This window comes from Coptis chinensis, chromosome 3 (genome assembly GCF_015680905.1).
Source record: "Coptis chinensis isolate HL-2020 chromosome 3, ASM1568090v1, whole genome shotgun sequence".
Classification (NCBI taxonomy): domain Eukaryota; kingdom Viridiplantae; phylum Streptophyta; class Magnoliopsida; order Ranunculales; family Ranunculaceae; genus Coptis; species Coptis chinensis.
The window spans coordinates 49949906-50015927 of NC_141458.1; the positions used below are offsets into that span (position 1 = coordinate 49949906).

General features: G+C 36.7%; 2 protein-coding genes across 18 annotated transcripts; both read left to right on the forward strand.

Moving 5' to 3' along the window:
* Positions 1 to 1146: 1146 nt before the first annotated feature.
* Positions 1147 to 13564, forward strand: LOC147509906 (uncharacterized). Of its 11 annotated transcripts, XM_086602063.1 has the most exons (6): positions 1713 to 1824; positions 1925 to 1968; positions 2545 to 3866; positions 10097 to 10230; positions 10879 to 10969; positions 11415 to 11971. In XM_086602063.1, the coding sequence occupies exons 2-3, from the start codon at positions 1965 to 1967 to the stop codon at positions 3720 to 3722; spliced, it is 1182 nt and encodes a 393-aa protein (XP_086458189.1). In that variant the 5' UTR covers positions 1713 to 1824; positions 1925 to 1964; the 3' UTR covers positions 3723 to 3866; positions 10097 to 10230; positions 10879 to 10969; positions 11415 to 11971. The 11 variants fall into 11 exon arrangements, with proteins under 11 accessions (XP_086458186.1, XP_086458188.1, XP_086458180.1 ...); XM_086602060.1 differs by having other exon boundaries at positions 1147 to 1968; XM_086602059.1 differs by lacking the exon at positions 10097 to 10230 and adding exons at positions 12201 to 12277; positions 13387 to 13564 and having other exon boundaries at positions 1195 to 3866; positions 11415 to 11628.
* Positions 13565 to 15872: 2308 nt separating this feature from the next.
* On the forward strand, positions 15873 to 26895 carry LOC147509907 (uncharacterized). Of its 7 annotated transcripts, none has more exons than XR_015218638.1 (11): positions 15873 to 18338; positions 22454 to 22501; positions 23032 to 23113; positions 23546 to 23652; positions 24107 to 24658; positions 24769 to 24824; positions 24953 to 24989; positions 25185 to 25307; positions 25457 to 25545; positions 25725 to 25939; positions 26548 to 26895. XR_015218638.1 is itself a non-coding variant. In XM_086602065.1 (5 exons), the coding sequence occupies exons 1-5, from the start codon at positions 17459 to 17461 to the stop codon at positions 24110 to 24112; spliced, it is 1104 nt and encodes a 367-aa protein (XP_086458191.1). In that variant the 5' UTR covers positions 15982 to 17458; the 3' UTR covers positions 24113 to 24239. The 7 variants fall into 7 exon arrangements, 2 of the variants coding, with proteins under 2 accessions (XP_086458191.1, XP_086458192.1); XR_015218639.1 differs by having other exon boundaries at positions 15982 to 18338; positions 24464 to 24658; XR_015218635.1 differs by having other exon boundaries at positions 15982 to 18338; positions 23051 to 23113; positions 24464 to 24658.
* Positions 26896 to 66022: the final 39127 nt, after the last annotated feature.

A 66022-nucleotide genomic window follows, 5' to 3' on the forward strand; every position in this document is an offset into this window, starting at 1 on the left:
CTGTATTTAATTTAAGAGATTTAGACGTGAAATCAAGTAGTATGTTGAAATAACCAACCTCAAACATGAAAAATAAAATAAAATCCTCAAGTCTATACGTGAAAAATATAATGGGCTTAAGCCCAAGTTAAATACACCAAACCATATTTGCAACATTAATCGAATAGTACAATTATAGATATACATGAAGTTAGAATAATAAACAAACTAAACTTTTAATCAAATAGGTAACCCTAATCAATTTAAATCTATAAATACTGCGTAGTGAGATAAACTTTGAAGTAGTAGACTATAACTACGAAGAAATAGAACAAATTTGGAACAAACTTAAGATTGCAAAAAGAACGACATGCTTAGAAATCAGTGCATACAAATTCAGGAAGAAAAAATTCACAGTCTGAAAAAAAATATTAATTATCTAAAAGCAATTATAAATAGGGAATGATAGAGTTATGATTCTCTCTACATAACCAAAATTCTTTACATAACCAAAATTCTTTGTTAGTTATCCGAGTTTTGCTTTTATTTTTGTCTACATAAGCTTTTAGACTATCAAATGGTTAACTATCAAGGTAGTAGATTGAATATTTCTAGAAATTTGTGTTTTTATCAAAATTTAAATTATTATAATATTAAGACATTTCAATATCTCCATAAGAGGTAGCAACTCAAATTTGAATTGAATTTGAGATACAATACCCGCTTATACTTAGAGGTTTCTAAACTACCTATCCTCTCTTACTATTATTACAAACGAATTTAGCAAAATAAGATAACAATTAACAAATATCGATACAAAAATAAGTAAAGAATAATAGGTAATCACTATTTCCATCTATGCAATAAGTCGATGCCCCTAACATTCTACAATCTAAATATTTGGGACTTGTCTTCCAAATATTAATGAGATAGTGAGTTTACGCTTCAAGATTCTAACGCCAAATACAAGATGATCTTTTAATTTATTGTCTAAGTGAATATAGTTTGGAAGTAAGATTTTTGATAAATAATAATAAAGTGAAAAAAAAAATTATATAAAAACGGTCCCCGTTCGTTGAACGGGTCCAAAAATCTAGTTATATATATATATATATATATATATATATATATATATATATATATCGTTTTTGGATACCTGGCAGTGACATGGAAATATTGGATATATATATCTCTACCGAATATTGCAGCGTTTTTCTGCCGAGGTTTAAGAAGTGGAATTATTTCTTAAACCTCAAACTAGTTTTATGGGCGCCACCAATCCGAGAACCACCTATTCAATTCTCACCCAATTCTCACCATTCCAAAACCCAACTGTCAACTCCTACGAACGCCGTCTAATTCTCGTCAATCTATCCAAACTTATAAAACAAGGCCAAACTTCATTCCTAAATTATCTTTCTTCCCATTTCTGCCCTTACACACTTTCCAAACTCATCCTAAAACATTTTGGTCCAAATCGTAAATTATCATTTGCATTTTTCAAATTCTCGTTTCAAGAAAACTACTCATACTCCTCACTTAAATCATGTAGCTTACTCATTCACATTCTTGCATCCCACGACCTTAGATTCCTATCACAAGATGTGTTAACTCATGTCGTTCACAATGTCGGACCGGCTCGTGGTCAAGAGATTATAGACTTAATGTGGTCTGATCATCTTGACTACGAGACGGGTTTTTCGGTACTTGATTCACTAATGAGAGCTTTCTTGAAAGCTGATATGATTAAACAAGTTTTACTAGTCGTAGGAAAAATGAGAGAGGAGGGGTTGAAGCCGAGTTTGTCTGCAATGAGTGTTTTTTTAAAGTTGTTACTTAGGAGAGGTGAGTTTGGGTTGGTTTGGAGTTTGTTTAGAGATATGATTGGGAAAGGGCCTCGTCCCTCGAATTATACGTTTAATATTATGATTCTTGGGTTTTGTAGAAGAGGGAATGTTCGTGTTGCGGAGAGTGTACTTCATGTGATGAGTAAGTTTCAACGCGAGCCTGATGCTTTTAGTTATAATATTATGATAAATGCTTATTGTATTTGTGGGAGGTTTTCCGAAGCTTTGTCGTGGGTTGAGTTAATGATTAAAAGTGGTTGTAGTCCAAATAGTGTTACTTTTAGTACGATTATTAATGCGTTGTGTAAGGAAGGTAATGTGGTTACAGCTAAGAAGTTGTTTTGTGATATACGGGATGTGGGGATTGGTCCAAATACTGTTATGTATAATACTCTGATTGATGGATTTGTTAAGGCTAAGGAAATTAGTCAGGCTAACTGTCTTTATGAGGAAATGAGGGAGAAAGGTGTAACTCCTGATGTGATAACTTTTAACACTCTATTCTATGGGCATTGCAAGTACGGTAGAGAAGAGGATGGGGAGAGACTGTTGAGGGATATATCTGTTTTGGGGTTTCTTTCACACTTGTCTGTGTCAGATCTTTCGATTGCAGGGTTATGTTGGGTGGGTCGGTTGGATGATGCTTTGGCATTATTATCTGATATGCTCGAGAAAGGGTTAATTCCAAGCGTGATTGCTTTTAATTCAATTATTGCAGGTTACAGCAAAGCATGTCTAGAAGACAAAGCTTTTGATGTCTACAGAGTTATGTTGGAGTTTGGTCTGATTCCTTCTTCATCCACGTGTAGTTTTCTGCTAATGGGCTTGTGCAGGATAGGCATGCTTACAGAGGCTGAAGAACTTATGGATAAGATGCTACAGAAAGGGTTTCCCATAAATAGAGTTGCTTTCACGGTTCTCTTAGATGGGTATTTTAGGACGGGAGACGTGACAGGGGCTAGGGTGTTGTGGTATGAGATGGAGAAGAGAGCAGTATCTCCTGATGCCATTGCTTATTCAGCATTAATAAACGGGCTTTCTAAAGTTGGTCTTATGGACGAGGCATGTAACATCTTTGAGGAGATGTTAAGAAGGGGATATGTTCCTAACAACTTCACATACAACTCACTGATAGGTGGGTATTGTCATTGTGGTAGGTTGAGTGATGCATTGAAGTTAGAGAAGATGATGAGGCAAAGAGGTCTTCTCCCTGATATTTTCACTCTCAATATGATTATTGATGGGTTTTGTAAAGAGGGTAAGATGAAACGCGCTAATGATGTGCTCATGGACATGCTCAGAAGTGGATTGAACCCTGATATCGTCACTTACAATACCTTGATCAGTGGCTACTGTAAGGTCTCTGACTTAATTAGTGCTGAAGATTTTGTGACTAGGATGTGCGCAAATGGGTGGGACCCAGATATCACAACATACAATATCCGGATTCAAGGTTTTTGCAGTACTCGTAAAATTAAGATAGCTGTTAAGATGTTGGATGAGCTTGTTATGTTGGGTATTGTTCCGAATACTGTTACATACAACACCATGATGAATGGTGTGTGCCGTGATATCACTTATATGCTAGATCGTGCTATGATACTGACTGCGAAATTGCTTAAGATGGCATTTGTTCCTAATGTTGTTACAGTTAATTCATTACTTTCTCACTATTGTAAGCAAGGAATGCCTGGGAAGGCCTTGGCATGGGAGCAAAAGTTGCGTGAAGTGTCCTTCCCATTTGATGATATTACTTGTAAGATATTGGACAGAGCCAACTCTGACACATGCAGGGTTGCAGAAGATTCAACAGAAACATCAGGGAAAGGCCTATTTTTGGACTTTCTGATGTACATCACATATGACTACCTATGCCGAAATAGTTTTCCAAAGTGAAATAGATTACTGATACTCGTTAGAGAAATTTGACCCTTGTGGGTCTAGTAAGGTGAAACTAGCAAGATATCTCGAGTTACTCTGAAGTGAGGTGCTTAAAGTTCGAAGGAAGGAAGAGACACATGTCTTCAATGGTCGAGAAAGGTACTTTTGCTCCTCAGCTTATCCTTTGATATATATTGTGTTTTTTGCTCATTTATATTTGTATGCACCTTATGTAACTGCTGAACCATTTACATGTATTGTCTCAATGATAAAAGTAAAAAAAGATAATAATCCTAACAAGACAACATATTGGTATTCTTATTTCCAATAATTAAGGAGGATGCTTATCTTATGGAAAAACAGAAGGAGCATTTAGGTGGTGTTGTGGTGACACTGGCAATTTCAGCAACGTAATGGCTCCATCATAGTAACAAATTCGGGATTCGGCACAAATTCGGGGAGGGGTGAAATCGCTAATTCGGGAAAAATTCGCGAGCCATAATTTTTAATGATCAAATAATAATAAAACCTCTTCCACAATTTTTATTTCATCATTTGATAATCCTTACTGCCTCCACAATAAAATCATATAGGAAATTTATTTTTAATAATCTATTTTTTACTTAAGACATTAATCAAATAGAAAATGCGGAGCTGCATAATCATGTTGGATGTCATCATAGTCCAAATCAACTTCATCTCCATCATTTTCTGCATAGTCGATGTCATCATCCTCAATATTGACAACTCCTTGGCCAAGAGGTATTGGACTTTGAGCTGTAGTTGTAGTTGTATCGGAACATTTTGGATCCAGGAGCATTTGGTGTCGAAAAGTAACTTCGAAAAATGCAACAAATTTCTCTAAGTATAGTGGTTCTGACTTTCCTCCTAGCTTTTCTTTCATCTTCTTCAGGTGCAAATTGACTCTTGCAAACACTAAATCATTTAGTGTCTTTGGATCCAACTTATTGCGTTTTTTGGTATGTGCAGCCTTAAAAGCACTCCAATTTCTTTCGCAAGCGGACGAACTACAAGGCTGACTCAATAGTTTCACTTCTACCTTTTTAAGTTGAGCAAACGCTGGGTTCACCACCTTCCACCAATCACCTAAACAAAGAGTATTCATATATATTTAATAATACATGAACAAAGTAAATTAAAGTACATATATTAGACTGCCACCAAAGGGATAAAAATAATAAAATCAACATAATTCAGCCACTTACAGGGATGTTTTTTGTGAAGTAGACTACGTGCAAATGGCGTAAATATGTTGGCTTGCAAGGCTATGTAATTTGCAAGTTGGTCACTGAATGCTTCATGATCTTCAGGAGGGACCATCTACTTAAGAGCTTCCATCACACCTTTATCTGTTTTGTCATCATGCTTGACCAATTTATCGAAATACAGGTGAGGATTCAACAAACCTCCTGCTGCCATGAGAGGGTTGTGAAATTGTTTTTTTAGCCTAGCATCAATTATATCCCAATATACTTTGTACCTACTCTCCTCATTTTTATAAAACGTAGCAATCGAAGTCTTTTGACCTTTGCATAGCTTCATATAAATATCCCAATCGTTGCTTCTTCTCCATCCGCCATCCTCAAAACTTTTATAAGTGGTTCCACAATGGTAACCATTTATTTTGTGTCACTCGAATATATCACTATTAATAAGTTTTACAACAGTATCCCCTTCTATAGGTTTAACTGAGTTTCTCCATTCTTGTGATGTGACCATAAATCGTAAAGCTTGCTCCTCATTTATCAAAGATTGGATCATTAAAAAATTTGTTGCGAATCGTGTCGCAGCATGCCTTTTCAATTCTCTATTACTCGTATGCCTCCTCATGAGTGCTAACACATGTTGTTTCCCATACAAAAACCTAACAAGAGACCTTGCATCACTAATGATAATCTTCCAACTTGGTAATTTATCCATGTCTTCTAAAATAAGATCTATGCAATGAGCGATTCAGTTTGTCTTAAATACATGGGGCATCTCTATCTCTAAAAGAACTCCAGTAGCAGAATAGTTTGAACCATTATCAGCAACAATTTGAACAACATTTTCTCTACCTACATGCTCATCAATACCTTTTTTTTATAAAATCATAAATAAATGCAGCATCCTTCACTTTACCTTCAGACTTCGAACATAAAAACACAAAGCCCATTGAGGAAGCAACTAGCGATTGATGTGGTTTCTATGCCTGTTATCTATCCAACAATCAGACATTATTGTACATCCTGATTCTGCCCATGACTCTCTCACTTCAAGAACAAAATCTCCCCGCTTCTTGTTTCAATTTAGATAACAACTTGGTTCGAATAGTTTCACTGCTTGGGGGTACATAGCTAGGACCATGCCTTGCAACTGCTTCCATTGCATTTATGAACTCTGGAGATCTTAAAAGATTAAATGATAGGTTGTTAGCAATAACCATTCTAGCTATTTCAAGATCAGCCTCCTCTTTCTCCTTTTTCCTTAACATTGCATTCAAAGTCAGTTGTTTAGTACTAGTCTTCTCCACTTGGCTATTGTCAACAGATGCACTCATATACTCATTAATGCCTTTTGTTTTCCCCTTTTTCCTACCAAGCTCTTGTGCCGCTGATCGAGCAAGTTGCATCACAGATTCAGGTGAAACATTACATAGCTCTATATCCATGTGTGGAATTCTCCCCAAGTGAGATTTCATTCTTGTAATTGTGCAACTGTATACCTTTTTGCAATAATTGCACTTTAGCTTTGATCCATCCTTAGTAACATGACTCCACATGGGATCTTTGCTCTTTGTCATTTATGTGTTAGCTTACCAGTGATGGGGTTTCAAGTTTTCAACTTTCAATTTTTCAAGTAATAATTGCAAACTTGCAATTGAAAGTGATGGAGGGATTGGAGGCGATATGATAGTATGATGTAGTTTCTTAACTTCATTTTGACGGTTTTGGTTGATTGCAAATCAGAAATCAATCTAAAAATCTCAAAGAATCCTCTTATTCCATGATTTCCCATTTCTAGTTGGAAATTTTTGAAGAGAGATTGACAAGAAATCCCTAAAAATCGGGAAAAAATGAGAAAACCCAACGACTCGACTGTTTTATAAGATTATTCGTATCCAAATTCGGTGACTGCCCTATTCGGCAATATATTACGATTTTTTGAAAAAATCGACAAATTTTGTGACTATGGGCTCCATGATCTCAACCAACCTAAGTTTCATAATCAATTGTGTAGTTCTTTTATATGGAAGTTGCTGGGTTCTCATTGTTAGAGAACTCTTTTCAGCTGTTGATAGGGAATTATTGCTCGGAATGTTTGTTCTAGTTATGCTTTCATGTTGCTTTATTATTTCCTTTGCTTTCTTTTCCATTCAAACCATACCCATTTTCTACTGCTGATTAATATTGCTATTTGGTCATAATCGTAGAATGTAAATTATCATCAAATAGGATGAAGTATCGTGAAATCAACAAATAATTTATATAGTTAAAGAATAACTGATCTCTTGGGGAAAGAATAATTGATTTCTTCAGGAGAATAGCTGAAATTCTTCAGGAGAATAACTCATTTTCTTTTTTTGTTAAAATATCTTTTGTTTGAGATTGAAGATAATCAAACGGTTATATCACCAAATTTTAGTTACATCTTCTAATTCTGAAATCATACTTCCAATTGGGGAAGTATGGTTTGAAAAAAATAGGTCCGGTGGAATGGGAGACATTTGAGTTTGAGAATGGAGGAAATGAGAAAATCAGATCAAAGAATGTGGACGAGGCTTCGTGTTGAATGTTGAATTTGCGGAGTCGATCGGAAGATGGATTATTGAGAAACTAGATGTATTAGTTTCTGGAGAAAAACAATATGGCTTCATTGGGAAGAAAAGGGTTGGGGATATGGATCTGTTTATGGAGATTAGGGAGAATTGATTTGGTACTTTTCTTTCCCTGATGTTCCTGTCCAAGCAGATTCAACAAGGGTCTACTATTTGTGTGCCTCTTGCAGAAAATGGTGTGGGGTGGGTACTTTTCAAAGACACTTTGATGGCAGTTATTGGTGGTACTGATTCAAGGAAGAATATGGTGGGGAGGGCAGAAGTGATTCCACAAGTGGTTGCTGGGATTCCAAGTGTTATTGTTAGAGAAGGATATGGTGATCGCAATTCTAGACTTCAAATGAATTCTCTGATAATTGAATCTTAGAAACAACTTTGATGGTTGGAGGGAGTTTGCAGCTGTTTTGCGTGAAGCTTTTATATTACGGTGTCGACCCCCATTAACAATAATCAATGGTTGCAAAGCTTTGGTGGAACTTGAGGATAATGGTGAAGTAGAACGTCTCCTTAGGGTCCCTTTTGTGGACTTTAATGATGCGACTACAACTGAAAAGGTGGAGGCCGACTGCTGCCACAATTCAACCTGTATGGCTTAAGCAAAGGCGATGGGTAGAACTATTGGGTATTCTTCTGCATCTCTGGTTAATGGACGTTTTCAGAAAGTTGGTTTTAAGATTTGGAACACTTGGGAAGGTCGTTCAAGAAGGCAGGCCTTACAAGGGGATTTCTAGGATGAAGGTGTTGGTTGATCACTGTGATTTACAACATATACCTCATATTATCCCTTTGATAGATGAAGGTATTACTTTTTCGGTTAGGGCGGTGCCGGAGTTTGATGATGCTAACTTCCAGATTGTTAGGGCGGACAATTAGGTTGACTCGTCAAGATCGTATGCTGAGGCAACTCGGATCAGATCTGAAGATCACATGGTAGGGGAGAATAATAATGGTCCGATAGGGAGGGCAGGAACTAACAATAGGAACAGGGAGACTACTGGATCATTGCCAAGGTTTGATAGGGTGGGATCAAAACATTGGGGGTCATACTTTGAACCGAAGTTTGAATGAGGTGGGAATTACAATTTTGCCACATGATGAGATTGTTAATAGGATGGATCAATTGGGCCATGAAGAGCCTGTTAATGGTTCGCATAGTCATTCCTATTGTTAAGCAGCGGTTCCAAAATCTTTAGATGGACTGCCTGATACGCCAAATCTGGAAAATGTAGTGGAAAAGTTAGTAATTGATAAGGGGTTGGGCAAGAACCTGCTAAATCCCAAGTACATCCAGTGTAGGAGGTAATCAGATTAATAATGTTGTAACTTCTCAACGCATGAATGGTAGTGGATGGAGACGATGATGATAGTGGTGAGTGGTATTCATTGCATGATGATATTGAACTTGAAAATGACGATACGAACTCTCTTTTTGGTGATGATAATGAATGGTTCGTCAAACGGTGGGCATGGTAGCTGATTTAAAAAGGTTAGAAGATGTAGATCAGCAAATTGGGGTCTCTCTTGAGGCAGACTGCCTGCATACAACTGATATAGTACACTCCATTAATCAGTAGTCGCAGGAGGAGTGTATGATGTATATGAGGAGAGATGCCAATGTGGGAGAGGTGCAAGGGGATGAATCCATTTATGATGAATTTTAAATTGGCAACGTGGAACATGAGGGGGTCCAGATCTAAAGATAAGGCTGGGCGTTTGAGAAAAATGATTAGAAAGTTTAGGCCATTAGTTCTTGGTCTTTAAGAGACTAAAAGGGAGCATAGTGATTTGCGACTAATTAGCTACCTTTGGGGAGATCAGCACATGAATGAGAGTATTCTCCTTCAATTGGAAAGTCGGGTGGTCAGATAATCATTTGGGACACTGATAGAGTGAAAGTGATTGATAATATAAAGGACGTCTTCACCTTAACTACACATGGATGTGTACAACAGTATATGGCTCAGTTGATGAAGCCGAAAAGGATCAGTTTTGGACTGAATTTAATGATGTGCCTTCATATGGAAATTTTCCATGGGTATTAGGTGGTGATTTTAATGCTATTCGTTTTGCTGTAGAGAGGGGAGGAGGTGGCAGATGGAATAGGGGGATGAATTGTTTTTTTTTTTTTTTTATCGGTAAAATGTGGTGTGTCTATATATATATATATATATATATATATATATAATCATAAAGTCAACGTTGTAGGATGAGATATCCCACTCAGATACAATAAAACGAAAGACAGATACAATATCGATACTAGAAAAAAAGAAAACTACTGACTACTAGAGAAAACTAAAACAAAGGGATGCAGTCATGCATGGCCGAGCAAGGAACCCCATCTAAACATAATATCCCCGAAAGATGTATATATCCACTCCTCCCAAAACTTGGACCAGAGAAAGACGAATCCCTTGATTGCTCATTTAATGAGTTTAGAAATAATTATGGTTTGATGGATTTTAACTTAACAGGAGCCCAATCTACATTTTTGAATAATCAAAGCGAACCAGCAAGTCAAATTGACCGCTCCCTTTGCGTTCTTTTGCAGAGCTTGCTTTGGGATTTAATTTGTCGGATCATCTGATTTTGATTGGAGGGCCACAACCTTTTAAATTTGAGACCATGTGGTTTGAGAGCCATGATCTTGTTGCATTAATGGAACAATGGTGGTCACAATTTCAGGTAACTGGTAGGCCATGATTTGTTAGAAGCAAAAATTACGGTTAATGAAATTTAAATTGATTGAATGGAACAAAAGCAATTTTGTGCATTTCGATTGTAGAATAAAAGATCTACAAGAAAAGTTGGGACTTTTGGTAAAGAAAGAGGAGTGTACGAACCTTAATGCTCAAGAATTAATACAAAAAGCTGATGAGTAGCAAAATATACCAAAATAAGAGTCTGCCACTTATAAGTAGCTGAAAAACAACCACCCAAAACAAATTGGTCCACCACTTACAAGTTACAATAACTGGCAAAGTACTTGTAAGTACTAAAAACAAACACTCCCTTAGACTAGAACAAGTAAAATTGACACGTTTACTGTGTCGATGTTGAACAAGGCTTTGTTAGATGTAAAATATTGTTCATTTGTATGCTATAAACATAACAAATGCAAAATAACAAAATTACAACAATGGGCATCTTTTCTATGTTTATACTCCCACAAATATAACAACTTTTTGCAGGTAGTATCTCATCACCTAATGTCTTTCACAAAGAAGTATTTGGTCAAATGGACTAAAAAAAGATTGGTGTAAGATAATTGTTGTAGTGTCACTAGTGTGTACCATGTAAGGTTCTCACTTTTGTTTTGCTTCTATTTGAAAGGTGTAGCTTGCCTTGGCTAAATTGAAGGATTTGTTTAGCAATGGAGGGAAGCAAAATTTGAGTCTGCCAGAAAACTTACCCCGATGTTGTGGTACAACACGTCCCCTTTATTCTTCTTCTTTCAAATTACTAGCTTAGCAGGCTTGTGCCCATGCAACATGCAAGTTTTGTCATACCTGTGCAATGCACATGCGACATGCAAGTTCCTCTGTTTGTTACATGCACACACCCACAGACACACGCACTCATGCACAGACAAAGACACAAATGTTGGTGCTCGGGCCTCTGGCCCTGTTAGAGCAGTGCACATCATTTATGGGGATTAGTAAGTGTAGGCCCATTCTCTTAGTCAGTTATAACATTTGTTTTTTCTAAACTTCCTATTTCAATAGAACTCTAACCGTTGGGTTGCAAGTTTACTCCAAAGACAAATTAAGAGGTGGGGATTGGGTATGAGGACAACTACGTATAATTTAACTAGCTTCCATATTCCAGAGATTTAATGTTATATTTTCATACTTTTACTGATGCTGCAGTTGGCAGAGTGCCAAGGGTTGAACAAATCGTGTAAAACATCCAAGTGGATGAGAGCTGATTGAGCCAAACCATCGTGATGTAGAAGCAAAGATGAGAGAAGGTTGATTACACCACCCTTGTCTCTGACAGTTCGCTTGAACCACCACAAAGAAATATAAACTGTGTGGTTACGTGATCTTTTGCTTTGCAGCTGAAAATGTGATCCGCATATTGGTAATTTGGTAAATTGGTAAGAGATAGTCTGAAGCTTTATGGCCTATCTTACAAATCTCTCATCAGTAAATCTGATACTTCACGACCTTTATTACTGAAGGAAGGAAATACGAAGTGTAGGAGTTCTGCTTGGAACACTACACCATAACACTGATTTTGCAACATCTAGTAAATTGATTGCTAACACTTATTCATCCGTTACAATGTTTGTCACACATGTTTTCAGTTAGAAATGTTACCAACCGTTACATATTTTGTAGGCAAATATTTGGTTTATTTACTAACATTTACCCAATATTATGTGACGGATAAGAAGTGTGACCTATTGCCCAAAAAAATAAAAGGAAAATTGAAAACAAATGAAAATGGGTGAAAAGAACTGAAAACTTTGGGGGGGGGGCATGTTTTTCATTCTTGCGCTCATCTGTCACACCCTTTCAATAACAAAAGAGAAAACCGCTACTGCTACTGCTACTGCTTCCACTAGTGTTGCCCACTGAGGTAAGTCGTTATCTTCTCTTTTCTCTTCCCTTTCCTTTTCTTAATATTCTCTTCTTCCTTCTTTGTAACAGTTAGGGTTTTGGTTAAGGAGTTGGATTTGCACAATCAATTGCTCAATCTGTTCAAGGAAGCTTCTTCATTGTCCAAGGTAATGTTTTGTATAGTAAATTCTCTTTTATTTACGATTTCTATTGTTTCCATTTTTCGAAAATTTAGGAATTAGCTTTTGGGTTTGTCTTGACATAAGATTTTCAGGGTGTATGTTAACATTTGATTGGTATAATTTGTCAACCATGGCCAAAGGTTGCATCTTTATATGATAGATTTTAGTTTATTTAAATGTTCTCATGTTGTATTGTGTATCTGCTCACGTTGGCTTCATTACCTTTGATTTATGGGCACCTAATTACTATAGCAAATCTGTTAAATTTTCACTTAGATCATGTTAATAGTTTATTTAGTTAACAAAATTGTAGGTTTTGACTGCTTTACAAAAATCTGCCCATTGGGATAATAAAGAAGAAAAAAACACCACAAATTACAAAGTGTAGATGATGTATACTAATTTGAATGTGATAGGTGAATATATAATCTGATGAAATACCGCTTTAGTCAAATGTGGTGAGATGTCAAGACCCTTTTCTTTGTATGTCAAGTAGACAATGTTGAAAAGAGTCAAGAAACATATCATCATGGAGTATGGCATTAGGTCCATTGCCTTAAGATCATGCTGAAGGAAAGTTTTCAGTCATATACCAGTTACGACATTCGAACTTATCAATATAACGTAGCTACCAACCTTTCACCTGTGTTTGTAAAACGTTTGAGTTCATTACCATTACATCACAGAAACCATCAATTATCAGTATGAGAAAAATAGCTCGAGTTATTTATTCCCTACAACAGTAGTACTGAGTTTTATAGGCTACTCCAACTGACGCTAAGAAACTTTCCACCAACCTGTCTCTGGCGCGCAAGGCCCAACTTATCTGATAAACCAAGATCTTTCCACCATCTGATAGACACACAAAAGCTAATTAAGTATTGTAAGATCTTTCATATTTATAATACAACATGACCACATATATATGCTCTTACCTTGACATATTAACAAGTCCTGTCTGGTACGTGGCTTGCAACATATTGAAGTTTAGTATAGCAAGTTCTAGCAAAAATGGATTCCTTTTCTCTTTTCTCTTCTCTCTGATATGCATCAATGTACTATCTAGCCTCTCACCTAGGCATTCTCCAATGCAGGGGAAGCTCCAAGGCATGTGTCACTTCTTCAGCTAGGCTAGGGTGTATATTTTCATTCAGAAGCTTCCGTGTTAAGGTTATTGTGTATACTGGGAATTGGCACTTCACATGTCAAAACCTGAAACATCAAGGGTTAAAATACAAGAACAGGCAATACATGTTTTTCAACTGTGCAATGGTGAGAACGACATACTTCAAATTATCTTTCCGTGCTGTACAAATTATATTTATGTGATGTACAAATGAATGGTGAATGAAACTTATATTTGGATAACTTGTGATGGAAAGCAGGCATCCCTTCTCAACTACTAGCCCTCAGAGACGTGTACAAGGTTTGGCACCCCAATTCAAATTTACATATTTCAAATACTACGAGGATTCTTGTAATAATACTTGATAGGATGTAAACTAATGCTATTTGGGATTTGTCAGAACCTTTGTTGTTATCATTTAGTTTAGGTGTGTCAAGAACCTAATGTCGGGAAAGCAGACTTCTTAGAGCAGATTACATGCAAAACAGAACATCCTAAGGTATGAGACATACACTTATTCTAGAATAGTGTAATCCCAAATTTGTGAATCTGAAAAAATATTTTAATTTCTTTGTCAGGTAATATTAGATGCCCCCTATGGTGCACCAACCCAAGATCACAAGAAATTCAAAGTGGTTTTGCTGATAGGTCTGGGTATTGGAGCTACCCCAGTGATCACGATTGTGATCATAACAAATTAATGACCTCAAATCTCATCGACAGACGTTCTCTCTTTGGTCTTCCCTGTCCATGGAGGAACACAGTGTTTTTTTTTTTTTTTTTTTTTTTTTGATCGGTAAAATGTGATGTGTATATATAATCATAAAGTCAAAATTCGTAGGATGAGATATCCCACTCAAATACAACAAAGGAAAAGACAAATACAAAATCACTATTAGAAAAAAGAAACTACGACTATTAGAGAAAATTCAAACAAAGGGATGCAATCATGGATGGCCGAGCAAGGACTCCCAACTGAACATAAGGTCCCCGAACGATATATCTGTCCACTCTTCCCAGAACTTTGACCAGAGAAAGACGAATCCCTTGATTGCTACAATCACCTGTTCCCTAGTCATCGCACATCCATCAAAGTGTCTCCTGTTCCTTTCCAGCCACAAAGCCCACATGATAGCAAAAGGTAAGACGTTCCACACTCTATATCCCTTTGGGGAATAGACATTAAGCACCCAAGAGCTCAACAGATCTTTCACTGATCGAGGAACAACCCAATACACCCCAGAGTGGCCCACAAAGTAACTCCATATTTCCCAAGAGAAAGGACAATGAATGAGAGTGACTCACTGACTCCCCATCAGCCATACACAATGGACAAAAGTTAATGATTATTTTCTTTCTCCTAATAAGATTGTCTATGGTCAAAATCTTATTATGGGTCGCACACCAAATGAAAAAAGAAACAAAACAAGGAATCTTTGTTGACCAAATAAAAGAACTAGGAAAGTCTGGAATCATGACCCCTCGGTTGTTAACCGGTAGATGAGAACACAAAGAAAAGTAGAAAGACTTGGTTGAGAATTTCCCATTCTTTTCTATAGTCCAGTGCCGACGATCCCTATCCGGTCTCACAGCAGGAATTGCCTCTACTATAAGCGTGAGGGTGGCAATGCTCGCAATATCCCGATCAGTCAAGTGAACATGAATCCCCAAATCCCACCCAAGATTACCATTATTTAGACGCATGAAATCACAAATGGTGTGATTTTTAAAAATTGAGATGGCATAAAGTCTTGGGAAAGACAAGAATAACGGTCTCTCTGTTACCCATCTATCCTCCCAAAATCTAATTCTACCCCCGTCACCTAAAACATATGTAATCTCTCTTTGAAACTCCACGAGACCTCTCTGAATACTCTTCCAAACCCCACACCCGTAGGGACTAGAATTCCCCCTGCTATACCACCCATGATTGGACTCACCAAATCTGGATTTGACCACACGCCTCCAAAGCCTCTCACTTTCTTTCCCAAATCTCCAAAGCCATCTGCCCATAAGGGCAAAATTAAACTCACAAATCCTTCGCAATCCCAGACTCTCGTTTTTCTTCGACATACAGACAATCTTCCAGTTAACAAGATGATACCTATGATTCTCCTCCTTGTCATCCCATAAAAAATTCCTAATGATCCTTTCAACCTTTTTGACTACGCTTTGTGGCATCCTAAAAAGAGATATAACATAAACCGGAAGGCTCGAAAGAGAGCTCTTAATCAAAATCACTCTCGCCCCTCTCGATAGGTACCGCCCATGCCACCTTTCAAGTTTCTGACGGAAGTTCTGCTCTACAGGTTCCCACATAGTAGCAGACCCATATCAAGCACCAAGAGGAAGCCTAAGATACCTTGAGGGCAAAGATCCAGCAGAGCACCCAATGGCTCCAGCCATCCTATCAATATCGCTCATGTCAACCACCCCATACACTTTACTCTTAGCCATATTCACCCTAAGCCTTGAGATCACCTCAAAGGAACAAAGAATCCCACGAAGAAATCTAAGATGTGAGAGGTCCCTACGCAAGAACACCACGATATCATCTGCATATTGCAAATGAGAGACGAGAACTCGGTCTTGTCCCACCCTAAAGCCCTTGATAAACCCGAGCTTCTAATGCCTCTAGAACTCCTAAAGAAACCTGCTGGCGACCCATTAATAAGGATCGAGAAAGAGCACGATGAGATACATTGCCTAATCTATTTCCGTCACTTCCAACCAAACCCCATACGTCTCATCACATAGTCCAAAAACTCCCAACTCACATGGTCACAAGCTTTGGTAAGATCAATCTTACAAACCAGACCTGGTATCCCACTAACGTTCCTATCCTCAATTGCCTCATTAGCGACCAACACCGCATCAAGGATTTGACGACCACTCACAAAAGACCCTTGCTCCTCCGCAATGAGGTTAGAAATCACCCCTTTCAATCTCATCGAAAGCATCTTGGATATGATCTTATATGCATTACCAACCAAGCTGATAGGACGCCAATCACTAATGTCCTCAGCTCCTCTCTTTTTAGGGATGAGCTTGATGAAGGTGTTATTCATGCTATTCGAAGGAATAGATGTCTCCCAAAACTCCCGAACGGTCTCCATGACATCATCTCTCACTGTATCTCAAAACTTCCGAAAAAACTCAGTATTGAACCCATCCGGCCCCGGAGACTTATCGTTCCCCAGATCGACAATTCCCCTCCAAACCTCCTCCTCCTCAAACTCTCTTTCTATGTCCACACTCTCCTCTCTCGAAATGCTAGGAAGGAAGAGATCATCTACAAAGGTTTCTTCTTACTATTCCTTTTTTTTCTTGTTAAATAAATACTATCTTGATGTTTCCATGTCCAAACAAAGGTTTTGGTTTGTTTTCCTGCTGTGGGATGCTGACTTTTCCAGTAGCATATCAATATGTTGTTAGATAATTTTTTTCCCTTCTTTTCTCACAATTTGGGGCTTTATTATTTCCCTTATCTGTTTTGAAGACCAATAGATGTAGGGTTTGCTTCATACATCAATATTTGAGATTTTAAGTATGAAGAGTCCTAATTTAACAATTGGTTACCAATTAGGAAAGTTAACTTTGTGTGGAATTATGGCACTGAAAGCTACTTGCTGTTATTGGGTTGGGTTGGTTGTTAAAAGTTATAATTGTGTATGTATTAATTAGATCGGTGAGAAGTTTGGGCCGGGGTTTTGTGAATAGTACATGAAGTTGAGTATCCTAGTATGTATGGTGCAGGGTATCTAGTGTTCGTGTTTAGCCAGGGTCTGTAGTTAACGTAAATTTTTGGTGCAATCAAAAGGGCTGCTTTCACTTCCACCTTTTAACAAATATTTGGGCTGGTTAACACTAAAGAGTTTACTTCAACCAATTGACGTGCATCGCGTGGGAGGGGGTTTAAAAAGCTGGCTTATCGGGGTCTATATAAGAGGGGAGCTAAAAAAGGTTTTAGGAAGTGGCAAGAAGTTTTTGTGGGTTCCAAAAGGAAGTTGGCGGCTAGTTCTCTTTCAGTAGTAGCTATTATGGAGAAAGATGGTAGTAACAGTAGTATTAGGACGGCAGAAAAAAATTCGAAGAAAGCAAAAAGAGAGGCTCATGATATACGCGCAAAAGGTTTGGGGCATCTGCTGATCCCAACAGATGTCCCTATTATTTCAGTATCAAGTGATTCTTTGGAGTCCTCAGAGCCTTCTTTCTCCAACCATTCTATGGATTCAAGTGTTTCGTCTGAGGTTTCAGGGGGTGATATTCCAGAAGAAGATATACCCTCAGATGCGTTCACTGAAGAAGAAGAGCCTTATGAGGATTCTGATCAGGAAGCTGTGATGTTTAACTGTCATGATGAGGTGTCGGTGGGGACTATGCCAGTAGATTTGTTTCAAGGAAATCAACTAGAGTCTAGCTATGAATCAGAAGATAGTATTTCCCAACCAGTGCCACTGGCTATGGAGGGCTCGTCTGGGAAAGGCAGTGGACAGCTCAAGTCAAAAATAAATAACAGAGGGAACAGCTCAAAAGAATCAAAGGGGTTGAACAGTGGGTATAGTGGTGATAAGAGTACTAGTGTCAGTGTTGGGTCTGTGTGGTCCTCCTCCAGGGTTCGCGGTGGCTGTCCCCAAACAGCCGCCTCGACAGATATGATATACGCCTGGAACTGCCGGGGAATGGGTTCCTCCACGGCAGTTCATAATATAAAAGATCTAGTCCGTCAACACCAACCGGATATTTTATGCTTGTCAGAAACAAAAGTTAAGGAGGAAAAGATAAGTAAGTTAGGGAAGGCTCTTAAGTATGATAATACGTTTTGTGTTCCTGTTGTGGGTCTTCGAGGAGGGCTAGCTATTCTATGGAGGGCTGGAGTTAACCTGGAGGTGCTGGGAGCCACGACCAACCAAATCTCAGGTAAGCTTATTAATTATCACAGTATAAATCCATGGTACTTTACTTTTGTTTATGGTGAACCGAATGCTAGTATGAGACATCATTTTTGGAATGAATTGAGAGAGTGTGCCCCCCATATACCGGGACCTTGGTTAGTGTTTAGTGACTTTAATGCAATCAGAACCTTGGATGAGAAAATAGGGGGTAGGTCGACCTTTTCAAAATGCATGATGGATTTCAATTCTGTGATTGATGACCTTGGGTTAGTGGGTTTAGGCTACAAAGGACCCAAGTTCACCTGGAATAATAATAGGAAAATTAAAGACAATATTTTAGAAAGACTTGATCGTGCTATGGCTTCACATGACTGGATGGATTTATTCCCTAATATGCTTGTTAAACATGTGGTTAATGCTACGTCCGATCATTTATCTCTGTTGATTAGTCTTAAAGTATCTGAGGAATATGCTGAAAGACCTTTTCGTTTCTATAATATGTGGTTAAAAGATGAGTCTTGTAAACCTGAGATAGATAAAGCGTGGAACTCTATAACACATGATTTGCCTGATTGGAATGTGATTCTTAAGGTAAATAAGACCGCCCAAAGTCTAAAGACCTGGAATAAGAAGGTTTTTGGGAACATCTTCTCTAATATCAAACATACTCAAAAGGAGCTAGATAGGGTGCTCCAAAAGCCTTTTAATTCGGTTAATCATGAAAGAGCTAAGAAGTTAAAAAAGGTGCTCTTTGATTGGTATGAGAAAGAAAAGGTGTTTTGGAAACAGAAATCCAGTCAACACTGGATTAAAGAAGATGGTAGGAATACTAAGTTCTTTCATCTGTCTACGGTGTATCGCAGAAGGAAAAATAACATTGATAAGATTAAGGATGATAATGGTGTTTGGCAAGAAGGTAGGAATAATATAGGAGTAGCGGTGAATGCTTATTTTGATAATATTTTTGATTCTGTACATCCTCAGAAAAATGAGCTTATTCTTGATTTATTTAAGCCTTGTATTACGGATAGGGAGAATCAGATTCTTACTGCTTGTCCTTCTGATGACGATATTTGGCATGTTGTTAAAAAGCTCGGGTCTCTAAAGTCACCTGAACCTTATGGGTTCCAAGGTATCTTTTATCAACAATGTTGGGATGTGGTAGGTAAGAGTATTATAGATTGTGTTAAGGATTTCTTCATTAATGGTAAGATGAACCCTAGGTTAAATGATACCTTTCTCACCCTCATCCCTAAGATTTCTAATCCGGACCATGTATCTAAGTTTAGACCTATTAGTTTATGCAACTTTAGTTATAAGATTATTGCTAAGATTCTGGCTATTAGGTTTAAGGCCCACATTAATAAGATTGTCTCCCCGTTTCAAGGGGCCTTTATAAAAGGGAGAAGCATAGGGGATAATATTGGCTTGGCTTGGCTTGTGAGATTTTTAACACTATGAAAAAGATGAAAAAGAAAAAAGGGTTTGTTGCTCTAAAGATGGATATGTCTAAAGCTTATGATAGGGTGGAATGGTCCTTTATAGATAATATTTTTCAAAAACTAAGTTTTAATAAGAAATGGAGATTGCTTATCTCCGAATGCTTATCGACGGTCTCTTTTAAAGTTCTTCTTAATGGTGCCCCTCTTGAGTCTATTACTCCTAGTCGAGGCCTCAGACAGGGAGACCCTCTCTCCCCTTATTTGTTTATTCTTGTTTCTGAGGCCTTATCAAAGATGATAGCTTATCTTGAACGATCCTAAGGAAATTCATGGCATAAAGATTAGAAGGAATGCACCGCTATTACTCATTTACTTTATCTGAGATGATTTGATTTTGTTTACTAAAAGCGGATTTAGTTGAGAGTGGTAAGCTCAAAAATATCTTAGATGAGTACTGCAATATCTCTGGTCAGATGATAAATTATGATAAATCTAGTATTTTTTGCAGTAAGAATATGCATAAAAAACATAAAAACATTTGAAAAAGGTTTTGGAAAATGAGATTTTTTGACTATCGGGATAAATACCTAGGAGTTCCTATAATTGTTTCTAGAAAGAAGAGTGAGGATTTTGATTATTTGGTGGATAAAGTTCACGGTAAAATTAAAGGGTGGAAGGCAAAAGTTCTGTCACTCGCTGGCAAAACAACTCTGATATAGGCTGTGGTCCAAGCTACCCCCCTCTTTGCTATGTCTACTTATTTTCTCTCAAGTTCCACTTGTGAGAAGATAGATAAGGCATACAGGACCTTCTGGTGGCACGGTACGGAAGATAGTAAAAGCATCCACACTATTGGGTGGGATAGCATATACAAACCTAAAGCTAGTGGTGGCTTAGGCTTGAGAAAAGCAAAAGATATGAATCAAGCCATGCTAGCTAAGCTTTCTTGGAAAGCTCTCACTGACAAAAAATCGATATGGGCTAGAACCTTCAGGGCCATATATGGTAAGAGCTGGTTTGATGTTAAACAGAATCCCCCTCCAGACGCCTCTTGGTTTTGGAAAGGGGTACACAGAGTGGGGAAAATAGTCCTGGAGGGATGTATCTGGAGCATTGGTAAGGGTAAGGATGTGTTGGTTATGAGCCATTCTTGGCTCAGTATTAACAAACATCCTGTCCTTATTAATGACATGATGCCTTTGCGACAAGACCTTCAAAACCTCAAGGTAAAGGATCTTATGTTGACTGATGGTAGTGGATGGGATGAAAATAGGATTGATCACCTATTCCCATCTACTATTGGGAAGATGATTAAGCAGGTCATGATTAGACCCCTCGTGGCAGGGGAAGATACTATTCGATGGATGGATACCAGAAATGGCAGTCTGTTTGTTAAAACAGCCTATCATAGAATGGCAGGGAATGGGGACATGGAGCAATCATCGTCTTTTAATACAAACACTGTTAAAGCTATTTGGAAAGCTCCGGTATCAACCAATATTATTCTTTTCTTGTGGAAGCTGTACATGGGTATCCTATCTACGGGAGACTTGCTTAGGAACAAAGGGATCAAAGGAGAGTTCTCCTGTCCCTTGTGTTGGCTGGAGCTAGAGGACCCTCTACATATTTTCTTTAAGTGCGAGTGGTCTAAGTCTGTCTGGTTCGCCTCAAACTTGGGGGGCAACCTAGACGAGATGGGACACTACACGATAAGAGATTGGGTTGATCTTTTCCTTCAGTGGATTAATGGAACGGATTCGGGTTTTGCGGAAAAAGGTATTCTGGCCATCATAATGCTTCAAGGCATATGGGAGGCTAGGAACAAGGCAAAGTTTGAAAGCTTAGCAGCAAATAGAGAAGGCTTGCTCAGAAGAACAGCAACCCACTGGTGGAGATGTCTTGAAGTCTTTGAAGAATCACAGGGAGTAGGGAATAACAGTTCCCATATAAGCCAAAATAGAATGAATAATAGTTGTCCTTATAAAGAGTCTTTTCCAATAGTTGAACTAGATACTATACTAATAAGGTGTGATGCTGCTTTTGATAGGGGGACAGGAGATGGGGCAGCTGGAGTTCTGGCTTGGGATAATGAAGGTACTCTCATAGGAGCAGCTACAAGAAGGTTCACAGCAGCAGATGCGGAGGAGGCAGAGATGGTGGCCTTGGAGGTGGCAGCGAAGCTAGCTCGCAGCACAGGAGAGAACTCCATTTTGTTTGAGGGAGATAGTCTATTAGCTATTCAAAATGTAGTATCTCCCTTGGAGAATAACTCTCATAACTGGAAATTAGAACCTGTTAAGTTGTTAATTGAGGATCTGTGTAGACCTCTTAAGTTTTGTAAATATGGCTGGATCAACAGGAGGTATAATGGCGAGGCGCACGATCTGGCACATTGGGCTTTCCATGGTCAGGATATAAGTCTACTGCCAAAATACCTACTGGACAGGAGCATTGTACCTTTGATGTTTTAAATATAATCTGTTGTTAGCGAAAAAAAAAAAAAAAAAAACCAATTGACGTGCATTCAAAACAGGGCTGAAACTGACATGCTCTCCAAACTAACCATCTAAATGGTCCATCATGTGCTACTGATCTGGCACTGTGTCTTTGAGCTGTCTATTATGAATAAACTTCATTAAGTTTCTATGCCTCTTCATTAAGAAAGTAAACTTCTGAATCGCACTTTACTTTTTGGCAGGAGTTCTTGTTATGTTGCTTGCCAAATACTTTGGTGCCTGGTGTAGAGGTACTACATTTACTTATGAAAAATGCTTTGTTTATTGTTACTAGAGTGGGATTGTTAAATGTTACTGCAATGAGATTTCTATCTCATTATTCGTGGTGAACTTAATTAATTAATTTATTTTTTTCTATCTGAGACTCATTTTCCTAGAGGCAGCTAGGGGGAGGAATGCCTCAATAAGTATGCTTTTGCCAAATACTTGCCTATGTTCATTGCCTTGGCTAGATATAGTCCTCAACTCCTCGCATCTAAGGCCTCCTAGGCTCACGTGTAGAGGGCCTAGTGTCGCCGCCTCCTACCGGCGGCCAACCCTCAGGATCACCTGTGCCTTGAACTGTTGAACTGCAGGCCACCTTACCCATGCACAAAATGACATTGCTATATATCAAATCAATAGGTAGAGACATCATGATGTATACCACAGGTTTATGGTATTCTGAATTTGTTCCAATGTTTATGTATCTCCTTGTACGACCAGGTTACCTTAATACACTTCTTGTGTTTATTCTTGTTATCTACTTTTACTGAACCAGGAAAAAAAATGTCATTTAGGGCGTGAAGTTGCTGATAGACATCATGACATCATCAACTTGCTGCAGTTACCATGCACAAAAGGTATAATCTGACTCTCCACCGTAATGATAATTTGCTGGTCACTCATGGCAACTAGTTGCACTTGAATGCATAAGCTCCATTATACCCAGATGTTTCCCAGCCTCTCTGGCTCATCATTATTCAGTTCTTACTGAAAAAGTGAAGTTCCGGTTTATTAACAAACACGCTTATAGGTTCGACTTATAAGCCAAGGACCCGTAAGTGCAAAACTGGTTTTCCTTAATTAGCTAATTGATGCACCTCCATTTTTAAAGTAAGTGTAGATTCTAGTCAATGTAAGAATTGCATTGTTAGGATGAAGAGATGAAATGAATGATGTTCTGACTCCTGCTTTGAAGGCATTATTTTTATATCAGGTTCTTAATGTTTGACAAGTCATTTGGTAGATGTGATCTTACATTGTTCTTATCTGCTTTGTTTTTTTTGCAACAGTAATGCATGGTCGTACATTAAGGGGATGTGATTGTGTGAATGCCATACGAGTAATGGAGCAAAATCTTCACAGATGTGCATCATGGACTGCTAATGGCCATGTGCAGGTTTTCTTTTAAACTAGCACTAGTTATTTAGCCAATTTATTAAAGTTGGAAATGTCTGAAGTGATGCCTTAGAATTATATCCATTTAGCTTGCTTGCTGCCAATGAATTAATTAAGTTGTGATTCTTTTGTAAGTCACTATGCCAATTAACATGAACTTCTCAGTTAATCTTTTTGGCTAGAGTTAGATTAGTTTGAGCCATGTTTGTATTAATAACACCATAATTTACCAAGCTTGTTGCCTGCCACTAGCATATAGGACAAGGAATTGATGATAAATAATTTCTTGGACGTTAGCAAATTTATTGGTGCTGGTACGTATACACTTAGTGGGCCTAGCTTTGTTGGCAAATACTTGTTTGGTGTGACTGAATTATTGTTCAAGTCAAGCACTTTAATGGTTCACCGAGTTCTCTGCGTAAGACGCGTTGGTGTTTCTATTACTATATGTGCAGGTGTAACTTGGTTTTAACTTGGGAGGGAGTTTTCCACATGTGTCCATGTTGGCGGCACCTCCACTAGTAGAAAGTGGCAGAGAGTTTGTTGCACGTGTGTACTGCATCCTTGAAGAAAAGCGTGACCTGTAATTGAGTTATGCTTACTGTTTCTATTGCTAAGGAAAATACTGAAAGGGATAGAATTGTGATTTTAGAGTAAACTGGTTGTGAACATGGTTTAAAAATTTAAACTCTCATTATAACTACAAGCTGTTTTGTTAACTTGGTATGGTTTTTAATGATGACTCATACCTAAAAGTTGTTTCGAGAACAATGTAATATTATGCAACTAATAACTTTGTGGATCATTTGAAGCACAAGAACTTCAATATCTGTGCTGTAAACCATGAATTTTTTGGAAGCTTTTGGAGTTCAAGAACTAATTGAGTACGAGAGAAACTTCAAAGGCTCATTTAATACCTTGGCTATCATTACATTGTATGGTGGTATGCATCATGAACTTGCTGTATAGTCTTTGGTGGACTCGTTAATCACTTATCGAGGTCGATGGTAAGATTTTAATTTATTTATCTTTCTTTCTATATCTTTAACACCTTTTCAGTTTTTGATCATTTTCTCCATTCTAAAACGGTTGGATGCTTGGGAGTTTTGGTCAATAGGGTTGATGGGGGTGCTGAACAGAAAGTGCAGCAGAAGCTGCCTACTACTAAGGCCGGTCAGGCATTTATTTTGCTAAGTTGTTTCTGCTTTCTACTACTAAGATAGGAGAAACTTAAGATTATAATTTAAATTGTATATTTTTGTATTGAGATATTTTCTTTTTTCTTCTTTTTTTCTGGAAAGAAAAAGAAAAAGAGGAAGACTCCTTTTCCCAAAAATGGTTAGCCTTCTTCTTCTATTTGTTGTTTGAGTGAAATATTTTTGTATCCCATCTATTTTGATGTGATATGATGATGAAAAATGTAGAATATCTTAGAAAGAAATACTCTAATAGTACATAGTTTCACATGTCTTTCAAGGGCAAATGTGAATCCCGTTGTTTTAATTTTCTTCCAATTCGATCTGTATTTTGCAGTGGAGAGTGTCTCAAAATTTTGCAGCAGAAAACTATATGATGCCTCCTGCTCATGCAGCATATGATCCGTACCTTGTTGGGGGCCAAAGATAGTTATCCGATGCCTACTCTCCCACTTCAGAGGTATACTTTGATGTTACCTGTTTCTTAGTTGAAATCCTAGGGTGGTACTGGGTATTTATTTGGTGGGTGGTGCTGACTACTGAGAACTAAGTTTTTATCATTTATAGATTATTCATTGTTGTCCTAACCTGTCCATAAACATATTTCAGAGATCCAGCAGCAGGGCTTGGCCGTATCCAGATGCTAACATGGAGTTTCTTAAGTCGAATGGATTTCAGCTTTTTCATTTTGGGATAAGGTGTGTTCTCATTTTTCATTTTATTATTCTTTTGTTAATCCGATTGTGAACTAGTATGTTGAAACGGTAAGTTAAAATTGAGAATCTATTACATTCATTTTGTTTCCTCAGTTTACCTTCACATTTTTATTGGAATGAATTGTAACTTGTGAATGGATTTGGCATTGTTCAAAATGTAGGAAGTTAGGGAGCTTTTTCTTGACAAGCACCAACTCTTTATACATGTAGCTTCTGGCTACCTCCTTAAAGTGAGAGCTCCTTAATGTAGAAAAACGATATCACAAATGAATCTCGATTCTACTGGGCAACTGTGGAAGGAGCAGAAAGCTGCTGGGAAGCCTGGTATATTTTTTGTTAGTACTGGGACCGAAGGTGGTGGGCAGGAAACTACCGTGTAAGTCCAAATTTTAATTTCATTGTTATTTTTATTATGTGATATCTTTGTTTGTTGGTTTTGTGGTTTTTGAGATCTATGCTTAATTTTCATGTTGGTGAATTATTTTATTAATCAACATGAATGTGTGTTAACTTGTTTACTAATATGAGTTGTGTGTTAATTACTTCGAAAGGTAGCTTAGATGTTCTAAATGTGGTATAGGTTGCGAGGGTTAGGAAAGGAAATGGTGAGGATTAATGTAGAAGGATGCGGATATGAAAAAGAGGCGCATAGAGGGGTGCTGAATTACCCCGAGTAGTATTTGAAGCAGGGAAGGTTAAAAGGAAATATTGGCGACCCCTCCCATTGATTGTAACCGCCGGTATCACAAGTTTTGGTTATCTGAAGTTTATTGGTTAGGGTAGACATGTCACTGTTAAAACCACTTTGGACTATGATTACCATCACAAACCACTTTAGAATTAGATTGCTAGCATGTTGGATTTAGATTTGACACACAGTTGAGCATTATACCCTTTATAAAAAATTCTGCTTGCCTTATTTGCCTTATTCAACTTATTTGTTTTAGCTGTGTTTTTTGAAGTGGATGTGTGTGTGACTTGCAGACTTGGTGTTATGGTGTGTGATGGAGCTTGGTGTTTTGCACTTGTGTTGTGAGATATAAAGGAGCTTGGTGTTGCAGACTTGCAAAAACAAATTGGTATTCATTGGTAAGAAGGCGTTGGTGGGGACATATATATCAAAGCCGAAGGTTTATTTGCTTGGCTAAGCTGTTGGTTGTCCTTGATCGATGTTAACAACTTACTTTGTTATTGTATTATAATAGCTACAATACAATATTTTGTTTTGGTGTTTTGCTTTTGTATATGTTTGGACGTGGTGAAAAAACTCTTTATGTATTACTGAAATTTTTATTCTCTCAATGATAAAGGTTGGTACTACTTATCAAAGAACTAGGATCTTTGCATATATGTTGTATTTGTGATTGGGTTTTGTAAATTGAAAATCCTATGTGGTAGAGATTGTTAGTTTTCCGAAAAGCTAGGGTGTGCAGGCCCCAACCACACATTTTTAAATTTGTGACCGAGTGTTTAAGTTTTGAGGAAAAGGAACAGTGAACAGCAAGTGAGGGTAAAAACATAAATGCTCTCTCTTCTCTAAACAAAAAAGAGTTGTGATTTAATGTCCGAAACCAAAAAGTCGGAAAAGAGACAAAAAAGAGTTGTGCTTGAATTGTGATTTTGCAGGTTTTTTCTAATCCAAAGTGGAAACTGGAAGTAATCTGACAATTTTTCTTAAAGTACTTAAAAAAGGTGAGCCAATTGTAATAGCTTTTCGATTAATAAATTCTTCCACTGGGACACCTGACTGCCTGAGAAATGACTGTTAAAATTGTCATGGATTGGTTAATGGTAGACAGTAACACACCCTTTCAGGATTGAATGTGGCCCAAGGTCATCAGTCATCACCATGAGAAAGCCCCTTATATTTTGTTTTCACAACTTTGGTTACAATGTATTAGTTTGTAGTTTTGGAAGTACAAAATATTGTAAGAATTGCAAACTAATCTAATTAATCAGAAATTGATAGTAAGTCCTCATGGATGCAAAACAATGATCAAGTTGAGGGTCCCGAGTTTATCCCTAACCAGTAGGGTAATGTGGAGGATCCATAGCAGGCGTTGCGTCGGAAGTCGGAACTTGTGGCTTGAAAGAACCCTAGGCATCTTTGAGGATGCATTTTAGGATTCTCATGTCATTGCTTGTAGATTTCAATTATTGATGTGGGTATGAGTGTTGAGAGAATTAATAATCGAAAAGCTGATTGCTATCGCTATAATTATGGGGAAATAAAAGTTCATTCAATGCACAAGTGTTTAAGAATACCGGCCAGTTTTCGGTTTATTCTTTGTGTTATGTCATAAGTATTGCATCTTACTTTGAGCAATCGTGATATTTTAAAGTGGTAGTTGATGGGAAAATTTTTAATTCCTGGATCAAGATATCGAGTTTGAGTATCTTGAAATTTTCCTTGTAACCATCCATTCGCACTCAAAGATCAAGTGAGTCCACAAAGGATGCAACACCGACTGATGTCTTGAGGTCCTTTTCAAGTGAAACAAGCACCAAAGCCATTATCAAAAAGATCAGCGCAGACGTAGCCCAACTACTTCTAGCACATGCTTTCCAGGTAATAAGTTGTTGCTTCGTTAGTCCTTTAGCTAAGTTGACTCTACGTGTTCTTCAATATATTAAATGTACAAAGCTAATACCTAATATCTTTAACTTGGATTGCATTGTGATAAAACTGTTGGCGGGTGGTATGATAGGGTACTGGTGCTGTTAACTTGGATGGTCTTTGGGGGTCTATGTATTTTGATGGGGTCGCGTGGGGTGGTATGATCTTCCCTGGTGGGATGACTGTATTAGGGGTTTAGGTGGGGGTCTTGGTCTTGTTTAATTAGCTGCTGGCTAACTACTTAAATATTAATGTATTTTTTTTTTTAGATTAACTTTCATGGATTACAAAAAGGAAAAAGTGTCGATCTTTTACTTGATTTGTCTTCTTCACGTACCTAGAGGCCATATTTTGAGGGTTTTAGTCCCAAAGATTTTAGTGGTCAACACAATTTGGGAGGAGATTATATAAGAAGAGGACGAGTGTGCTGGCATAAGAGACATTGATTGCAGTACTTTTTGGTGCAATAAACCCTCACTCTTGCCTGATAAGTGTCTCTTATGCCAGCGCACCCATACACCCTGCGCACACTAGACGTCCTCTTTTGATATAAGAAAAGAAGGTTATGATAGAGTTGGCTATCCCGGTGGTAGTCAGGTTATAATTGTTTTCTCAAAATAATGTGGGAAAAGGACGAGAAAGCCGGGGTCACACCACAAATTTCCAGACAATATTTAAAACAATTATATTCAATTATCTGGAAACCCGGGGTGAAACAAAACACAAAACCCTGTTATCAAACACGATATATACAAAACTGAAATCAAAAGAAAACTAAAAGAAACAATCCTTAAATCACATTATTAAACTACAAAGAAACTAACCAACTCTATTACATCTGTCTCAAAACAAAACCGTACCCTTCAGAAAATCTTAAACCAGAAGACTCCAAGAGCAACTCCAAATCACGTGTCCTTATCCACTGCACTCTACCATCTATGTTTCCAAGAACACACCCACGTTGCAAAACAAAGCAAACATGGGTCAGCAAATTGAATTTGCTGGTATGAGTAGACTAACAACAAAATATATATAATAATATTTCAAATTAATAAATATAACATTACCAACCATTTAAACTTGGAAGACAATATAGTTCTATTTTCCAAAACGGCGTGTAGTTTCTTCCCAAGTAAGATTTCACCCCCAATATACAAATTCCAAGAATCTCATATAACATTACTCATCATTCTCACTTTTCAAAATAACTCACAACATAAATACCACTTACATTCCATTTATTAAATGCACATATGATAACCTAATTAAATATGAGTTTGGTATACCTTACCTTTAAGCCAACACGTCGTCTTAGGGTAGGATATTTACGTCCCTGTAGAAAATATTAATAGATCCTACCCTCCTGCAAAACAGAGTTAGACATCACAATAAAATGATTTATCTCAGCCAGTCAAATTTCTATTCATAACCAAACCTCATTTAAGTCATTTAAGTCTAATTGATATAACTTGGTTCGTCCCGCATATTCAGGGAATACCACTTATCATAATACCTATATCAAGGGTAGTCATTCATGTGACATCATTACGTCATAAAGTTTCTACGTACATAACCATAGATCTCAGACTATCACAAGTCATTAATATTTTCGTAATAACATATCAAGTTATAGTCATTTCGCAGTCATATAGAAATCACAATCATTTACTAATATTATTCACAGTCACACTTCACATCCATAACATCACACAATTCATATACTTTTACTTAAACACCCCTCGTCTACTTATGAGAATGAGGAAATATCACAACCAAGGAGTACATTCATCTCTTGTGAGTATCAACTCATACAAACCACATATATATTTCTCATAATAAATCATATACATCATATGCAATAACTCCATCACTCGTAAAATCAATATTTTACTTTACTTATTAATTATCTCGTTGGCTTATTTATTAAAAAGACACATTGAACCTTTTAGTTCCTACTCCACGATTTGCACTACACACATTTGCCAAATCACACATATCCGTGTGCCTCACTCACACCAAGTACCACTACAAGACATATGTCCCAAGCGGGATATCGCCTCCAGGAAACATACTTTCATCTTGTAAACTCGTAACTTGTAAGTCACATCCATCTCTGGGCTTTCCATACACATAATCACAAAGTCTCCTTTGGGCATAACAAAATATCAGGTTATTCATGGCACATTCAATAAATACCTTGGGTCATTCCCGCCACATTCAAGGAATACCCATCATAATACTAACATGTCATTCATGGCACATTCAATGAATACCTTAGGTCATTCCCGCCACATTCAAGGAATACCTATCATAACACTAACGGGCCATTCATGGCATATTCAATGAATGCCCTGAGTCATTCCCGCCACATTTAGGGAATATCCAAACCTACATTCCCGTACATTCAAGAAATACGACCAACCCGCAAGGCGAATACCTTAGTTCCTCTCTAGGGCAGTCCAAACTATTGGGTCATTCATGACATATTCAATGAATACCCAGGTCATTCATGACACATTCAATGAATACCCATCTATCACATGACATCACATGACATCACAAGTCATAAACATTTCTTTTCATTTCTTTTCATCAAAGAGGCATGGAGAGATTTAAAGATGTGGACGATACATTAAATTTTCACCAGACACTTTTACACTGGATTTTAACACTCGAGAGTTTTCATTTATTATAATATTTTTATTACAAAACAAACATCGTCTCAAACAATAATTCATTACTAAAGATTCCAACCACAATAACTAATCAACTCACCTCATTATCAATTATATAAATCATAGATATCAAAAGGTTCAATAAGAAATAACGCATTAGTTAATTGTCTCGTGAATACATTTTAAACAACCACAATCCCGTACATAATTAAGTACTAACATTGTACATATATAGTTATCACAATAACTAATATATAATATAGTATAGTATAGTGTAGTGGCTGCACTTTTGGTCAAAGCTGCCTACGTATCCAAATCTTTTAAGATTAGAATCAAGCCTTCGTAGTTCTTATCCATAATATAGTCAATGCTATAGTTTTTCCTATATTCATCCAAATGACATGTAACTTAATTATTTAGAAACTAGGGTAGGTAGACATACTTTTTCATGTAGAACTCGAAGTCCCAACCTCAGCCCATCTAGAAGAAAACTTAAGTTGAAAACGGTAAAAATCCTAATTTTTCAGCAAACTAAATTTCTGAAGGACTATCTTCTGAATGACACAATGCTTTCCACAGGTGTCCAAATGCATCGAGGCTTTTTGTGTTGAAAAGCTAACACACAGAACTTACTTTCTTATGTTTTACAAAAAGACTCAATCTCATTTTAAATATTCTAAAACTAGGCTCGAACACAGTGCGCAGAAACTGATTCCTGACGCACTGTTTTCTGCCAGTCAAACTTCCAAACACCATAATTAATTTCACGGGTCTCTGAATGCAATGAGACCAATTGGAATAGAAAGAAGACTTCCAAATATTACTTTTTTATGTTTTATAAAAATTCTAACTCTCACCCTAACTATTTTAAAACTGGACTTGAACACAGTACGCAGAAACTGATTTCTGACGCACTGTTTTCTGTCAACCAAACTTCAAGACCTTATATCTATCACCACAGACCTCGGAATGCAATGAGGCCAATTGGGTTGGAAAGCAGACACATAAAACTTATTTTTTCATGTTTTAGTGAGAGTTTGAATCTGACCCTAACTATGTGAAAAATCAATTCCAAACCAGGCACAGACCGGATTTCTGAAATCAGAAAATTCTGACATGCTAACTTCCGAACACCGTAACCATATCCACAAACCTCGGAATGCAACGAGGTTGGTGGGGTTGGAAAGCAGACTTCCAGACCTTATTTTTTCATGTTTTCATAAAAATCTAGTTCAAACTCTAACTAAATTAAAACTGAGCTCGAAATCAGACCAGCGCTAAGCTCAAAACTTCTGACATCTAAAGCACGCCAAATCATTCAAAGACAAACAGAACCAAATCTTAAGAATAGAACCGGCCCACTAAACAAGATTAGAACCAGCCCACTTTAAAATATTAAAGACCCAGCCCACAAAAAACTTAAAACCAGCCCAAAAAAACAAAAGACTTTTGCTCCGGCCCAAGCCCAAAAAAAAAACAGAGAATCGATGGAGGTATTCTCCTTCTTCTTCCTCGTCTCAACAACTCATCTCCCCCGAATCAACAACCACAATGCGACCACCAAACACCATGAAACGATTCGTTTTTGTTCCCCCTAAAAAACCCAACCTATTAGTATAATTAAAACTAAAATCCCTCACTACTCCAAAATCGTTTTTGACGCCCATTAACAAACCTTGGGACTTCAACAGCACCTCTACACACCACCAAACACCACCAAAACAGTTCGGTTTTGGGTTACCAATAAATCCCCATACTATAATATAATCAAAACTTGATTCCCATCACTTATCCAAAATCTAGTTCGACTCCATTAAACACTTTTACAGAGCTTCAACGGTTCAATCACACCAAAATTCAAAACACCCAACTCAATCAACAACCAATAACCAACTGACATAAATCAACAACCCATATATTCACTCGACAGTTCAAACAACACAATCCAATACAATCAATTTGTAGGGTTTTTTTTTACCGATATCTCATGCATGATTCTTACAATATGTATAATTACACTATATCACATTCATAAAATAGCGCAGCGGAAACAGAAGATCGTACCTTGGTCACAGCTTTCAATTTGAAGTTCCAAGTTTTGATCTACAGGAGAAGATGATGTTCTTGGCACACTCAAGATCTTCTTCTTCTCAACTTAGCTGGAGTCAAGTTCCAACCACGAACGGGAAGTAACCTTTGTTCACGAACCAAGAACCGACAATGGCTTGGGAGGTTACCACTTATGAAATCTCCACAAATTACTAACTTCTTCTTTAGAAAATGTTGGAGGCCACCATTAAAGGAGAGAGAGTTTTTCTTTGTTGTTTTTGGGATGATCAATATGTGAGGGGTGGGGGGTCTATTTATAGAGCTCTCCCACCTCCTCAATATTGGATAGGATAGAGTCCTATACTCATCTAATATCAGATAGGATAAAGTCCTACACTCATCCTAATACCTGGTGGTTATCCTTATCTTGGTGGTTTATCCTTATCCTGGTGGGCGTTTATCGAGCCTTATTTCCAACATCTCCCACTCGCCCACAACGGCGAAGAAGGTTTCTAAGAGAAGCATTTAAGTAGAATGCTCATCCATTTGTGTGTCTCACACGTCAAATGGTTCATGTGACCCTAGCACACGTATCATCATATCTGTGAAGTAGCAAGTCGTAATGAAAAGCACGACACAGTGATCTACCATGAAAGTGATCTTAAAGAAGACGAATTCGGAAACCTAATATCCGGAGAGTGTGTGTATACCCCAAGATCTATTTGTTTCATCACTTTGACAAATAACACTCATCCCTATGAGTCCACACCATAAAATAAAAAACGTATCACATGATTCACAATTATCATCAATTGTCCTGGCCAGGTAGAATCCCAGTGATTGTGTGATAAACCTTCAGTTCTTTTACCCTTTGCACACAAGTCATTGTCGTTAGAGTTCTACCAACTTCCCAGTATGCATCCAGTCAGCCTTTTAGTAAGAGCTTGTGGGGAGCAAACCAAAGTTACGAGTAGTCCTCTTATTTTCTTGACAAGATCAAAAGTTCAAGGAGGGTACCATTAGATATGTCTTAAATAAAAAACATATCAATAGAGCTCACATAGCAAGAATTTTTTAGGGATATTTATTTTCTTGCTCTCAGGTGGTCAACTATACACATGTTGTGTGAAAACATGTCATGGCAAGAGTATCTAATTTGCTTACTCAACAATAGATATTTGTATGTCCACTCATACCATGCAAGTGTTGTCATCCCTAATGACAATTCCAAGGATACTTTGCTCCCACTTGGCAACAACCGTTTGTAGGTTTAGACAGAATCTTCCCTATGAAGCCTGTTTTTTCTTATCCAATTATAAGAAGGGGCATGACTCGGCACTAAGTCCACCCTTCCCATAAGGTTTAGTGACTTGTCAAGCTAAACTCCCACTGTTTAAAATGGAAGTGATTTGTTTATGTGAGTGAACCACCAACCCTACCGACATACATATGAGATGAAAAGCGATATAATGAGAATGCAATCGATCCGAAAGAATGCACGTTTATTCATTAAACCATCAAAGTGTTCTTAGCATAATCACATCCTCTTTAACCCAAGCATTTTTACATGTGCAAGGAAGAGTTCCTTTGGAATAGGTTTGGTTAGTGGATCCGCAACCATCTGATCAGTGGATATATGTTGTAGAACCACTTTCTTCTTTAGTATCATTTATCGTACGTAGTGGTACTTTAACTATATATGCTTGGTTCTTCTATGGTACTTTGGATCTTTAGCATATGCAAGAGCAGCCATGCTGTCAGTCCAGATGTGAACTGGTTCAGCAACTCTTGAGAACACTGATAAGTGTTTGATGAATCGTCCGAGAGCCACACGACCTCACAGGTGGCGGCAGCAAAGATGCAATATACTCAGCTTCCATAGTTGAAAGTGCTATGGAAGTTTGCTTCTTGCTGCTCTAAGATATAGCACCTCCATTCATTATGTAGGTATATCCTGAAGTTGACTTCCTCTCATCAAGGTCTCCAGCCCAGTCGGCATCGGAGTACCCAATCTTTCCCTTTAGATCTTTCCCTTTAAGATACCTGGAGAAGTTTGTTTGGAACCTTGATAGTCCAAACTGCATAGCGGATGCCTTTAAGATACCATTTTTCATTATTTCTTCTTGGGAGACATTTTAGAACTCAAAGACTTCCTAGACTTCTTGGGAGATCCACTTGCTTTGCAATCACCATGTTTGAATTTTTCAAAATCTTCTTGGAACCTTTTGATACTTAACTCCTAAACATAACTAGCTTCACCCATGTCCTTCATTTTGAATTTAATGACAACCACTCCGGCCTTTATCAATGCCTTATTGTTACAACAAAATGTCATCCACATATAGAGATAGAATCATTTTTTAGATGTCATATAGGCTTTACCATTTCAAATTTGTCTTGAAGCTTGTTCATGGAATCTCAGATTCCACTATCTAGAGGCCTGTTTTAAACCATATATGGATCTGTTCATTTTACACACCAGTGGGTTGATCCATATAGATTTCCTCTTGAAATTCTCCATTGAGAAAAGCTGTTTTGACATCCATCTGGTAAAGCTCTAAATCTAAGTGGGCAACCATTGACAAGAGGAGACGTATGAAGGCAAATCTCACTACTGGTGAGAAGGTGTCCTCATAGTCTATTCCTTCTTTTTGGGTGTAACCTTTTGCAACAAGCCTGACTTTGAATTTGTCTATGTTCCTTCCTCAGTATTTTTCTTGATCTTGAGAACCCACTGTTTTCCCAATAGATCTCCTGTTTGGAGGTAGATCAACTAAGTCCCATACTTTGTTTTTCTTCATCGACTCCAATTCTTCCTTCATAGCTTCCATCCACTTACTTGTATTGGACCCAGAAATAGCCTCCTTGAACGTTTTAGGTTCATCAGATATTTCTGTAAGTGCATTGGTCATATTTATTTCCCCTTCAATCTCAAACCGACGTTTGGGGATATGGCCTCTAACACTCTTACGAGGTTGGGATTGATCAATCAGTTGACCAATGCCATTATCACTGGAATCAGGGTTGATGAAAGTTTCATCTTCGCCTTGTTCATCAGCAGTTATAAGGTTGTCAACTTCGTAAAGTTGTATATCCTTATCAACCTCACCCCTCATTGGGTATTGATCCTCTAAGAATCTGACGTTACGTGCTTCTATTTCTATGACATGCCCTTGAGTATCCTCCCCTAGGAAGACATACCCCTTAGAAGTCTCACTATATCTTATAAAGACACACTTCTTTCCAGGAGCACTCAACTTCCCAAATTCTCGATTTTGAGAAGTGACAAAGGCTGCACACCCCCATGGTCTAAGGTAGTTCAAAACGGGTTGTCTACCAATCCATAGTTCATAGGGTGTTTTGTCAACAGATTTTGAAGGAACTAGGTTAAGTATGTGCGCAGCCGTTAACAATGCATCACCCCAAAATGAGATGGGCAAGTTAGCCTGAGCCATCATAGATCTAACCATTTCCAGCAGGGTTCTATTCCTTCTTTCAGAGACACCATTCTACTGAGGGGTATAAGGAATAGTTAGCTATCTAGCTATACCCTTATTTTCACAGAGTTCTTTAAACTCATCAGAAAGATACTCACGTCCGCGGTCAGTTCTTAAGGCCTTTATTGTCCTATCAAGTTGATTCTCAACAAGGTTATTGTGTCCAAGGTGTCTGATTTGTGAGACATCAAGTACACGGTCCCATAACGGTGTGTGAAGGTAATAAAATACAAAGCCCCATGCCTTGCTGTTACATTCATTGGTCCACAGATGTCAGAGTGAATAAGTTGTAAAGGATAAGTTGCCCTTTGGGCTTTCCCAAAAGGTTTCTTGGTGGCTTTTCCACCAAGACAACTTTCACAGGTTTCCATTTTAACAGAGGTTAAGTTACCTAACAACCCTCCCTTGCTAAGCTGTCTATCCCATCGTGGTCCAATATGTCCTAGTCTATGCCATGGCAACCAACCATTTTAGACATAAAAACTTCAGTTTGTGCTAAGTGTAATGTCATAAAAGAATTCATTAAATAAGCATGACCTATCAAACTGTTATTTAAAGATATCTCAAGCGAGTTCTGGGAAAAGTTAAACACATAGGATTCTTGAAGTAATTTCAAAACTGATAAAAGATTTCTCCTAATTGAGGGTACAAAGAGTACTTATTCAATAAGGATGGATCTCCCACTCATAAAATCCAACCTACAAGTGCCTGTGCCCAAAACATCAGCTACACTTTGGTTTCTCATGTGGACTCTCCGAGTTCCTTGTGGAAGTTTTCGGAAATCTTCAAACAGGGACCTATCCCGGCTTATGTGGTCTGTCGCTGCTGAATCTATAATCCAATATTGTGATGAATCAGACAACATGACAGTACTTATCACATTGACAGTACTTAAAGTAAAACTTACCTCAGGAAAAGGACATGCCCTAGCATAGTGTCCCATCTGATGACAACGGGAGCATTTAACACTAGTCATGTCTATCGACTTCCTAGGTTTCTTTTGATGTGGGTCAGGCTTGGCCTTTTCCTTGCCTTTCCCTTTTCCACTTTTCTTGTTCCAAGGAGCCTTCCTCTTTTTGGAGTTGACAACATTTGCTTCAGTTTGAACAACAGGCTTTTCATTGAGAAACCTTTGTTCCTCAAGCTCACATTTCCTGCACTTTTTGTGCAAAAGTTTGTGATCTTGTCGTCATGTGTTAAGATAAAGACGAAATTATTCCCAAGTTTTAGGTAAAGACCTAATGACGGCTTGAATTTGTTTGTTCATTTGACAGACTGTCTGCTTGGGCTAACTTCAAAGAACCATGTTCCTCATCACCGTGCAATGTTGTGTCATAGAGGTATGGGGCAACTTGATAAATTTGTCAAAGTTCATTTGTAGCCTCCTCTCACCGTGCGATGAGTCGCATTCAAGGTCCGCCTTTTATTGCTTCCCATAGCTCTTTTAGCCGATCCAAGGCCATCATACCGCATCATCATGAAGTCATTCCTCATGGTGCCAAGTATGGCAATTCGGGCAACATTGTCTCTGCTTGTATACTCATTGTACTTCCTAAGTGCGCGAAATAAGCGGCTTGTGTTATTCCTTCTTCATGGGAGTTACGCTCTTCGTCTCCGGTTATTACGTCAATGACCTTCCTATTTGCGAATTAGCCTAACTTTCCTAGACCAAAGTTAAGTAATTCTTATCGTTTAACAAGTCCTTTTCAGGTAGCATCGTAAACGGGGATTTTCCATCGGGTGCCATTCTATCAAGTTTGAATTCCAAAAATAAGATACTACGAATAAGAATCATCTCTTAAAATAAATCTAAGTAATCCACATTTTTATATATGAGATGATCATGATAATCTACTAGCATGATTCTAGCCATTAAATAAAATCAATGCATTTGACTATCAATAGCATAGAATATGCAAAAAATCTACTACTTAAATTTCCATTTAATAAAATTGTTTCTACACAGAGGAGTTTTCTATCTTTCAAAAACAATGTGGAACTAAAAAGAGCCAGTCAACCATGAACATAGAAACGTCTTGGGTGCCCAAGGGAGTCATCCTCATCCTCACAGTCACTATCAGCTATTTGAAAATTACTAGCCACTTCCTCTGTTTCCCTGTGAGGTGGGAAAATAAACCCTGATGACACATTATATGGATTTGGTTCCTTAGCATCGTCCCATAATCGATGTAGGAGAGATTTAAGTGGTCGAGCCTCATTCCTATCCTGAATAGGACTGGGGCTCTTTGGTGTATATTCTGGTGATGGTGGCTCTGTCTTTATCTTATCAGATTTCAAGACAGTACGCTGCAAAACTCTCCTATATTGCTTTGCAGTCATGCGTTTCTTGGAAGCCCGTCTCCCAAGATCTGGTTCAATTTTCCTACAAGTCTCGGGTCTATGCAACTTAGGCATTGTGCCTTAGTTTTCATATGACCGTTGATAGAAAACATACAATTTTATTTACATGCAATAGTAAAAATCCAGATTTAAATAATTACTGCATGGTAAAAATAAACATCCTAATGTCAATTTTTCAATGTGGAAAAATAAAAAATTTTAAGGAAAAATTTTTCCTAAAAAAAATTTCTACTAAAATAGCCCAATTATTTCCCATAAATAATTTATTTTGCAAAAAAAAAAAGCAATTTCTAATTAATTTTAAACAACCTAATTATTTAAAAATTAATTAAAAGATTTTGAAAAAAAACAGTTTTCCAAAAAAAATATAGATCACAAGATCAAAACTACAAACAAAAGCATGCAAACCATGGAAAACCTGGCTCGATGCCAATGTAGGGTTTTTTTATTACCGATATCTCATGCATGATTCCTACGATATGTATAATTACACTATATCACATATATAAAATAGCGCAGCGAAAACAGAAGATCGTACCTTGGTCACAACTTTCAATTTGAAGTTCCAAGTTTTGATCTACAGGAGAAGATGATGTTCTTGGAACACTCAAGATCTTCTTCTTCTCAACTTAGCTGGAGTCAAGTTCCAACCACGAATGGGAAGCAACCTTTGTTCACGAACCAAGAACTGACAATGGCTAGGGAGGTTACCATCTATGGAATCTCCACAAATTACTAGCTTCTTCTTTAGAAAATGTTGGAGGCCACCATTAAAGGAGAGAGAGCTTTTCTTTGTTGTTTTTGGGATGATCAATATGTGAGGGGTGGGGGGTCTATTTATAGAGCTCTCCCACCTTCTTAATATTGGATAGGATAGAGTCATATACTCATCTAATATCAGATAGGATAGAGTCCTACACTCATTCTAATACTTGGTGGTTATCCTTATCTTGGTGGTTTATCCTTATCCTGGTGGGCATTTATCCAGCCTTATTTCCAACACAATCAAATAAAAATCAACCCATTCAAACATTTAAACTCCCAAATTAACAACTCTAATAATAACAGTTTATATCAACAGTGTATAGCTAATTAAAAACAACGATTAGTAGTCAAATTTGTTTATCAATATAGCTTGGTTTCAACAGTACGCATAATAGTTCGAGGATAAGTAGAACAAAATGGAAAAACCTATATTTTTTACAGAAGTTTAAATAGGTTATAAGCCACGTAAAAATCCAATAGTTCAGTGAATGATAATAAAATATCTACTCACCCGTGATACGCTCCTGCTAGCAGCTATCTATTAGTAGATTTCCAGCAAGAATCTGCTCTTCTCCTTTATGTGAAAAACTCTATTTTTATTTTCTCCTCTGTGTGTCAAATCAACTCTACGTGTGAACTCCTTTTTGTTTTAAAACCACCCCGAAAAATAGGGAATGGGGTTTATCCACTTTACCCTATCTCTTTATAATCTTTATCATTTTTTTATTTTTGTCTATTATTATTATTTTTTTATTATTTAACTTAATATATATTTAATTAAAAAAAATGAATAAAAATAGGGGTGTTATAGCCGGCCTACACAAAAAGTGAACAAGAAGAGTGAGAGAGAGAGAGGGAAAACAGAAAGTGGTTACGGTAATCATCATCTACTAGATGGAGCCTATGACATGGGGGATTTGGGTACTGCTAGTGGTGTGTCATTAACCTCTACTCGTTTATGTATGTGATGTAAATACTATGACAATTTTTATCTCAAACTTTTCTATTACTGAACAATTAACCTAAATGTATGAGGGTTTCACTATGTCATTTCCCTATTATTTGAATTCACATTCAAAACACGGCCTAATAGGTATGGAACTATAGGAACCTCATATAAGAAAAGAAGGTTATGATAGAGTTGGCTATCCCGGTGGCTGTCAAGTTATAATGATCTATCTTCTCAAATTGAAAAAAAAATTCAATTTGAGAGGATAGATCATTATAACTTGATAGCCTCCTGGGGTAGCTAACTCTATCATGTCCAGCTTCTCAAATATCTCCTTATATTTTAGGTTAAGAGTCGTTTCATAGACATGGATAAACAAAGTCATAGTACTACATCACATACACAAAGGTTAAGTGTGACAAAAATAATGTGGGAAAAGGATGAAAAAGCCGGCTTACACAAAAAGTGAACAAAAAGAATGAGAGCGAGGGAAAACAGAAAGTGGTTATGGTAATATGTGTTGACGACTGTCCGACTACAGCAAAGCTTGGTGAAAAGCTACTTTCAGTATAATCTTCAGCAACGTTTCAATGTCTTGATTCCCGAAAGCAGCTAGTGGTTGGGAGGTTTTTCAAGTCTGCATATGTAAAGTATGTAAAATGTAAGTCAATCTGAAAACCTTTTAAGATGCTTACTGTTCATTTGACTATAAAGAATGAGTAGTCGTATGTATTTTCAATGACAATTGAATTTTCCATCACCAAGATGTATATGTTATTGTATTAACTGGTGTACGTAATGTATATGTTTCATTGCAACACGGTTGCTTGGGATGGAGACACAATTCAAGTGCACGGTCGGTAAACAGTTGGAAAATTTGATGCTTAACAGATTTGTTAATAACCAGGTAAGCTATGCACACAATTTTTTCTCATATATCATCGATGAAAATTGACTTACTTTAGGGATGCACTATACAGGTATTAAATTAGTATCCTCGAGAGATAGAGAAGATAATTGATAGTAGTCGTAAGCCTCATAACAGAGCACTTACCAATTGGTATCTCTCTGTGTGTCTCTCTCATAGGTACCATTGTATGTGACCTCAACATCCTTTTCTGTTTATACCTCATTATATAAAACAAAGTGTTGGGTTTTATTTATTTATTTATTAATGGCATTTGGTTTGGAAATGCAGAAGAAGAACTATTGTGTGATAGGGGATGTTTATGGAGTATTACTTATGCCTAAAGAAGTTGAACTTGAAAAAGATACTTCATTTATTGCTGCTGACCTTAAATTTCAATTGCCCAATGTTGGGAAAGCTACCAAAGTGAGTTTTTTTACGTTATTTTTAGTGCTTGTTTGGATTAATGTTTTAGAGATGTCATTGGAAAAAGAAGAATCTTTTATGTTGATGCTTGAATGGAATTTGGAATAGTAAGGGGTATCCAAACACACCCTTGATTATAGAACTGAAAAATGCTGAGCCTTTTTCAATTTTTTCTTTTCTTTTCTGCTTCAATGGGTTATACCAGTTTTCTTCCTGTGGACAAGATTGATTAGTAGCTAAAGAATAGAGATTGTTGTATGTGGATGCAGGAATTTTTTAGAAGCAGAGAGGTTAGAGAGTTTTTCAGTTGAACCTTAGTTGGTGCTATGACTAAAGTTGTTCTTGGTCCCTTAGAAACCATAAGGTGAGACATTGCAGTTTCAGTTTTACTATATAGTAATGGGATACTCACTTTAACATGCAAATAAAGCTTCATCAGTCTATGTTATGCTTCAAAACTTTGAAGGTTTCAACATAGTTTTTCTTAACTATAATACGGTGCCTGCACCTTTATGATTGCTCTAAGGAGTTCAAACACACAGTTCAATTCATTGTTGATGGCATAGATACATCTTTTATTTCTTCTTCTGCATAATTATCTATGGCATAGTGATGTGTATGTTACTGGAGAATAATTGCATTACTGATATTTGGTTTGTTCTTTGTACACCAATTAAGAGTTGATCTTCCAAATTCTAACCCTCTGAATATTTGTGCCATATTTTTTAGATAATAGACAGTAATTGTATTTGTAGTGAATCATATTTACAACTTTGGTCTGTCTTCCTCTCGGATTTTTGGCATTAGATAGGACATCAGTACAACACCAAGGTTTCATGTTCGTAAATTGAGTGAATCAGCTGAAATTGAAGCTATTTTTTTTTTTTTTTTTTTTTTTTTTTTTTCGGTTTTAGTTTTCTAGTATGAGTAGTTGTTATAGAAAATCAATGTATGCTTGGTACTTTTGGTTATCTTTATAGGGCGAAAACAAAAGTATTTTCAGATCTGAAGAAGTGCTCTTTCAAGTGATGCGTTGTAATGACATAATATGTGTTGAATTGTTCTTGAAATTGCAAGCAGTCCACCTATGTATTCGTTGAAAGATAAGTGGTTGGAAAGTCTTAAATATGTTTTATTTTTGCGAAAGACAAATGCATGGTTCTTGGGTTTGCTTAGAAATTGATGGCCACTGATTTTTTTTGTTTCTCACTTTTATAGGATTTTAACACCCTCCCAAAATTAATTTGTTACAGATTGTCGTGTTCATTTTCTGGTTGGAGACGGCTTTGGCCTCAAGACCAGGTAATTTCCAGTGTTCTTTTATGTTCATTTTTATATTTTGAGTGCAGTGGCGGAGTTAGAAATTTGAGTGAGGGTGAGCAGTGGTGAAGCCAGGTGAGCACTACAAGTATTCACCCTTTACGCAATTGAAGTGTACAAGCCTTTTCTTTATTTTATTTTTTGGTTTCTTCTTAATTTATCTTTTATGAAAAGCAAATAATTGTTAGTTTATTTTGTCAATTTTTTAAATCGAAATCATATTAATAGTTCGGTTAATAGTTTAGTTAATAGTTTAGTTTATTTTGTCAATTTTCTATTTTTGGATTACAATTACACCTAGTCATTCCTAAGACTAATTAAAGTTAAGGCCTAAATGTATGGATAAAAAGCAAACTCCAGAGAGTTGCATGTAATATAACACTTTCGAGAGGTCACTGAGGGGGGTAAACAACATAGGCAAATGCCCTAGGGCCCCACATAATAGACCAATGAAAAGGCCCCCACTCAAGGTTACCTACAGTACATACTAGGCTCAGTTTTGTTTTCACTTTGTTATTTGTGTGGCAAAAGGCCTACAGAGGGAGTCGAACTTGGGCTGGCGCTATGAAAACATAAGGTTACCATGTTCTGATGGTAGAAGAGATATAAAAGTAATTAATGTTCTAAAAAAAATATGCATAATGATTTTCTACTGGACTTTTATGGGTTTTACATGGTCCCGATATAAGAGTTGGCCTAGGGTCCCCACAATCTCAGGGCCGGCTAACAGAGAAAATAAATATGGATTCTAGTCTCACTCTAGGTACCACCTGGGTGTTCTAGGCTCTATCTTTTCTTCCTCGAAAAAAGTACAGCACACACAAGCAGCACTTGAGTTTAATTTTCATACATGGTTGTGGAATGCCATGTATTTAGGAAGAGAATATTAAAAAAAATACCGTCTAGGAACATGAGTATAAACCGATGTAAACTAAATGCAAAAAATTAATTCTAAGACTATGAGCTTACATACATAGTTACCCGGAAACATTTAGAAGTGAGGGAGGTGAATGCTAAGGTTCTCCTAGTAGGTTAATAGTTAAAGAAATGTCATGTCAAATGGCAGTAATATCTCCCATTTAAAACCAAGAGTAATCTGTCTTTACAAAGTATATACACAAAGAAAAAAAAGCTTTATCTGAAAGAGTTGGAAGTTAGTGAGAGTTACCGAATTACATAACCAATGAAGTAGGTTGTTGAGGAGTAGGTGGTTGCAGGTAGAGTCTATCTTGGACTGGAACAAAAAAATTTATTTTCTTGTCCTAAGGATTCCTAGAAGGGTTCATTAGACGACATTTACCCTTATCCAGCTGAAATAACGAATGTAAAAAGATACGCAGCGAAACTAAAACTTTGTTTTCCTACATGGAGAAGTACTAAGCGTAGGGCTGGTCATGAGACTTCGGTGCTTTCGACTTCGTTTGAGATTGGCTCGTGCTCGCTCATGAAAAAATATGAGTAAAATATGAGCTTAGTTTTAGGCTCGTTTCGAGTTCGAGTTCGAGTCGAGTAGCTCGCGAGCTACTCGTTATTTATTAATTTTTTTTTCTATATATCATATATGATCCAGAAAAATACCCAGGCCCATAAACATATTAAACCACAAGGTAAACTGAAATGTAATGTTTATGAACCCACAAAGTAAAAACGGCATGGAGATGGGATTTTAGACACTCTGTTATTATACTGTGTGTTAATAGCAAAGTAAAACTCCAAAGCTGGAAAAGTATCAGATAACTTCCGATCTAAATCTAGTGAATCAAATTTGAAACCCAACTCCATACATGTTTTAAGTTCATCTAGATCATCATCTGTAACACTTTTGCTTCTTCTATTTTTGTTGTTTTGTCTTCTTCTTAACCATGCTTCATCTCGATACATGTCGGATGATAAAGAATGCTGTTTGTATAAAGGTGGTTGAGCATGTTGAGATTCAGACATGGGTTTGAAGTAAACTTCCGAATCGAACCCGTTAAGGGGTTGCAGAGTTTTTGAGTAGCTTCTTGAGTTGCTCTCTCTTTTCTTTCTCTCGCTCTCAGTTGTTTCCAGGAAGGGAAGAAGAAAGGTATTTAAAGGAGGGAGGGGTGTTTTCGGGAATTAGGGTTTATTTTGCGCTTCCTACATTGTGAAAACTGAAATGTAATATTTTTTTTTGGAACTTTTGTACTTAAATCATACAAAAATGGGGTTTATTCAACAATTTTGAGTATATATGCGGATATGCCACTATTTCCAGATGCAAGGATTGCAAGCTCACGAGGTACGAGTCTCAAGCTCGAGCTTCACTCGAGCTCGTTTTGTAAAACGAGTCGAGTCGAGTCGAGCTTGAGCTAATTGTAATTCAAAACGAGTCGAGTTTGAGCACAAAGTGGAGCTCGACCTTGAGTTTGAGCTCGGCTTGAACTCGACTCGAAAACTCACGAGCCAAATCTGAGCATGCCAATAATACTGCAAAACGACTTCGATGACCACCCCTAACTAAGCGACACAATATATAGCCAAATTGAAACTTTTGGACAATGCATGAGCAATTATAGTAGCACGACACTAATTAAAGGTCATCTTACATGAGAACCGGATGGCGGGAGATGAGATAGAAGAACACTATCCCATGGGCGCTGCATATTTATAATCACATTAAGAAATAAAACAATGCAATATACATAAGGAACAGTGTAGAAAAATAATTCGCAAGTGGGGAAATGAGATTCATAAAGTCAGTATATTAAATGGCAGTGAAACACCTTATGGACACGATACATCAGGCCATTACATTTTTTTTAAAATTAAAACTCATCTAACATGGGAATCGGATGGCGGGAGATTAGATAGAGGAACCCTATCCGATGGGCTATGCACATTTATAAAGCAAAAAAATAAATAAGGCAATGCAACTTAGCATAAGACAATGCAAGCAATAAATACTTGGAAGCCAAGAGGCGGTTGAAGATTGAGCCTATCTTGGGGGGCAACAAAGACATGTCTGTTATGGTTTGAATTTTCCTTATAGGAGTCCATTGGGAGTTTTCCTTTGTCAAGAATTGGTTGCGTAGGAAGCTATAAATATTTGAAAAAGAGTTAAAAAAATGTGATGTGAAAGTTCAATTCAGTGCTAGGACAATTTGGGTAACTCTAAGTATGTTAATAGAAGTTATTAGTAACGTATATTGGTGATAGTAATACCTGGGAGGGAGCAGGTCGTTGAGGAGTAGGTGGCTGAAGGTAGGTCTATCTTGGACCGGAACATAAATACTATTTTCATTGTTCGAAAGATCCTTATAAGGTCTCATGCAGAAACAAATAGACATAGATACTCAATAAACTATGTAGAAACAAACATAAAAAGATAGGTGGGGGGTAATGAGACGTTGCTTTCCTGCACGTACCATTGAAAGTCAAAGTCGAATCTGCAACGAAAAAGGGCACCTAAAAAAAAGACAAAGTAGCAGTGATTATTTCGCATGTAAAAGTAGTAGTAATTAGGCGTAAACACAGATGAAAATTAGGTGGCAGTAAATAAAACAAAGGGGATTAAAAAAATTAGATGGTAAAAGATGGTAGTAAACCACGCTGAAGTAAGAAAAACAAATGGGAAATAAAAATCAGACAATAGCAACTAAATTGCGGATGACTCTCTTCAGTCGCAGGTTCTCGACACTGAGGCGAATACACTCTTCAGTCGTGGGTTCTTGACAAGATGAGAAAAGGGGTGGGAGTGATGGCGACGGTTAGGATAGATAGAAAATAAGATCTGATCATATGGATCCAGATGTTGTGGATAGAGTCAACATACTAGCTGGGAACTGCCCTTTCTGCCAGGTCATATTTTGCTAAAAAAGGATTGCAGCCGTTGGATCGAGCTCTTCGGGCCCCACACCATTCTGTTTTATTAGATAGATTAGTTAATTTTTATAGATAAGGTTTCTAATTGTCTATATATATTATATTTTTCTGGCGATAAAAGCTAATTTGTCGGGTGTCAAAACCCAAATGTTCATAATGGCTAGCGGAGCATCCAACCATATAGTATGACAAGCTTCAGTGCGTTAATTTTTTGGGGTTTTTGGTTGAAAAGGAGGAAGCGTAAGTTTTCTAATGAAGGAAAAGGGATTTTGGCTACACTATTTTCTCTTAAACATCTTATTTAGTTCTTTCTTAGGCTAAACTTGGGGAGAATCAGATAGCTTCCCTACAAGGCTACTAGCTACAACAGTAGATGAGAAATTATCTTTCTTATCAGTTGAAGTGGATCCATGTTGGAAATGCCTACGTCAAATAACACCAAATTACTTTTAGACCCATATAAGTTCTCATCTTTACCAAAAACTAGAGCCTCTAACTCTATAGGCAAAACTGGGAATAATGGGTATGCTCAGAAGCCCTTAAGTAAAGCTAAAATCTCAATCTTACCAAGACTAGTAGTATTTTTATGATCCGCCACTGGCCACCACATTCTCGGAGTCCGTCTGTGCTTCAATCTTGCTCATGCCATGCCTTAAAGCTAACTTGATTCCTTGCTCAAGTCCTTGTAGTTCCACTAATGCTATAGTTTCATACTCAGACATACCATTTGCTGCCGCTATAACTAACCCCAAGATCTTGTCCCCTATCATCTGCTGCCCATTGTCCTTTATTACCTTGGACACTTCCATCTGTGTTTAATGAGTTGTTGTCTCATTCTGGTCTCCTCCATTTGCATCTTATCTACCGTGAAATCACTAACTCTGGTAGTGTATGTAATATTGGTTTGGTTAGTGTATGTGTTAGTTAATTGAAACTGTAATTTGTACCCAAAATAATGGTGAGTGGAAAGTTATAAAGGCAGTAGAAGAATAACTTGTTGGGATAAGTCATTAAAGAGGTTGGACTGGACTTGAAGACATAGGCCCAATTGCTTGGGTCTATTCATATGTAAAAAAGCTTCTAGCGCATGGGCTTTTGCTTGTTAAAACCGAAACTGAACTGTAGAATCAGTTTGGTTTGTAATCGGTTCTTCAGTAGATTGGGTCGGTTTCGGTTTAAAATTTTGGGAACCGATTGGTTTGGTTTGGCTCAGGATTTTACTAGGAACCGGCCCGAACCGAACCGTGGACAACCCTAGTTCTAGCACCTGCTAGTTTCACTGTATTATGCTTGAACTTTTTGCAACAAGTACTCCATAGTTTCATATCATCACGTATATATTATCTCATCAACATCTCCAGTTTTAGATTACCTAAAGAACTTTTAGTGTCAAAAATTAATATTGATCCACCCTGGTGCCCAAAAGATTGTTTGTTGGTTATGCTTTCATATCAAGCTTCTTTGCATGTAGTCTAATGTTGGAAGAGAGTGAATTTGTGGAATAACCATAGCATACGTAGGGGCTCCGCTCCTGCCCCCACTACAATGCAGTATACTAGTTAGTTTTGTTCGGGTTATAATAGATTTACGGTTATGCTATAAGATTTTTAGAGGAGTTGGATACGGTTTGATTTGCTTGTTTGGGATTAAGGAAACGGAGCGTGCTAAGGTAAATATTTGGGCAATTTCGAGTGGGAGACCACTTTCATTTACCCTTTTGTAGGCATCACCAATGATCACATTGCGGGAGGAGTAGCTTGAACCCTTGCTGTTAAAAAAACCTCTTCATCTAGGATAAAACCAAGCTTTTATGGCGTAATCACCAACGAGTTATCGTAGTTTGGATTGTTCGAAGCCAAAACTCGTTGGTGATTACGTTACAAGAGAAACAGTTTGAGAAGATGATGATGTTTTTTTTTTTCTGGTAAAGGATAATAGAAAACTCAGGATGGCTATATTCTTAAGAAGAAACCAATAACAGGTATTTCTGGTTAATTATATTTGACTCAGGGTGGCTATATTCTTGAGAAGTTACCTGTAACAGGTAACTTCTCAAGAATATAGCCATCCTGAGTCTAATATACTTTACCAGAAATACCTGTTACTGGGATCTTCTAAGAATGGCTAACTTCTTGTTAAATTATAAGAAGATACTAGTTACCAGGTATTTCTGGTAAATGATATATTACTCAGGATCTCCTGACTATATTCTTAAGAAGTTACCTGTAATTACTGCTATCTTCTAATAATTTATTCTGAATGTCCAATACCTGTTAAAATTGGCATGCTAAGGTAATCCTTTGGGCAATTTTGAGTGGAGATCTACTTTCATTTACCCTTTTGTAGGCTTCATCAATGATCACATTGCGAGAGGAGTAGCATGAACCCTTGTTGTTAAAAAACCTCTTCATCTTTTTAAACCAAGCCTTTGTAGCGTAATCACCAACGAGTTATCGTAGTTTGGATTGTTCGAAGCCAAAACTCATTGGTGATTACGTTACAAAGGCTTGCTTTGAGAAGATGACGATGTTTTTTATCAGGTATGGGTTCAGGCTATTCCTATCGCAGTGTGATATGCATGTTACAGGTATTTCTGGTAAAGGATAATAGAAAACTCAGGATGGCTATATTCTTAAGAAGAAATAGTAACAGGTATTTCTGGTTAATTATATTTGACTCAGGGTGGCTATATTCTCGAAGCTACCTGTAACAGGTAACTTCTGCAGAATATAGCCATCCTGAGTCTTATATACTTTACCAGAAATACCTGTTACTGGGATCTTCTAAGAACGGCTAACTTGTTGTTAAATTATAAGAATATACTAGTTACAGGTATTTCTGGTAAAGGATATATTACTCAGGATCTCCTGACTATATTCTTAAGAAGTTACTTGTAATTACTAGTATCTTCTAATAATTTATTCTGAATGTCCAATACCTGCTAAAATTGGCATGCTAACAATTGGTGTACCATTTGGATGAATGAAGGGAAAGTTATTGCTTTGACAAGTTGCCTAGAAAACCTAGAAAGAGGAATAATTCTAGAAATGAATTAAAAGATCCTCTCGCAGTGTGATATGCATGTTATAGGCATTTCTGGTAAAGAATAATAAAAAACTCATGATGGCTATATTCTTAAGAAGAAACAATAACATGTATTTTTGGTAAATTATAATAGACTCAGGGTGGCTATATTCTCAACTTTTCACCAAAATATAGCCACCAACGATGAACCCTCTAGTATTCATTTTTCAAAAATACCGATTCAACGAAAGATCTTCTAAGAACGGCTAACTTATTGTTAAATTATAAGAAGATACTAGTTACATGTATTTCTGGTAAAGGATGTATTACTCAGGATCTCCTGACTATATTCTTAAGAAGTTACTTGTAATTACTAGTATCTTCTATATTATTAAGAGACACGTAAGGCTTGATTCCAAACCTTAAAGGATTTGGATACGGTCTCTCATTAGGAATATTTTAAAATATGTGTATTATAAAAAAGAGGATAAAAAAATTCTCTTAGGCTGAGTCTAATGGTGCATCCACCATTTATCTCCATTCCACCAAAAAACAGTGTTTTGAGGATGGGGAGTCACGACTTTTAATGCCACGACAGTTAAGAAAGTGAAGGAATGTGGTGGGATTGTTTTTGGGAACACTAATTTGGATAAGTTTGGTATAGGGAGTTCCACTGAATGTTTCAGTTTTCAGGTAAAAGGTTTGAGTTTTATTGGTTTAAGTTTAGTTTGTTTTGATTTTTGTGTTTTTAGCTTTGAATTAGCTGTGGAAACAATTAGAGATTGTACTCCAAATATATATATATACTCTCACAAAATTTACGGACGGATGTCCATTTACGGACTTTACTTAAAAGCCAAAATTTCAAAATACTAAATATACTCTCACAAAGGGTTTTCTCATGACTCGCTCCTTCTCTCAACTTACGTGACTATTTCCCTCCCTCCTGGTACTCTCTTTCTCTCTCTCATGGGGAATAGTGTTGGTTCTTCACATCAGGAATAATGCTTTTGATTCAATCTCATGTTCTTATTTGAGCATTACTCTGTTGAGGAACTAATGATTGCTAGGTGGAATTCAGAGCAATTATACGAGGACAGTATGTCTATTCTTGTTCTTAATGGAAGAAGCTACTAATATCTCTTCGCCATTCCTCAACTTCGTGAATCCTAATATAGTGCCTCGTGTAGCAGTAGATTCCAGAAATCTACTATCTAGCTCACTTCTGCTCTTCATGCAAGGCCCAAGGTTTCATGTTTCTGCTGAACCAGCCAAAATATCTCTCATGTGGAATGTAATAACGAGATCTGACCAATCCTCTTCACTTCTCATCCAAGAAAAATTAGCAAATATTAGTCTCAGTGAACATGATGTATTAACATCATTTCAACTGAGTTGGCAATTCCCTGGTTTTTGAGTTTCTTCAGCCTTCTTTGTTTCCTTTTATTTTTGGTGCTTGTGACAACAATGTGCTTTTTTGAAGGTAGCTTAGAGCTCATAGGTTTTAAGACAGAATTAACTCGTTGCTAGTGGAGGAGCGGACTTCATCCTCAACTACTTAAACCTCAGAGAATGTCTCTTGGAAGCATGGGTAATTAGTTAACTTGGGTTCTTGATTCCACCTGTATGTATTACGATTTAAAGGATCTAAGTTCTAGTAGCTAAATGGTTCCCTCTGCGTAACATGGAAATTAGATCGTAGATGAGAACAAAACTCCGCCCAAGAAGAAACAAAATGCATCTTTAACTTGCTTCTTCATCCCAATCTACCCAATCTATTTTGTAATTCATACTAGTTCACAGATTGATACTTCACTTTAGTTCTGATTTAGATCAAGTTACCAACCCAGATAAAATGTTGGAGTAGCATTTGTGAATTTACTACCGATGAATTTATATTGTTAAATGTGAGACGGTTATTAAAGTGTTTTAATGTACTTATAGATTTGCTGTGGAATGATTTGAAATATACATGTTGTTCTGAGCAGTGCCTTGAAAGAGCATCAGCTGGATTGTGGAAAAAAAAATGAAAAGGTCACTGCTGTAGTGCTGTGTGCTGTCTCTTGTGCAGACAGATACAAAAATGTCAGACTTGGTTCCTGCAAAACCAAAGCAAACCAACGTCAAACACAAAGAAGAGTCGCTCATTCTGACCGTCCTCCTCTCTCTAATTCCCTTATTCCAATTGTCGTCAACCCCAACAACATGCCAAGATTATTTTTTCTAGTATCAAATTTACATAAATAGATCAACTCCCATCGAAACAACAAGCTTGCCAAGATTTGCACATAAAATTTACCACAAAGGTAAAGCAATGGCACAGTTTGTTCGGACGGATACCAACAGGAGCCTAGAGAGCCTACTAGACATGGATAAGTCGGTTATTTCCAAGCAGCCAAACACTCAAATACATGGTACAAACAAAGCGGTCAGGGGTCAAGGCCTTGAATTTGAGAGAAGAGGAACCCCATAAGAGAGAGAAAGAGAGTACCAGGAGGGAGGGAAATTGTAATGTAAGTTTGGACTTCGGAGAGAAAAGGAGCGAGTCATGAGAAAACCCTTCGTGAGAGTATATTTAGTATTTTGAAATTTCGGTTTTTAAGTAAAGTCCGTAAACGGACGTCCGTCTAAGAGCGGGGCTGATATATATATATATATATTGAGAAACTTGTATTGTCTTGGTTAACAATCTTTTGAAAAATGCATCAAAGCTTTGAGGTCGACGGGTTTGTACTGTTGTTTCTTGTGTAGAAGCGGTATGTGGATTCTAAATCTTATTTTGTACTTGTACTACTAACTCGTGTGGGTAATTTATAGTGTCCTCAATGTACAAAGAAGTGTGGAGGAAAGATATTATTAAATGGTATGTATCACAAATAAGCTTGTTATAAAAAAAATTATATGCTCATTATAAGCTTGTTTTGTTTCATTGGTTCATTATTTCAATTACTAAAACAAATTATTTTCCTTACTCGTCAAGTCGATTTTGACTCGGCCAATTAGATGATGATTTAGTTGGAGCAATATATTTAACAGTTGCCTTGGTCCTGGGTAATCTATTTAATGTTTGTTTGGATGATTAATACCCAAATATACCAGTTCCATGGGGACCGAGACTTGATATCTGCTTTGGTTAATGATGAATTTGAGAGATATAGAAACGAGATATTAATGGGTCATCACCTGATCCTTATGGATGCGGTATTCGCCAAGGTCTTAAGATCTTTTCGCAGGAGTTCACGTATAGGTTTGAGAATAGGAGAGGGCTAAATTTTCAGAGGAGAATCTTCCGTCATTTGAGAAGCTTGTGCAGGCCTTCTCTGTCCATAAGAACTAAGAAGCACAGATTTGTGCATGGTAAGTCCTTTCCTGATTCTCGTTTCTTACTTGGTTGTACCACCAAGAATAATATCCGTACTAGAGATATCCTTTTTGGGAGGAGAAAACTGATTGCAAGCTTTATGCCTTTGTGTATGTCGAATGGGGAGTGTGGCAGTCACTCTCATTCAATCTCCATTTTCTTGGCATATTTGGTGTCATTTTGCTCTCTGTTTGAGGTTTATTTGGAAGTCCTTGGATTCGTGAAGGAGTTATAGTTTCTTGCTTGGTTCCAGTGAATACTTTCCTTAGAGGGGCACTGGTTTATGAAGCATTGCCATTTTTGGCCATGTTGTGTCGAGAAGACAATTAGAGCTCTTATTGCATTTTGAGGGAAGGGCAATGTCATATGAGAAGACTATTAGAGCTCTGTCAGGTCATTTTGAGGGAAGGGCAATGTCACATGAGAAAACGATTAGAGCTCTATCATTGCATTTTGAGGGAACAGCTAAGTCATATGAGAAGACGATTAGAGATCTGTCATTTCATTTTGAGGGAACGACTAAGTCATATGAGAAGACAATTAGAGAGCTGTCAATGCATTTTGAGGGTAGATATGTTGTGTCCACGCCGTACTTATGCAACACAGGTTGAGAGAGATATCCATTTTTACTATTTTTTTTCCCAGTTGGATATCTTTGATATATAGCTTGAAGTATTGTACCTTCTGGGCGTATTTTGTTGTTTGTGTGGTTTGTCTTGTTGATGTCTTACTTTTGTGTTTCGTGTGTCTGTTTTGTACTGTATGATATCTCATCCTCATTAATATATAGAGTAGCTACTACTCCTTTAATCAAACCGAAAAATAGAAAAATAGAGTAAAAAGCACTTACAATAACGTTTTCTTCCCATTGGTCTACTCTTGCATCATTTTTCAGACTAGAGATAAGGAGAGTACTCTAGATTGAGGGAAGTAAGAAATCCAAATTATGGACCTAAAATACATCCAAAGTAGCCCCAACTCCCATGAAGTCATGACTGTCTTGATCGCGGCAAATAATAAAAGAATAGTCACAAGATGACTATTTGCCTTCTCTGTCGGCAATTTACTTAACAGAAGAATTATGAGACCATTAATAACTCTCAGATCGTGTACATTTTGATCTTGCAACATATCTTTTCTCATATAATAAGTATGATAATTATTTTTAATGCTCTATCTTTGTGGGTGTGTGTATGCGTCTAGTCCTCTATCAGTACCTTTCTTTGTCAATTGTCACATTTTTTCTTATTATATGTTAGTCTCAGAATCGATATGGTTTTGGAAATATGTATTTATTGCAGGTCTCATTCTTCATTGGGATTATCCCAATATTTGTAGCGTGGGTATATTCTGAGTATTTGGAGTACAAGAAGAACTATCCTAAACTGTGAGCTGCGTAACCTTTTAACTGTGTAGATTACTTTTACTTTCTCCCTATACAACATGCAAAATGCATCGACTAACACCTATATTCTATTCAATTTAATGTGAAACTTACTAAGAAGTATTTGAGAAGTTGTCATGCTCTCGTTGCTTGTGTTCTGTGATGTCTTTATTCATTTTCAAATTGGGGCTGCGTTTTGCTGATTAACTGCAAAAGTCATCTGCGCAAACTCTGTTAAATTATGTTGCAACTATTAAATGTTCAATTAATAAGAACATTCAACTCCTTTGCCTAAGACTGTTTTCGATATGTGATTTCGATATGTGATTTGGCCATTACTTTCCCTTCATTAATTTTAACTACCTTATCATAAGATATTCAATCCATGTAATGTGCAATTTGTTTAATCTCTTATCTCTTGTATGAACTGTTCTAGTTTAATTATTTCGGCTCTAACTTTTTTCTACTAATGTACTTCCTACTACACCCTGTAGCATGGACAACATACTACAAATTATGCAGTATTTATACTTACAAGATGATCATATATCATCTTTGCTCATGGACGGAGAGGTAACTAGCTATCTTCAACTATTTATTAATTATAAGTTTTCAGTTTGCTTCTATTAATTAACATTCAATAAATTGTCTAAATGAGTAACAGATTCGACCAGTGGTCCGTACATATGAGCACAATCAAAAGGTAAATGACTGGATATTATCTAAAGCCCAAAAGAAAATGGTCGCGGGTTTGGGCTTCAAGCACCTGAGAAAAATAGACCAATTCCATGGGGACCGGGACTTGATATCTGCTTTGGTTGACCGTTGGCGACCAGAGACTAATTCATTCCACTTTCCAACTTTTGAAGCAACAATTACACTAGAGGATGTTGCATATATTCTATGCTTAAATGTAATTGGGAAACCAATTGTGGGCAACTCAAAATTGGACGCTTATGAAGCATGTAAGAAATATTTGGGCCTAAGTCCTCTAGAGTCAGAGGTAAGAGGGAAATCAGTGAAATTGTGCTGGCTGCAAACTACCTTCGTACGCCAACGAGCAGGTGTGAGTGAAGCACAACGCGTGATTGCGTTTGTGTTATCCCTCATTGGAAGCACAATTTTTTCAGAGCCAGGAGGTTATCATGTGCATACGAAGTATGTACCATTCCTGGCCGATACGGAGAATTGTGCCTCGTATGCTTGGGGTACTGCTGTACTTGCATTCCTATTCAGGTCACTCATGCGGGAATCACTTCGTCGTAAAGAAAATAACAAAGGCTTCAAAAGTGACTGTAATTTTGTTTTGAACGTTTGTGGCTCTTCAACTCTACTGTTGGTAAGTGTTGTAACACTGTAGCTTCAAATTCTTTTATGGACTGTTCTTTATTAATTAACTATGTATTGGATTGTAATTATGGATGTTTGCTTCTAGGCATGGTTTTACGAATGCTTGCTTCTGGATGTTTGTAATTGTGGATGTGGATGTTTGTAATTGTGGATGTTTGCTTCTGGATCAAGCTCATCAACAAACGAATGTTTTAAGTGTCGTCAGCCAGGCCATTGGATGAACGAGTACCCTTGGGTAAACTGTGAATGCAATACAAAAGACTGTAAGGGGAGGAGGACTGTTAAGACTACCAAGTATGGATTAAATGTTGGAGAAAGGTATTTGAAATGCAAGAGCTGCCAGGGATTTCAATGGCTTCGTGATACAGTGAAGATGGCATCAAGAAAGAAAACAACCACTTTGACTACAGAACCCATTGTTACACTGAAAATGACTTTGTCTGAATTCTTAAACCTAAAAATAAATTGAAAAATGTAATGTGTAATGCAAAGTTCAACTTTGAACTTCTGCATAGTTATAGCTTTGTAAGATGGCTCCTTGTAAGATGTATTCTAACATTTTTCTCTCTTTTTCTGATTGCAAGTTTTAACTTGGTAAGATGTAACCTGACTTTTTTTTATTGCAACTCTATAATGCTCACGATGTATGTATCTAAAGCACTCGACAAATGCTTGACAACTTTTTTAAACTGAAACACTTATCTGTGTCTTTTTGCTCATTTTGCTATAATTTTTTTGGTAATAGCCCATTTTGTTATGTCTGTTCACCATGCTAGCAGTTAAGATACAATCTGATGTAACACGTTTGCATTGTGAACATATGACAAGTATGAAAATAACCTGTCAGAACTCTATAACTCTCTTTTTAACATAAATCTTCTTTACTATGCTATTTGGAATCCATAATGTAATGACATACAAAACAAAGTTGCACTAACTAGACGCAATCTCAGGTAGTATGCCGACTTTTTAGGAAAAATAGTTTGAGATACAATGGTTTTATCATATGATTAAACACAAACTTTTATCATATGATTAAATGCAATCTCAACACCAGTTTTGTAGTACTTAAATGTATATCAAACTCAGAGTATCATACTATTGAATTATATGTAACTTTGAGTATTATATTATGGAAAATGTGACTAAGTGTAGCATATTATTGAAGTATTATGCGATTGATATTATCATATTCGTGAAATATATGAAACTACTAGTATCAAATTATTGAATATGGGATTAATAGTATCATACTATTGAAGTATATGTAACTTAGAGTATCATATTATTGAATTTGTGAGTAAGAGTATCATATTATTGAAGTATTATGGGCTTTATAGTATCATATTCCTGCAATATATGTAATGAATAGTATCATATTATGGAATATGTGATTTATAGTATCATATTCCTGCAATATATGTAATGAATAGTATCATATTATGGAATATGTTATTTATAGTATCATACTATTGAAGTATATGTAACTTTGAGTACCATATTATTGACTATGTGAGTAAAAGTATCATATTACTGAAGTACCTAATCTTGGGTTTATATAGGATATGGTTTGAGTGCCACAAGCAAGTAACGGGGTTTCCTAATACTTTGCACGAAAGTTTTGCTTCTATAAAGGAAGAACAACGAGCTATAGAAAGACAATGAGCATGGCCACTCTCTACAATAGTCAACACAATGCTTCATGTTAGAGTTATCCCTCACATGAGGAGAGGAGAGAAATTCATTTTCAGCTTGTGTGGAGAAGATAGAGCGCGCCCCGTGCCCTCCACAAGCCATTCTGAAGCGCACCCTGCGCTCAAGAGCCTGGACATCATCCAAGGCATGACCCCACGCCCTCCATAGGCAAATTTGGAGCGTACCCAGCGTTCAAGCGCCTGGACATCGTCCAAGGCAAGAGCACACCTCGCCCACAGAGTACAATTCGAAGGCGTGCCACGTGCCCATGCCTATTTTGGCAGGATTCTATTTTTGCGGAACCTGATAAGAGCCCAAAACTGTAGTTTTAATCCCTTAACAATAATACTTTTAGACCAATTATGCGAGAAATAAATAAGAGTTAATGCTAATTACGTGCTTTTATGTATTTCAGGCATTGAAATCAATTATGTGCAGAAATGTGACTTTGGCGATATAAAGGAGCAAGGGCTGGTTGCTAAGAAGTTCTGTGATTAAAAGCCAAGATTCAAGGAGAAAAAGCCTTTGTAAAGCCCGGTCAAAAGCTGAAAAGTCAAAGTCAACGCTGGCAGAAACAACACACAAAAGTCAGCAGAACTTCCGAAGACTGTATCTTGGGACTCAGGCCTCAGAATTGGGCATACCTTATGTCAAAACGACCGTCTCGGAAAGAGTTTTCCAATGGTCCAAATCTTGACCCAATCAGAGGAGTAAAAGTGGATGAAAAGCCTATTGAAGTCAAAGCTACCTGAAAAAAGCCCTGTGGACTGAAGAAATTGGGCTTTGGACTTGATTTTCCGGCCCAAAATATAGACCCTCAGCCCATACACGAAAATGTGGATCTGGTCTCCTCCATTTCCACACAGAAGACTTAGCTCTTAAGTAAAAAATTCGCTTAGGATAGAAAGTAACCATTAAAGCTTAGTTCTAGATCTAATTTTTCAATTAATTAATTAGTTTCCATTCCATTAATTAGTTTCATTCCTTGTTTTAGATTAGTTATTTGAATCATTAAGTATCATTCATTAGATAAATAAAATAGTTAGTTCTTGTTAAATTCGATCTTTGTTATTTAATGATTGTTTAGATTAATTTCGATTCTTGTTATTTAATGATTTCTTAGTTGTTAATTTAGATTTCAATTATTGTTTAGTTAAATTTAATAAAGTTAGAATCTTTATATTATGTCTTATTCAATTTCATATCGAAATGATAGTTTGATGAATCAAGAATAAACCTCCATTAGAGGGGTTTGATGAAGCTTTGATGAAAACTTGATTATGTAGTATAGAATTGTTGTAAGAGTCTATTCCACTCTAGAAGGTCGTTGATTCGCCATGAGAATGGGTGGACGTCCTCACATGCTAGTTATGAATTGGTAGAGATGCCATGTATAATTAGGGATTAGAACGACCAATTCTTACCGTAAGAATGTAAGAATTGGATTACAACAATCTATGCTAGTTTCTTAAGTTGGATTCAAGGTGGATTCAATTCCCCCCTAATTCTTATTCTAGATTCAAACTTTAGTATTCCGTAGCATTTCGTAGTATAATTCGTAAAACTCTCATTGACTTTGGTAGGATTGATAGTCGTAGGAAACTTGAATGCTAAAGAAGTAGGAGTGGAACGAATCTTTTATTCCAACTCTACTTCAATAGTATCGAGAGTAGAAATCTTTGATAATCACGAGTATAGTTCAGTTTTTAGTTTTACTTGCGTTTAGAGATTCATCGCTTTATTCATTAGTAAAACTAACAATTTTACATTTATCAGAACCGTGAGTTTCGCATCATAAGTTTGGGTTTTTGGCAAAACCAAACACACGAGAGACAGCACAAAAGTCAGAAAAAACCCAATCTTGAACGCTATCAAGATTGAGAGATAACCTTTACAGAGAGACAACCCTATAAAAAGATAAGAGTGATCTAGTAAGGTGAGAGACTGAAATGAGATATTGTAATATTCCTTCCCACTTTATAAAAGGACTAGCTCTTGTGGAAGTAGACATCATTGGCCAAACCACGGTATATCTTTGTGTTGTGGTATGCATTTAATTCTGCTTTACATTATTATCTGTTGTTAATAGTTGTTTAGCGAGTTGGGCATGTTAGCATAGGTTGTAGTTGATATTTAGAAATTTGTCTGGAGTTGAATTATGTTCAAATACATGTGTAGTGGGGAAATCGATTGGTATTGGTATAAACCCCAACACTTCACCGCACCCTTCAAAAAGCCACATGCAACTATGTCTCGAGCTAATAGGTCACAGGTGCTTCCTGAAGCTCCAATTGTCCCACCGAATTTTCCATCAACACTATCTCCCCTTCCAGCTGTGCCTAATCTCGTTCACTAGATTCAATATGTCATTTATTGTTCGATACTAACGTATATGCTATATGTAGTAGTTTAACTAAAGTATGCTGCAACTAGTGGTTTAATGGGTAGCTTAGTGACCCAATTGAAACTTCTTCACCCGGTTATTCCGGTTTTACCCTTCAAAATATGTGGCTAAAAATCCTGCGCATGCGAAATTTGGGTGCACCCGACGCACCCTATACGTCCTCGTTAGTTTTATAGATGAATAGAAGAATTTTGTTAATGTATTGTAGAGTGAAAAGGGTGTAGGTGTAGGTGTAGGTGTTGTAGCACTGTAGGTGGCATGTGAAAAACAAGACCAGAAAATTCAATTATTATTATTTTTTAAAATAACAAATTATTAGTAACGGATAAAGAACCGTTACAAATGATTTATCCAAACAATTATAGTAACGGAATAGCAAGCATTAGAAAAGGGTAATTCCCAACACTTTTATTTGTTGGAAATGAATCAAGAATAGAATTAATAACCATTTCTAATAAATTTACTAACAGTTGATGCGTGTTGCTGAAACTGAAATGAATTTCAGTAACACTTTATAACCGTTAGTAAATTTTCTAACGGATATTAAGTGTTATTAATTTCCGTTACTAATATTTGTCACACAATTGTGTCAATACAAGATAACCGTTACTAATGTTTTTTGTAACGGATACATATCTGTTACAAATAGACTGTTATGGTGTAGTGTAGTGGAAGTTGGAACAAGGCTACAGTGGTCGCAATTTAATTGCAAAGTGGAAAAAGGTTTTATTTGGAAATTTTTTGAACGCAATTCGTTTAGTATCTTATTATTATTATTTTTATTATTCCCTCAACACTTCTTAGGTCTTTTCTGCACTGAAGCGACTCTACCTGTTTGAAATTGTCTGATCCTTATAACTTATATTCTATTTCCTTGGTGTTACAACTTCTTTAGCTTGGGGTTGTCTTGCTTTCTCACATTGCTCTTGGCACATTTTTTTGGATCTACTTATTTATGCTTGGCTTTTGCTTAATTTGCAGTTAGTTGTGTTATGAGTGTCATGGGCAAATATCGTCACCCCGATATTCCAGCCCAAATATCATTGTTAATAAGAAATATCGATGTGACTGTCGATATTTCATTCTATAGTTTGTATGTTGCAGGTCTAAGGCGGGAAAAGGAGGAAGGAGAAGAGAATGGACACGTGACATTTAATGATTGGATAAAGCTATTATCACAACACTATATAAAGACTAGAAGGAGGAAGAAAGATGGATTCTGAATTCATTAGAAGAAAAACCAACAAAACCAGAGCAAAGAGAGAGAGAGAAAGAGAGAAAACTTGTAACCATTGTTATCAATCAATAAAAAGACATTTCATTTCGATCTTTGTTATTATTTCTTGTTTAGATTCTTGAGTGCTGATCTTACTGCAACTTCTTTACGAACTACATTGGCGCCGTCTGTGTTTCAAGGATCAAGAAAGAACACTCTTTTCTTGTTTTCTTTGGAGTTTCTAATTTACTGTTAAGAAGGTTGAAGGAGTTTCGATAGGATCAGTGGATAGTGGATTGGTTTAAAGAAATATTTGGTTTCTTGTCAAGATGCCTTCTAAACGAGCGACAACAAGTAAAGCATTAATGGTTGATGAAACAAGCACTCCGCAAGCAGCATCTAAGAATGCAGATGGAAGAACTAGATGGTCAGTTAGTAAACTGGTGAAAGAAGTGGAGGAGATACAAGAGGAAGAAGTATCTCTGAAAGATTTGTTGAGAAGGATGGCTAAATTAGAAAAACAAAATCAGATGTTAATAGTTGAAAATAAAGCAGTAAGGGAAGAAAAGGATAAGCGTGCTGATGTGGTGCCCAAATATCGTACATACCAATATTCGACATTATTTCAATAAAGTTCTAATACAATATGGGCATGATGGCCGATATATTCATGATAAATTTCAGGTACAAAAGAAAGAGACAAGGATGGACACATGTCAAAAAGCTATTAGATAGACATATGTAGAGCAACTATAAAAGGAGTGGAGACAAAAGAGAGGAGGAGATTCATTTTTCCACTTGACTTTTTCTGTTTCTCACATGTAAATAGAGAGAGAAAGAGTGAACAGTTGTAAACCCCATTAATGGAATAAGAAAAGCTTCATTCAAATCATTTTCTCTTCTTGCATCTTACGTTGGTGCCGTCTGTACATCGAAAACAAGAAAACTTTTCTTTTCTTCTTCTTCGATTTCGAATCTATGTTCTAAAAAAGAAGAGATTGATCAATAGAGTTTTTCTGATTCTTCACCATTAAAGCTTCATGAAAAAGCTTCAAACATGAAATTCTAAGAGAAAAGAGGAAACTATAGAAGAAGTGATGAAAGAAGAGATTGATTGAGTTGAAGATTTTCGAGTTTAATCTTTTGGTCAGGAAAGTGGTTGTTGTTCTTAAGTTCAAGAATCATGAGTTAATGAAGGTGAAGTGGTTGCTGTTCTTAAGTTCAAGAATCATGGGTTGATGAAGGTAGACGATTATGTTGTTCTCATTCATTCTTCTAAACAACCGAATTGTCGAGATACTATCGAGATAAGTTCTTGATCTCATTCTTAATAATTTAATTCGTTTTTTCTGTATTTCCTCATGATTCATAATTAAATACTGTTTTTCTGTTTTTCTTTAATGGTTTCTTGAAGAAGCTTAGTTAATATGATGAATGGATGGAGAAACAGTGGTGATGAAGATTGGTTACGAAAATGGGCTCATTGTCGGGTTCAACTGCTCAAAGTAGGTCAATACCAAAGTTCTATACACAAAGTTCGATACTGGGAAGGGGAGTCAACCAAGTTCGATACAGATAGCAAAAATTCGATACCGATACCCAACTTCGATCAACTTCAACTTCGATACCGATACTGATACTTCGATTCCGATGCTCAATTTCGATTGCGATACTGATCTTAACGTCAAACTCCAAAACCATAACCCAAATTCGATACCAATCAATCCCATCAACCAAATTTGATACCCAATTCCTAAAAGATTCACAACCTTGATCTACATCTAAAACTCCCAAAAACAGCAACACCCAGTATCGATATCGAGGCCAACTTTTTTTTCTCCGAGATCGATACCCACAACCAAATACCCACAAACCAAATTCGATACCAAGATCAGAAAAATTCGATACCGAGACCAGAAAATTCGATATCGAGACCAATAAGGCAATAACCAAATTCGATACAGAACCAACACTAATATTCAGAAGCTTCATCAATTTTTGATATTCACAACTGGGAATCGGTTTCAGATATCAAGAATTGTTGGTACTGGCAGAACTGGGGGCAACAGTTTAAGCAACAATATGAAGTGAAGAAGAAAGCAGTTCAAGATAGCCAACCTCAACAACCTAGTTCGATACGCACAAATCAAACCAAACAACAGCAAAAATTCGATACCGAAAAGGGAGAAAAAGAAGATAAGTTTCTTGGTCACCATTTCTTCATTTATTGTTAATTATTCTTCATTTATATTCATTTAAGAGATGTACAGTCAAGTGGCAACAACAACTTCGATACCCAACTCCCAGAAACCGATACCGGTATACAATCTTTTCCACCATCGAATTTGGACAACACCGATACCGATATCAAGAAAAGAGACAAATCTGAGTTTTGGTTTTGATTTTCGTTCTGGGGTTTAAAGATCATTAAAAGATGGGTTATTGTTTTCAAGTAAATTGAAGATATTCATGAGATGGTTTATGGAGGAATAATGAATTTTCTTTGTTTATGGAAGAATAATGCTTCTGGTTTTTTGAGATGGGTGGATTTAAGATTGAGGAGTTGAAAGAAAAAGTGGAGTTTTTGTATCTGGCGTATCTGTTTGTTAGGAAGAAGAAAGCAAAGGTGAAGAAGAAAGCAAAGGTGAAGTTTAAGAGATTAATAACCGATACTGGGGCGCGACATTTCGAATGAATGAAATTCGATGCCGAGATTACACAATCAAAAGAATTACATAGCCGATATAAGACTTTAATCACTTGAGGCTCTATACCAATACTGGTATGGATATGTCGATACTGGGGTATCGAAGTTGATCACTTGGACGGTAGTCAATTTTTTTTCCTAACCGAAGTTCGAGGTACTGGGAAATTTCGAGGTCTCGAGAATTTTTGAGATCGAGACTGATACTGGGGGCGACTTCAAGACAGGGGTGCAGAGATTAAGGTAGCCGATAAAAAGATATATCACTTGGGGCCAAAACAGATGTATACCAATCACGGTAAACACTTCACTTGAGGACAAAAAACTTTTATTGCCGATGGAAGGTTATTCACTTCGGGGTCAATATTTTCCGATATTATATTGATGATTTAAGGAATACCGATATAAAATTATCGCTTGGGGTGACTTTTTAATGATAATATAGATCGATAAATTGGAGATTGGATGAAGAGTTCAAAATTTTCTTTTATAAAAAATATCATTTGTTAAATCCTATTTCGAATTCAAAATTTCAATTTATCAAATTTTATTCAAAATTCAAAACTTTATATTGTTAAAATTCGGATTCAAAAGTTCTTTATATCAAAATGCTACTTCAAATTCAAAATTCAAAATTTATCAAATTTTATTCCAAATTCAAAAATTTATATTGTCAAATCCTTTTTCGGATTAAAAAATTCTTTATATCAAAATTCTACTTCAAATTCAAAATGTGCAATTTCAATTCAAATCCTGGTATTTGTAGCCTATTGTCTCGATACCAGGTAGGGGTGTCTCTTTTTTCCGAAAACCCAATTTTTTCGAATTCCGATCCTATATTTTTCCAAATTTGGCCATGATATTTGTGTTCCGATATCTGATCTTTCCGAAAAATAATTGGATCAAAATTGGATGTGTTTTCAAAATCCAATCCGATCCGATTTCCGATTAATTTCCGAATTTTTAACATATATCGGTCTATTTCATATAGTTACTAAATTAAAACTGCAGAGAGTTTATAAACCAAATAAAAACCCTAGAGAAGTAGAATATTGTCTCTCTTACAATTTCAAAAAATCAATATTGTCATTCTAGTACATGTCTCAATTTCTCTCATCTTCCTAATTACTGAATTAATGCATTAACATGAAGAAAAAAACTTGCTGAATGAAGGTGTTAAAAGGTGTAACTTGTTTACTAAATTAATACATTTCACAATTATTGCTAAATGGATGTATTAACCGAAAAAAAAAATGGTTATCCTAAAAGAGAATCCGATTATATAATTCAAATTTCTGATTTACTTCTATATTTTGCGGATTCTGAAATTTCTTAAAATTTTCCGATTTTCCGAACTTTCCGAATTCGGAAAAAAATTGTCATCCGAAAAATAATTGGATCGGATTTGGAAAGGATATTGCCATCCGAAAAAAATTGGAAATTTTTCCGAAAGCCGTTTATCGGATCTGAAGTCACCCCTAATACCAGGTCAATATCAAAAAATCCTGATGCCTGTAGAAATATATCGATATGAGGTCAATATCGAAAAATAAAATTGCCATATCGGATTTTGAAAAATTGTCATCTCGAATTGCAAAAATTGCCATATCAGATTTTGAAAAATTGTCATCTCGAATTGCAAAAATTGCCATATCGGATTTCGAAAAATTATTTACAAAAATGCCATCTAGAATTTCTAAAAATTACTTGTAAAAATTTCCATATTTGATGAACAGTGCTGATGAACAGTATCGAGGAATAGTGTATCGATGAACAGTGTTGGGCTCCCATATCAGATGAACAGTAAAAAAAATTAAGTTTATTACTTTCTTTTTATTCTCGAAATCTTCAAATTTTTGCTTATAAAATTTGAAAATTTCAAGAGGGGGTGATGTGGTGCCCAAATATCATA

Bases quoted from the DNA above. Each gene is read 5' to 3' on its own strand.
- LOC147509906 (XM_086602054.1), top strand. From the start codon at position 1,245: ATGGGCGCCACCAATCCGAGAACCACCTATTCAATTCTCACCCAATTC.
- LOC147509907 (XM_086602065.1), top strand. From the start codon at position 17,459: ATGGAGAAAGATGGTAGTAACAGTAGTATTAGGACGGCAGAAAAAAAT. The intron at 18,339-22,453 runs GTAAGCTTATTA...ACTTTTTGGCAG, and splicing joins CACGACCAACCAAATCTCAG to GAGTTCTTGTTATGTTGCTT. The intron at 23,114-23,545 runs GTATAATCTGAC...TTTTTGCAACAG, and splicing joins GCAGTTACCATGCACAAAAG to TAATGCATGGTCGTACATTA.